A 62,242-nucleotide genomic window follows, 5' to 3' on the forward strand; every position below is an offset into this window, starting at 1 on the left:
ATGGAATCATCTGGTTGTTGTTCAACTGATAACTCCCATATTTCCCTCAAAGAAAGCAAAGAAGCACTTGTACAGAATTTGGGTGAAAAATCCTGAGATGGAGTACATCCTGGTTTTATCTGATTCTTAGGATTCTTTTCTCTGCATACCTACTTGCATTTCAGAAACATTGCCTGCAAACTAGCTAAAAGCAGGATGGTTTGTCAAAAACAACGTGGAGGCACTGACACCATAGGTTTTGTCATTCCAGAAGGAGGTAGAGGAGAGGTTCAAACTACAGCCACCCATGGAACAGCTGAGTTGAGGTGTGTTCAGCAGTTTGAAGGTATGTGTCACATGGATGTCATATCTTTGTGTGGCAACTGTTAAAGAGTTTGTTTCTTGTTCCTAGGGAAGGGCACCTGGCAGGTGCAGTAATGTAGAGTGTGATTTGCAAAGCCCTTAAAGAAAGCAAAGTTAAATCTGCAAATGAAGATGTGTTCTTTTCAGTTGTGACATTTACTGATACTTGTTGAAATAGAGGCTTCTCACAGAATCTCAAGGGCTGGAAGGGACCTGGAAAGCTCATCCAGTGCAATCCCCCTGCCAGAGCAGGACCACCTAGAGTAGGGCACACAGGAACTCATGCAGCTGGGTTTGAGATGTCTCCAGAGGAGGATGTTTGGTATGAATAGTTCTCGCAGCCTTCAGATGGAATCTACAAGGCAGAACAGTAATGAGCATTTACCTTGACATTTTTCTTAGCATTGTTTCATAAATAGCCTTTTCACAGTTCCCTCTGGGACCACAGGTACAGGCAAGGTGCCTAGAAGGAAGAATTATTCATGAAGAGCATGAAGTAAAATTAGTGAGCCAACAAATTTTGTCAAGACCTGGCCAAGGGAGATCAGAGAGTAGAGAAAAGCTTGCATGCAGGGTTGGTTTGATGACTTCTTTTAATGAGATGCTTATTGTTGCACTGTACTGTGACCTATTGAGATCATGGTGTGTTTCTACCTAGCTGGCCTCCTTTCTGGCCCAGTGGAGAAGCTGATTTTCTCGTGTGTACACTCGTACTGCCTCTCTCAAAACACTGCTGGGGGTGTTTGTGCGTTGAAGATGGCAGTGACCGTCTGACCAGTGCAGAGTGGCTGGGGTTAGCAGTGTCTATCAGTGCATTGCTGTGGAATGTATGCATAATTTCTCTATGATGATTAAAAAAGAGTCCAGCTAACTGCCAGTTCCTGCTTTGTGTGTTCCCAGTACCAACAATGATGAATCTTTTTAAAGGCCTCGTAAAAGCATTAGCCTCTCTCTGCACCAACCCCTGACGGCTTACCCTTCACATGCCCAATTGTTTGGGTTATGTTTACTAGTCATTATTGACCTCTTTGTTAACATAGCTACTGTTGACATCATTCCTTATCCAACAGAGATAAGGCCTTGTGTTCTGTTGCATCTTTACAGGGCAGCTCTCCAAGTCCAAATTGTTCATCTATATTTGAAATATTTGTCTTCTGAGCTTTGTAATGAGACTTGTTTACACGGAGGGGGGAGGGAAGGACAAAAATCCCTGCAAATGAATGCAGTAGTCTCAGTGTGAAAAATAATAATTCAGTGAAATAATAAGGAGAATGTGTTTTCCAGCTGCTGTTTGTAGATCCCAGTTGCTAGGGTGCTTGATATCAGAGAGTATAACCTTGTCCCGTGGTTACGGTTTGCATATCTTTGCTTTTCTTGACGACGAGGTTAAAGACTATACCCTCAGCACTTATCTGATTAGAGCTGGCCCCGAAAATTCGTGCTAAGAGGGGAAAAAAATGAAGCCCATGTAACCATCAGGATGTTGGATTTCATTAACAAACTGTTAAACCTGTGGGTGACTCATTGGAGGGGTGAACATGGAAACCTGCCTTGCCTGCCTTAATTTTATTGACTCTAATTAAGGGAAACGTCTTTAATGTGATAGCTTGTTGCTGTAGGCACAATGTCTTTGTGGAAAGCTTTTTCTCTTACCAAAACTCTCTTTGGGCCTTTTATTTTTCTCTACTTGGTAATTACAGTCCTATGTCTTCACCAGTAATTCTTGTTTGTTCGTGATCTGAAAGAGCCCTCTCCTGAGCTCATTAGCCTAGCTATCGGCTGTATTCTGAGCTACATGGCTGCCTAGTTGCATTTGACATGTTGGTCATTCTTTTCCTACCAGCAGTCAGGACCAGAACAGCTCTCAGAGCTCTAAACTCCAAAAGAAATCTAACTGTTGTTAATGTGGGCTGTAAATCCACTGGCTCATTGTGATCACTCAGTGAAGTGACCCTCACAGTACCTGAAATCTTGAAGTGCCAAGACTGTGGCTTTTATAGAGTTGATAAATATACATGGGTTGGGCCTTTCAGGAGAAAAACCTCAAACCCCTAGGTAGGATGTTTTGATTACAAAAGCACAGTCCTATGGGCTGGAAGGGACCTTGAAAGCTCATCCAGTGCAACCCCTCTGCCAGAGCAGGACCACCTAGAGTAGGTCACACAGGAACTTGTGCAGCTGGGTTTGAATGCCCATTTCTCACTGCATTAATGCATTGGCATTAAATAAAGACTTTGCACCAGTAAACTGGCTGTCTTTGAAAGATGCTGTCTTAGAAAGGAGATTCTGACCAATGCTTTTCAGTTACCTTGCCATGGCTTCTCTGTTCTGAGAGACACACTGGCAGTGATAAAGCAGTGTCAGGGGGTTTCTTGTTTTTACATGAGTAGTGTGTGTTCTGGACATGTCTGTTAACAATGATTTGGTTGTTCTGCCTCCTCAGCAGTGCTTTCTCATTTTCTGCTTATGACCAACCATGAGAGCAGGAATGAAAAATTAAGATGCAACTTGGTCACCTGCTCTGCTTTCAAGAAGTGACTTTCTTCACTGGGATGCTCTAAGTAAGAGAATTGCAGATGAAATGCAAATAGTGGGGCTGGAATTTCACAGGTTAAATTAAAAGAAGTCCTCATGCAGTACCAGTGTATATTCACACTGATGGGATGAGGCTCTGTTTGTCTTACCACCACTAGAAACAGACAGTATCCCAACGAAGACTGGGATAGGCCTGTACTATTGTCTCTAGCCAAAGAAAAAGATGACACATGGTGTCTGCTTGGATAACAACCACTTAGTTTTAATACAAATCTACACCTCTTTATCACTTCATTTCCTAATCAATGGACACTTGTTACCAGTAGTCTGTTATGAAATGTCACAGTAAAATAATCCTTACTTTGACACAAAGAAAAGAGTTGTGAGATATAGTGCCAGGGGCAGTCAGCAACATTTGACATGAACAAGTGAGGGAGTTTTAAGAAATGCTTCATATGTTTTCATATCTGCTGACACAAAGTAATTTAAGCTCAACTGAGCAAAAAAAGTACCCAGCTTCTCAGATTCTAGCAGCTAATTGCCGTGAGTACAGCATCACAGAATTGTTTAGTTGGGAAATGACCTTTAGGGTACCTGAAGGGCTGCTGCTGTTCTGTAGGCAGTCTTGCTAAAGTTTTTGTCTTCCCTTTCTTTAACTTCCCTACCCCTCCCTGAAGCATTTGAGAGTGCAGGTCACCAGAGGCAGAACAGTGCTGAAAAAGTCTTGCACTAAGGAAATAGCTTGGTGTGGCCATTTCCATCAAAATGCCATCAGTTTTTGCTCACTTTTGCTCACTTAACTGGTAAATTGATTAAACTGCCAAAAAGGGACAAGAAAAAACCAGAAACATGAATAAGGCTGCATCAGCTGCTTCAGTCTTTGTCCATGGGATGAAAGGATACAGAACATAAATAATTAGAAGTGTTAAGTGCTGTGAGCTTCCGAATGTGCATCTTGAATGACAAAGTGGTTTTAACTACAGTCACTTCACATACAGCTAAAGTACTCAGTGAATGAAGGACCTGCCTTAAAGCTTCTTTCTTTAAAGGACTGGCTCTTGTCATAACCTTCACATCACCACATGCTTCCCTAATAAAGACTTTTTTTCCCCTGTAAGTAATGGCTTTATGCTACACTATCTCTGTGCCTCTCAGATATGCTTGCAGTAAATTGCATTATCCTCAATTTGTGTCCACAAAACAGATGCAGAGGGAGACTGAGCATGTTGCTGGCTGCTCCATGGGAAGCCTGTACAAAATACACTACTGGACTGCAGGTCTCTTAAAGCTTGATCCAGATTATTGTATCTGCTGTAGAACTTTCTCCTTTCCTAGAGCTGTTTTGCGTTGTCTTACTTTGTTGCTTTTCACTTTTTGGTAGGGGTTTGGGAAGAGATTATAATCCGAAAGACAAGATGTGTGGTGAGGTACTCCCCCAAAAAGTCTGTGTGCATCAGGGAGGAGGGAGTGAGGTAGGCTGGTTTGGATGGCTTCTGAAGCTGTGTGCGCTCTGATTAAAGCTCACTTTTTCATTCACGTTGCTTTGGCACATAAAAATGAATATGGGATTGTGTCATGGGCAGACTCTGCTCTGTACTGTTAGCAGGATCAAGTTGTTCCATTCATATATGAGCGTATACTTAAAATGATAAAACCCTTTGAAGAGAATTCATGTGACGATAAACATTATAGAAATAATGGGATGGCCAGTAAGTGTGGCAGCTTGAAAATAAGCTGTGCCAACCACAGGAAGCAGATCTTTGTCTTGAAATGAAAGAACTGGCATGTTAGCTGACAGAGAGGATGAAGTAGGGAAATATGTACAACTTCATTTTGAATAGATCTGTCTACTTCTCATACTGTTAATTAGAGTCAGTGACACTGTGGAATTCAGCATGAAATCGGGTTGTGCTTTTCTTATTGTGAAGGGAATATTGAAAAGGGAAACGCTAGTGCCAATTTTCCTGCTCTTTGTTGCCATCAGCCCAGAGGCAGGCAAGTTCATCCTCAAACCTGTGGCTCCTAGAATATCTGCATTCTGAAAGCCCCTGTGGGACTTAGAGTGTGTCCTTTGCCTGCATTCTGCTCCATTCCTGGAATGTAAGGAAACGTGCTCCCGCTGCAGGGGCTTGGGAACATCTGCAAGTGTCAGAGAGAATGACATTCAATCAATCATAGTTCTGAATGTTTATTTGGAAGAGCAAAAGCGAGTTTAAAACGCTATGTCATCACCAGGGCCGGTCACATGCGAGCTTACACAGTGGCCTGTGCCTAGAAGGAAAGATGGAATCCCTCAGCTGCAGCTGCAGTCTGCAAACACAGCTGTCCTAACCCCATGGGGAAACACAGCTAATGTTAGGATAAGATAGTGAGATCACACAGTCGTGGGCAAGGGGCTTGCTTTCTCGTGAGGGAATGGACTGCCAGAGGGGAGGGAGCTGAGCATGGACTGCTCTCAGGATTTGCCCTGTTCTGTGGCAGAGCACTACTGCCTTAGCAGCGCAAAACTGAATAGATTGTTTTCTGGACTGAGAAAAATCATTGTGTGTGCAGGGGTGACAGAAGGCTGCTGGGAGCTTTAGGGAATTCAGTGTAATTGTATCCTGTAAGCTAAGTGTACTGAGTGCTGCAGCAATCCACAACACAGATGCTTGCTGCTGTCCTCATGATTTCTTTCAGTGGGTGTCCGTGGCGCACACAGCACTCGGTGGTAGCAATGACAATAAATGCAGACAAAGAACAACTGCCCAAGCTCCCACTTTAAAATATAGAAGTAGTTAATTTGCACACAGGATTAAAGTTAATCCACAGTTACTTTATTAAGGCAGTGTAATGATATGATGAGTTGACCTTGGCTAGCTGTCAGCTGCCCACCAAGACTCTCTGTCATTCCCCTTCCTCACCCGTAGATGTGATACAAGGCTCAGGGGTTGACATAAGGACGGGGAGATCGACTTGGCCATTGCCATCACAGACTGGGAACAGAGAATGTGGGCTCTGTGGACCCATGTGCATAGGTGTTGGCAGCTGGGGAGACCTGGGATCCATGGCCAGTTATGGGAGCATGTCTAACCCCAGCTGCTGAGAGACCTGCAATGTGTGTGTTGGTTGGAGAGGGAGGAGGTCTGGAACAGCAGCTGCAGTGGGGTTGCAGGCCTTAGGGGATCATACATCTAGGGTACAGCAGCAGAGGAGATGGGGGATCTTTGCCAGGCTTGACTACAAAGCCTTCATCAGTAGTGCAGCCAAACCCAGCCCTGATGTGGAGAGGCTTTCAAGCATTTATGACATTCTGGGTCGTTTCAATAATTGCCTCAAGAGAGTGAAATAAGAGTTTACAAACTAGATTCATAATACTTTATTATTACTGTGCATTTCCAAGGCAAGTATGGGTGTATGACTCTAAGTTACCTATGTATTTATCCTGCATTTGAAATTGCACATAAATGACTCTTTTTGCTTTTCTCTCCCACCTCTGCAGGTGTAGATTGGTTTAACTTGATGATGCCAGCACAGCAACTGTCAAGTTACAGTCCACCACGCTCTGCCACGTCGTTGGAATCTGGTTATACATTCAGGAATGAGGATGCACAACAGTTTATTAAGTTTCTGCTGACTGCTGAACTGCCTCTGTGCTCCCAAGGATTTGGGTGTGATTGCTCCGGATCAGGTTAGCCAAAGTCCAGCACGGGGCTGCCAAGATGCTGAGCAGACTGGAATATCCCTGTGAGGAGGAAAGGCTGTGGGACCTGGGGCTGTTCAGCCTGGAGAAGAGAAGCGTGAGGAGGGAACCTCAGCAATACTTACCAGTAACTAAAGGGTGGGTGTCAGGAGGATGGGGCAATGTTTTTTCCTGTGCTGTTAGTGACAGGACAAGGGGTAACGTGGACAAGCTGGAACACACAAAGTTCCACTGGCACAGGAGGTGAAACTGCCTTGGTGCTGAGGTGAGGGAGCCCTGGCCCAGGCTGCACAGGGAGGGTGTGGAGGCTCCTTCTCAGGAGGTTTCCAAACCCACCTGGACACGTTCCTGTGCCCCCTGCGCGAGGGGAACCTGCTGGAGCAGGGGCTGGGGCTGCAGCAGCTCTGCAGGGCCCTCCCAGCCAAGCATTGAGTGCTCTGGGTGAGTGGCAGGCACAGGGAAGGTGAGGTTTTAAGGAACGCCCAGTCTTTTAGATGACTTGTATTTCTGTCAACAGCCACGGCTCCAAGCCCGGCCGAGCTGCAATCCGGGAACCCAAGCCTGCCCCAGCCCGGGCTGTAGCAGCCCCTCGCTCGCTGCCTCTGCCTCGGGAAGCGGCCACAGGACGCTGGCGGAAGCAGCGAGACCGTGCCGGGGCGGCGGGCGGGTCACGGGCCCCGCTCCTGCGAGCGCCGCGGGCACGGAGCCATCGCCTCCCGGCCTGCCGTCCACCTGCCGCCGCGCACGGGCCGGACCGCGCTGTGCCGGGCCAGGAGGAGCCATTTAAGGCAGCGGCGGCCCCGGCGCCCCTCATCGCCCTGAGGCGCAAGCGGGGCGGGACGGGGCCTGGGGGCGCGGCTGCCCGAGGCCCGGCCAATGGGCGCGCGGCGGGGGCGGCGTCTGGCGGAGCGGCCGCGCCGGCTTGACAGCGCGCTCCGGGGCCAGCGGCGGAGCCGGGCGAGCGTCAGGCGGGGCCGGCGGGACCTGCCGCCTGCGGAGCCGCCGGTGAGTGCCGCGCCGCCGGCTCCGCGGGGACACGGGGGGGGCGGTTGGGATGCGCGCTTCTCCGATCGATCGCCGTCGGGTTCCCGTTGGCGGCCCCCGGTGCCGCGGTGACGCCGGCGCCTCCCTCAGCCGCCTCCTTTAGCAGAGGGTCGCGCACCGCCGTTATGTAAGGCCCGCGGGGGGCTGCGGCGAAGCGGCGGCTCCTGCTCCAGCCCCCCGCCGCCGCTCCTCTGCGTCCCTGCCGCCGCAGCCCCGGGGACGGGACCGGAGCGCAGAGGCGTTCGGTGCGGAGCCGCTGTCCCGTGGGCTGGGCCTCATCTCTGGCCATCCTCGGAGAGGTGGGGGGGAGAAGGCGCGTCCGCAAGCTGTGCGGGGCGATGCGGGGGCACTGCGGCGGCTGCGGGAAGGAGGGATCCACCTTGCGCACGCACGGGCTGTGCCGCTGTTCGCTCCAGAGACGGCAGCGAGAGCCTCGGCAGCGGCCGCCTCCGCTGTCTTGTGCGGATCCAGCGGTCCCCTTTTATGGAGATTGATGGATGGCTAAAGACGATTTGCTTTATTTTTGTTAACGCCCAAGCGTTAGCTGAAGGAGCTTTGTCTCCGAGAACCGCTCCTCCATGCAACCCACGGAGCATCAGGTGTGGGAGGCTGGGGACCCGCAGTGTGACACCCGCGGCTATAACGCAACGCACAACGCTCCAGGGTGACAAACGCGGCGAGCCAAAATCCCGGGAATCAACCAGCTGCCCCGGCTAGCTGGTTCGGAAACAAACAACACCTCCCCCCCCCGCCCCAGCCCCAAATCGGCAGCGTTTGCAAGTGTTTCCTCGGTCCCGGGTGAAAGCCTCCCCGGGGGAAGCTGGGTGTGTGCGGCAAGGTGCTGAGCGCACGCTGGGTGCAAAGTGCGTATCTTAAAGGTGCATCTTGCAGGGGATGCTGCCGGCGAGCAGTTTCCCCGTCCATGTTTTGCAGGGGCTTCGTGAGCAGGTTGGCGGGGGGGGGAAATTCACATTTTAGAGAAGATTGCGTAACTGCCGATGTTTATTTAAAAAGAAGAGGAGGCAAACCCAGCCCCCAGCCTGAAATGAAACACGTGAGTCTGTTTTCACCGACTTTCACCGGGCTTTCGCGCTGTTTTCTCAACTAGTATCGTTACGTAGCATGCTCTAGAAGGTTGGCGACTGTTAGCATGATAATGAAACGTTTGTGGGGGTTTTTTCCTTCTCTAGGGCTGTGAAAATTTGGGAGGGGAAACGGAGATACCTATCCTCTTTCGTAGTCTCAGGCTTAAAATAGCGTGACTGTTTATCGAATGTAGCCAGTTCGTTTGTTTTTAAAATGTCAATGGCCATCGTTTTAATCCTTCAGTCACGAGCCGTTTCTTTTTCAAATGGTGTTTTTCAGCAGGCCCAACTCAACCTCACCCCTCCCAAAACCTAAATCAAACGGTGATTTGAATGCTTTTGTGCCTCTCTGGGTCACAGCCATATGCCTTTAAATCGTTCATGGTTTGTAATTGCTGAAGTGTATGTCCAGTATTAAATCATGGTACAGTGTAATGCTTAGACAGCGTGCCACGCAAGGATCAAATTGCAGATAAAGTTCACGCAGGAACCTCCCACAGTGCTTGCACTTGACCCTTGTAAGGGTAAGGAAAAAGTCTTTATAAATGGAAATATACATCCAGCAAGTCGTCATTTCTCTGCCCAGTTTAAACCATGGGTGAAAAATAATGCCTTTTTATTTGTTTTTTGTAGTAGATGTAGTCGTTCCAGTTACTTTCCATAGGCAGCTGTGTGATGAAAGTTATTTTTACTTCTTGTACCTTGTGCTTAGTTGGGAAGAGAAAAAAATAAAAGGAGGGCTTTTTTAAGGAGGGAGGCAGACAGGCAGTGGTGTCAATTTGTGTTAAGGTTAGCGTAGTCTGACTGTAGGTAGCGGCAATTAATTGTGTTTAATATCTCTCAGAACGCTGGAGAGAATAAACCGTACAATGTTTGAGCTTGATAACCTGCTCTCGGGTGATAAGCTGAGATGCAAATGAAAATCACACTTGCTGTGCACGCCGTGGTTATGTAAGCCTCCAGTGTGAGAATGGGGCTGCCATCACAAGCCTGTCTCACTGCATGAAGAAAAACTTGTAACAAGAACAGGCTTTCCTGTGGTACAGTCACTAGATGATGTCATGTCCTTTCCATTTGTGCATGCACGCTGCTTGCAGCCCTTGCGTAAGTGAAATGGACTCTGCAGCATCACAGAATGGTAGGGGTTGGAAGAGACCTTTAGAGATCGTCCAGTCCAACACCCCTGCCAAAGCAGGTCCCACACAGGAATGTGTCCAGGTGGGTTTTGAAGACCTCCTGAGAAGGAGCCTCCACACCCTCCCTGGGCAGCCTGGGCCAGGGCACCCTCTGCACTGAAACAGTTTTTCCTTATGTTTCAATGGAACTTTTTGTGTTTGAGCTTCATCCCATCACCTGTTGCCCTGTCACCAGATACAACAGAAAAAAGGGATGCCCCAACCTCCTGACACCCACCAGTTAGATATTTGTAAATATTGATGAGATCCCTCCGGTCTTCTCCAGACTGAACAGCCCCAGTTCCCGCAGCCTTTCCTCATACGGAAGATGCTCCAGTCCCCTGATCATCTTGGTGGCCCTGAGCTGGCCTCCAACCCCTGTGGAACTCCACTGGCCACAGGCTTCCAACTCGATTCTGTGCCATTGATCACCACTTTCTGGGTTCTGTCGTTCAGCCAGCTCTTGATCCATCTCACCCTCCACTTATCCAAGCCACACTGCCTGAGCTTCCTGATGAGGATGTTGTGAGAGACAGTGTCACAAACAGGGGCTTTTTTTCTCCCTCCACAAACCATTTTAACAGATATCATAATATATAACATAATGCATATAATTTTCACCCCTAGTGTTTCTCTGCCATGTTGACAGGACTGCTTTTGGTGTGAGTGCTTCTGGGAGCCTCTGCCACTGAGCTGAAAAGAAATGTATGTTTGCAATGCATACATTGTCTGGGAGCTGCGACTGGACACCTTAACTAATGTCTTGGGTGCAATGGAAGCCTGGAATAAAACCTTGGGCCTGGCCTCCAAAATGTTGTGGTCCAAAATACAGAACAAGACACTGTTAGTGGCACAAAGAAGGGAAATACAGCTGTTGTCAAGAAGGATTGTCTGGCTATGTATTTTCTCTTGCTTATATGTTAGAGCAAAGAGACTTGCAGAACTTAAGACTCACACAGTTCTGTGAGGGAAGGTCTGGTTTTGAAGGGTGCTTGTGGGACGTGTGAATACTGGATAGCTTTGGGGGGTTTTATAAACGTATTTCACTTGACTAAATGCTGAAAGTTGAAATAAGATGTTAAAAATCTACATCAACCCAGTTTTCAGGCTGTTTACATTTTTATCATTCTTTAAATTTAAGGTAACTTAAAAAACCAGAGTTTCCATGTCAACATCAAAGGGTTACACAGGAAAAACAACATTGCTTTGCCTTTTCCCCAATGTTTTCTGTAACTTGTCCTAGCTCTTTCTTCTGCTCACTTCCCACATGTCCCCAAACCCACAAAAAAATACTTAAGAACAAATATACCTTCAGCAGAAAGAAGTTTCTTAGTGAATGCATCACCCTGCCCACCCCAAATTGCCCATTGCAAGAACTTCCCTTTGCAGTGCAGCCTGGTTATTGGAATATGTGGAAATGGTAGCAAAAGCAACTGTACATTGAGAGGATGTTACGGGTAAAATACTCCGATATAGATGTGATTGTTAAGCACACAGGGCTTCCCCTCATTGTATCCCTAGTGTGCCATACAAACTTACCCTCTCCTGGATAGAAAACTAAGAGGATACAGACCAAAGCTTCAATGCATGATGTGGTAGATGTAAAGACAAACGTGAATCTGCTGTGCAACTGTCTTAATCTTATGAAGCTGATTCTTGCCCAGATTGACTAATCTCAAGAGTATACTTATGTGTCAGTGTCCAAAGATTGGAGCATTCAGCAAAGTGAGCACAGGGAAACTTAAAAACCATAAAATAATCAAGGATGTAACAGCTTTTGAGTGACTCTCAGGGATGCAGTCCTAGCTCAAACAAGTTCTTAAGTGCGCGGTTGAGGAATGGTGTTCTACTGGATCAGTGCTAAGGAAATTCTTGCACTGGAAGTTCAAATGCTAAGAGGTCTTGCTCACTAAAGTGGAGCTGCTTTGTTGTTGTTGCTGATAACTCTGCATGTTTTTAAATCAAACCCAAATCTGCATCTGCTTGTCTCATCCAGTTTCACTATTGGAAAGACCAGTACCCAAACAGTTCGCCTTATAGGAACTTACAGATGTGACATAACTTATTGATGGTTTAGCAAGGGAAATATTGCCCTCCTGTTTTGCACTGAGCTATGGGTAGCTGACAAAAGCTGTACTTGAAGGTTAGTTTGGATTCAGACAAAACTGAAGCAGCAGACTTTAAGAACATAAGGGATCTGTAGCCAATCTAATCTGACTCGTGTATTGGTTGTTTTCAGTTAGTTACCCGAGACCAATAACATACATTTGACAAAAGCCTGTCTTTCAGAAATGCTTGACTAAGTGTCTTCTGTACTAAATGAAGTCTAGGCTGCAGACATCAGGAACTGAACTATTTGCAGCTGTTTTTGGGAGTTACTTTTAGTCTTTCCCAAGGATGATTGTCTCTTCCTAAGGAAGTCTCATTTCTAAGTTGCACTGGCGTAGCCTGAATTTTCAGCTACTGGGTTTTTTGGTGTCTTTGAGAGTCATTTCATGTATGATGAAGTTTCTCTGTATTTGGATGCCTCACTCGAGTAACTTCAATCACCTGACAAATCACACTGGTGAAATTCTTTGTGTCTCCCATGGTAAAACACCTTGTTTAATGCTTTTGTAGCTCTTAACACCCTCTCCAGTTCTTTGATCCGAGAGGATGCTTTGTGACTGTTAAATCTTCCAGTGCTTTCAAGGCCTGTAAGTCTCTGTTAGCTCCATTTCATCTTTGATCTAATTCTGTCCCAAGCATTAACTTGATTCACTTTATATTTTTAACACACAGCCCCTGGTCTTACTGGTGCTCAAATTGGTCTCCTTACTGTACAATCTCCGATCTCCTTCGTGGAGTGGATCTTCATTACTAGTGGCTTTTGCAGATGTATTGTCAAAGGGCTCTACAGAAATTCACGTTAGTAATGTGCTCTGGTTGGAGATGGGTGAGGGGACAATGTATAGTGTATGAAGAAATGAGGCTAAGAAACTCTGCAGTTATAGTGTTACAAGTCAGGGAACCTGCGCTCAGCTAATCCTGAAGTGATGATAGGCTCAGCATGTTCTTTGGAGCTGTAAATTAACTGCTGCGGAGAGCAGCTGTTGTCTCCCAGGCTTTTTGGATCTGTGATTCATGGTGTATCAAAAAAAGACTTGGGGAAAAAAATACCTCATCTAAACAGTTGAGGCTCCTCTTTTGTCCTGCTTTAATCAGCGTCTTATTCACTTTCTTCTTTGAGGGCTGTTCTAGATGTTGGCTTGGATCCTTGGCTGCCTGTGAGACTGCGGGATATTTGTGTCCACATTATTTCTTCATCTATGAATGACAGCAGCCAAGCAGAGCTCAGTACACTTACCCAATGGACTCCTCAAATGAGGTAGTCTCATAGTGGAACAAAATGCCTGATAAGAGTTTACCAGCACATGGTGGGTGCCTGTACTTATGCTTTTGACTCCATAGTTGAAAGCTTGTGTAAGTGGCACGATGGTATTAAAGCAGAGCTAGTTAAGAGTGATTTAGTTACATGAAGAGTTTTTGTGTAGCTTTTCGTGCTGTCAGGGGAGCGTGTGTCTTTTGAAAGTTCTGATAGAACTCTTGCTGGTAAAGGGGGGTGTGTGTGCGTGTAAGCAGGTCCCTACTGCTAGATACACTTCTGTTGTTAAGAGAACTCGAGGCTCAGCCATGCACTTCCTCAGAAAGCCTGCAAAAGGATTTAATTTCCTTGAAGGCAAGATGGGTCTAGATGTAGATAGAGTTGTGTTAGCTTTGCTTGGTCTGCAGTGCTCTCGGCTCATTTTCCTTCTGTGTTACATGCTAGGGAAAATGGATGCTCATTCACTTGAGCATCACATGTGGAGAAACAGGCTCAGAGCACAACTCCAAAGAGAAATGCATTAGTGCTGGTTCCTGCTCACAGATGTGAAGGAAGCTTAAGGGAAGCTTTAAGAACATTGTCTAAGGCATTGCATTTTATTAGGAGGATGTTGCATGTCTCCAGCTGTTTATCCCTTCCCTCAGCTTCAATGTTTATGCAAAAATGTGGGAAAAAGATTCCGGCTGCTGTATTTTGCCTCTGCTGTTTTTATTTGACATAAATAATTACAGACAGAAAAGAAATGAGAACTCCCTTTAACTGCAATTCTCTAACATTTTTAACACACAAGAAAGATAGATCAAGGTCTAAAACAAAGCAGACACAGTCAAATTCAAATGCCTTGCACAGTGTGATGATGTTATGAATCCGACCTCTCGTGCTTTTTGAAAAGTTGCCTTTTTTTTTTGGCTTGGATTGACTGGAAGATCTTAATACATTTTGTATGGCAACTCTTAGTGGTACAGTGGATAAATTTTACCAACCATGCAGAAACAGATTCTGATAAGAATTACCCCCTAAGCACTTGCATGCTTACTAACACTTGATGTGCAGGAAGGATTAGCAGGAAAACAGAAGGTAAAACCAGCTAACAGCGAAGGTAAAACTACTAAACTGAAAGAATGGGTCAGAAATAGGAAGCTCGTTGTGAGGTTAAAGCAGAAGGAGAATTGTCAATGCTAACAATATGTGGTTCTTCAAATCTTTATGTAGTACCAGACTTACCTTAACTTGCTGCCTGTGTTAACTGCATTGCAAGGGGGGCACTACCTCTCTTCTTTCCTCTACTCTATTTTTAGTTCTCAATACAATCAGTAGATTCCTGGCTCTGTTTTTCTCCAGCATTTGTTCAAACGTCTGATGCAATCACACGCATGAGAGATGCTGACTGACTGAATATCGACTCCTACTTCTCATGGCCACCTAAATAGATGTACAGATGCTCTTGCAGATTAACCTGTTGTATTTTCCTCCCTTTTGGTGTGAATGGCTGTACAAAGAGCAAGAGTGTTGGAAAGCCTGCATGCTCATCCAGGGCTGAAGGACTAGAATAAAACCAATAGTGCTTGAAAGATTGGTGACATTTTATGGATAGTATAATATCTTTGCTTATAAGTCTAAAGTTTGTGCTGTTAGATTACCTACTTGCCCTTCTCACTTAACAGGTCATGCAGACAAAATGTACAGCAGAATTGCAGGATGGCAAGGAGATTGCAGAAAGACTGCCCAGGGAATCCCTGGTTTGGGTTGTATCTTGGTGGATATTTAGGGTACAGGTGGTGTATCCTCTCATCTCTGCCATGTGGCCGAAGCTCTGTGGTGTGACTGTAGGCAAAGCAGAACGTTGGACTGTGCTTAAAAACAACAGCAGAAGGAATTGCAGGACAGAAGCAAGTCAAGGATAGAACATGTAGGGTTTTGCTGCTTACTTGTCTGGGGCATATGGTTGTAAGGGTCAAGAGCTTAGGGAGGGGCCAAGGCTAAGACTGAGAACTTGAGCAGATATTCCATTTTAGGGCTATTTTATCCAAGTTACTGTCTTTGGGCTCAAGATGAGGAATTTGCACTGCAGACTGGATTTTATCTAGAAGATGTGTAAACATAACATCAGGGAGTTGTGTTGTAGGTCACAATGGAGAAATGAAGTTGGTGTTGGCAAAGGTGGGTGTTACAGAAAAGACTAGATGTCAGTAATGCCATCATTGCATTGCAACTGTGTCATTGTGCTCCTGGGTCTTTGCTTCAAATTCACCAAGCTTGGCGGTCTCCTGGACAGAGGTGCTTGATTCCTGAATGCTTTCTGACATTAACAAGTTTGAACTGGAAGTTTTCCTTAGTTCACAGAACTTCTGACCTGGTTTTAGGCAATTCTTGGTTGGTAAATATTCTGAAGTGTTCGAGTCTTCCATTAAAAACCGGTTTTGTAATACCTGCTGCAAATGGAAGCAATTCAACTTGTATTGGAACAGAATATTCCTAGCATGCTAGAGGCAAGTTAGACAAAGCAGATGAGAAAGTACATGGCATAGCCCAAAAAGCCCAGGGATTCACACTTTTGATAGTTTCCTGTTGGTTGTTTTTGAAAAGCATTTTTTGGTGGGGAGATTGTAAACTGGGTTAATGCATTTGCAGCTAGTGAGACTCCATTTGTATTTCCTCCATTAAAGAAATACACCATTGGCTCTTACAGAGCACTCCATGCAATCATGTACCTGCTTTATGTGGCCTAAGAATTGAAGCAGTGTAGAACATGGGTCCCAGGGTCCTCATGTGCTCTAAACTTGGGCAGCTGAAGAGATGTTGTTTCTTTGTCCCTCTGCTTGGGTTTCTCTGTCTGTGACATGGCAGTGATGCTGATTTCTGTTACAAATACTCAGCTGTCTGCACTCCCAGAGCAGCTCAGCCATGCATTAGTTGTCAGGGATGGGGCAGGGGAGGTGCTGCAGTGAATTCTCACCAGGTAGGATGCGTAGAATTGCATAAGTTGCTGAACTTGTTGACAAAGCCACTCCGGGCTTTAGTAGGTCTTCAGGTCTTCCTTGTTGATGCTGAGAGATGGATTACTTCTAAGAGCAGTTCCCCCAAATCTAAATCAATGCCATACCAGAATTCCTGTGATATGTTGACACCTGGAGAGGTTGTGGGTAACTGAAAGAGTGTAAATGAAAACAAGTCTTGCAGTAGAGCTGGTGGTTGGTCAGTACTGAGACTTTGGGTTCATTTCCTGCAGCTATGGAGAATCACCAACACAAGCAGTAGCTGATTATCTCCTCAGTTTTGGAAAGATCCAGACGAATGAGCTGGGGCTGTTCCCCCAGCTGTCTGTCTGCAGATGAGTATCTATTGTAGGCTCTGGCTGAAAGGAAGTTTGATGGTACGAGAGAACTTTTCAAATGGGTCAGGCATGTGCTGAGAACACAAATCTGCACTTTCAGTCTGTTTTAGAATCAGGTAGCCATGACCTCAGTCAGTTTGATCCCTAGCTTAATCTCTGTATAGATATCTCTGTATAATGTGCTGTATTATTTACCTATGGCAGAGTGAGAGTGTTCTGTGACACAGACTAGAGCAGTTCATAACACAGCATAAGTATCCTGTGGGTTTCTGAAACACCATGTTTTTTGGAGGCAGTTGTTCTTTCACAAAGCCTTCTGAACTCTGGCATCCACTTGTACCTCTTTTGTAAAGTCTTACATGGCTGCTTTTGGTGAAGTGGATACTCTGTTTTGGAGTCAGCGGTGTTTGGAGAGGATGGGACTGGTGGTTAGTCCTCTGCTGGTTCTGAACATGTGGTATCATCAACCTGTGTGCGTGTTAGACTCTTTGAATGATAAATAAAGGTATTTCTTTGCGTAGCTGTCATTGTTACAGCTGGCATCTACACTGCTTTTGAGCAGTGGCTTAATTTTGTTTTACTGAATTTTAGAATTGATGCTTTAGTGACTTTCTTTTGTCGCTTCCATCTGTCACCCTGCATGGCTCCTCCCCAGATTACTGCTGATCTTTTAGCAGAACCTAGAAGCACCTTGCAATCCCTTTGTCCAGGGAAAAAAATGGGTAAGGAAGACTCAAAACTGCATTTGATCTTGATTTTTTGAGGTCCCTTCCAGCCCTTAAGATACTGTGATTTGATGATGGAGGGCACTGAGTTGTTGCTAAGTTTATAGACCACTAATTCTTCATAATGCATTGTAACATAGCCTGCAGCCTGTAGCTGAATAGGAAGCAAAGTAGTGCAAATTAATGAGAGTGTTTTCCTCTTCTTTGCAGCACGATGGCTGACAATAAAGTGAAGCCGACCAAGCCTGCGAATAAGACTCCTCCAAAATCTCCTTCAGACCCAGCAAAGGACCGAGCAGCCAAACGGTTATCCTGCGATTCAAACAGCTCCCACGAGGGAGCTATGGCCGGAGAAATAAGTGCTCTGGAAGAGGCCTTCAGAAAATTTGCTATCCATGGTGATACGAGAGCCACAGGAAAAGAAATGCATGGGAAGAACTGGTCAAAGCTATGTAAGGACTGTCATGTGATAGATGGGAAGAACGTGACAATCACAGATGTTGACATTGTCTTCAGTAAAATCAAGTAAGTTCCTTTCTGCCACCTTTTTCCTGTCTCCTCACCACCTTTTGTAGATACCATCTAAATTTATCTCTGTTGTATGTCTTTGTCACAGTGGATCTCTTGTTGCTTAATGAAGCTGTGTTGCTTTGCTTGAAGATGCAGTTTTCAGCTTCTGTCCCTCTGTCATAAACAGACTTCGGTGTCACAGGTGTTATGCTGTACAAAGAGGTACGATGTGATCAGGACAGAGGCTAGGATGGGATATGTGTTGAAAGCTGTTACAGCAGTCCCAATGTCCAGCACAACACCTACTCAAGTTGAAGGTGTGGGGCCATGTCAAATTGATGGGGAATTTGTGAGGCAGACCCACGGCTGTGATTGATTAGGATCAGCTCAGTGGTCCAAGCTTATTCTTGTGAGCAGACTGGAGCTTCTGTGAAACTTGCTTCCCAGATTGAAAACCCAGGCAGGCTTGATCATAGAATCATAGAATGGTAGGGGTTGATCCAGAAACTTGACAGATCCAAGGGAAAACACTCACCTGTTCTGGTACATTCTGTATGAAACCCCAAAGGGTTTTTTTTGTCCTTGCTTTTCGTGTAGATTTGGATCAATGTAACCCCTGGTATCTGATCTGACAGCCTCACCTCTTCTGCTTTTTGTTGCCACAGTAAATTGTTGCCCTCCTTATTGTGTTGAGGGACCTACTTTAAGGAGGATCTCTTACTTGTGCTTGTAGCTTGTAGAAATGTTTATTTGGCTTGTGCCCTCAGTTACTGTGGTGTCATGCTGGGGAGGGCATGCAGACTGAGTTGCTTACAAGGGTGGATGGGATCTTGTGACAAGCACTGACCCTTTACAGTGCATCAAAGCACAGAAAGGCAGAGGAAAAAAAAAAGGCTTTTGATCTGGAGAGGTTCTCCAGTGTAACATGCACAGTTACAGACATTAGTTACAGGATTTCTTTCTTTGGTTCATTTTTCCTTCAGGGGTATTATCCAGGCAATTAATAGGCAAATATATATATCTATGTATGTATATGCACACTCTAAATGACTCATTTTCTTGTATCAGTCCACTTCTGCTTTGAGCCCCTTCTTGTATTCTTTGGAAGTTGTGTTGACAGTTAGGTTTACTATCAGTGAAATATCTGATTTGAAATGAGTGTTCTGACTGCTGTGAAGTGGTTTCATTTCTCTCAGAGGCACACCATCTTTTCCTCTCTCTCCGATGTTTAGTAGTTCAGAAGACAACTGCATTTTAGTCTTAATTGCTTATGAATATCTTGCTCATTCCTCACCTGTGCGTGTAACATACATTTTATGTATTCTTCTCTTTTTAGACTGGTTTTAAAGTAATATTGCTTAAATGGCAGATGGGGAAACTTAAAGTAGCTGAGCTTTGCTGGCTTGATTAGGAAGCTCTGTTTTTTTCAGCAGGTATACTTCCACATTTTCTGAAGTGTTGGCTTTTGGGGTTTTTTTTGCATTTATATTCCTGAGAGCATATGGCAGCTTTTCTTTTTAGTCTGGGTAACTTTTATTTCACAAGTAGTGTTTTAACAAGGGAAGGTTTGATGGCTGTAGTTGCTTGAGTGTTAGTAATATACTGTAACTTATGCACAGGCTGAGGATACAGGGTTTCTTGAGCATGTTCAGACAGCTGCTTTTTCCCTGCGTTCTTTTGCTTCACATTTAACCCTAAGCTAAAGGATAATGATAGATTTGGTGATGCATCGAAACAGACACACTCACAAAGTAAACTCGTACTCACTTCCATTTTACAAGCAGCTTTTTCCCAGCAGAGCCCTAAGGTTTTTTGACAGCTCAAGTTTTTCCATGTCTCTGTTGAATGAGAAACATTGAACACTACAAAAGAATCTCCACCTTCCCAGAAAGGGCAGAGTACTGCCTCCATGCCTCAGTTATGTCTATGATAACAGAAGGTCCTGTACTTCACTGTTGTTTTGTAATTCGTCAGTTATACTGTGTCTCACTAGGTGGACTTTATCCTGGGATCCTTATTGTTGTTCAGTGAGATGGGGCTGGTGGATCTTGGCAGTTGTAGTCTGGCCAGGGAACATACCCAAATATAAGAGCTTTCTGTCATACCCAACTGCAGTGCCATCTAGCATTGTGGTGGAACTTCCAAACAGGTTTTGTACTGGCAAGCCACACTATGTTTGGCAGGGTTTGTTTTCTAGCCAGCTACACTTAATGACAATGGCACATGTTGTTCAAATACTATAATAATTAATAATTAATCTAGTAGAATTGTTCTCTATCTCACTCTGTCTGTGTATAAAGTGCATGTTTGTCATCTTGCTAACTTTCCCAGGCTTCATTTATTATTCTGCTACAAATACTGGCAAAATAGGTTGCATTGCTGATGCTCAGGGTAAAGCATGGGGGAAATCACTTGCAGATGTGTTTACCCAAGATAGTGTTTTATTCTCTGATTGGGAACTTTTCCTGCTGCAGGACAGATTTTATCAGCTCAATCCTGAGAAGTAATGAACATTTTAGTAGACTCAACACTCCCCTCCTCACCTCCACCAAACCAGGTGAACAGAGCTTCTGAAAGTTTGGGATAATCCGTGATACTTCTTCAAAGCTGGGATTGTATGTCTGTCTTTCAGAGATTAGGTCATTTCAGGTTAAGTTTATGTTTTTGGAATAGTTGAGAATGTTCAAGTGAACCTCTGTTGCAAATGATAAGTGCAGAATGCTGTTTTCTTTCTGCCTGAGGATGTCAGGTCAGACTGAAATATATTTTGTTGTTTTATCTTGTGTACAAGGCCCACTAAGGGTCTTCATGTGCTTTAGAGTAGAATTGCATAGTTTGGTAAGAAAAGATAGATGTAAATGGAGTGATCTCCACCCCATCTCCCCCCCCCCCCCAAAAAACTATTTCTATTTAACAGTAGTTTGTAACTTCTGAAGGGTCTTTTCACATTTGGTAGATTATAATGTGAGCTGTGTGTTTAAAAATTGATTTGATACTCTTCTTTTTCTGCCTTTTTTATTTGTGCTATTTTAAAGGCTTTCTATTTCCAGCTCAGAAAATACAAGATGCTAAGCAGCAATCAATTTTGCAATGTAATTACTTGAAATGAAAAGCCAAAGCCCACTTGTGAGCATAACCACATGTATATTTTTAAGGTGTAGAGGTCAGAGGAAAACCACCTATATCTATGCCAAATATTTGGATTGAATTCATCCAGTGGGGATAGACTGCCATTTCTAGAAGTAGAGAAGTGAATATTTATTTATTTAGCTTATATAAACATACACTGGAGACATCTCACAGGATATCCTTATCTTTCCATGCACGTTGCATCTGGAAAAGCAAAACCAAAAACTGGCAAGTGGCTTCCCCAGTTTCACAATATCTTATATGTACTGAGTTTTCCTTTCTGTGTTTTGTAGTTTGACTGTCAAAACTTGAGACACGGGGCTTGTATGTTGGTTGGGATGTTGGTTGGCCTGCATACAACAGTAGCACTGTGGCTGCAGGGTGAATTTTCGTTTCAGAGCTAGCTCTTTGCTTAAAATTACATAAAACTCTCTTTCGCTAACTGGTATCAGGATAGGTTTTTCTCTTCAAGTGGCAAAAATGAAATGACATCTCTGAAAAACCTGCTCATCTCATTGTTAAAAAAACCAAGAAGCCTGAAAGTACCTCTTAGGAGGTACTTTGGCTGCTGAATTCATACTGCCATACTTGAAGACAAGGAGAAGTCGCAATCATATTCTATGAGAAGGAAAGTTTTGCTCAATTGCTGGATGTGAAATGGTCATGGCAGGATCAAAACCAGTGCTGCACCGTTTTTGTAATGACAAGAACTTTAATGTCTGTTAAAATGCAGAGGGTTAGTATAAATACCTCAGGAATATGAGGTCCTTCCAAGCATTATTTTTGCACATACTATCTGAACCTTATCTAGACCTCTTCCTTTTACATTTTGCAAATTAAGAGGGAAAATGCAATCTGGGCCTACTGAGTTTAGAGCCATACAGCTTGATAGCGTTTGAAAACGGATGCTTGTCACGGGAATGGGATCTTTTTGGTAGCTGAAATGATTGCCTTCCTCCTTGGGCATGTTCCTCGTTAACTGGCTGTTTCTTTTACCTTGCTCCTCCAGCGCCGCAAGAGTTTGTAGGCTGTGTGTCTTGTCTTGTGCTTGCAGAATGCAAATATGGGTTTAGTGAAGCTTGTTGCCTTGGAGAAAGCAAGCTCATTGGTGACACGGGAGGAAGGGCACAAGAGTGTTCCGCATTTGGCATGAAAAGCAACATGTGGCTGCATTCTTCTTCTTAATCCAGCAAGACAGTGAGACACAACAGTCTAAGGTCTTCGGGGTTTTTGTGTTAAGGAAAGCAGAATACCCAGGAAGAATAGATGTTACTGATCTCTGACCAGCATTCTGGCATGTTGGCTTAGGAACTTGAATTTCTTTGTTTATTGGGGTCAACAACTGCTCTGGGAAATGTGATCTGTTAGCTATGCCATGCGCGTCCTCCGCTCGTTGCATAGAGTTAATATGGTGATAGTAATAGCCCCCATAGAAATAGCTCTGCTCTTAATTTAGAAGCGTTGCAAGAGTATGGTTTAAGCACTGCCATAAAACTGCTAATTCTGTGACATTATTAGACAGAAAAATAACAATATTTCTGTTGACACTGGCATGTTGCTATGGTTGCAGGCAGGCCTGGGTGACGTCACGCCTTGGATCCATTGTGAGCATTTATTTAGGTAGTTGTCTCCATGGAAACATTTGTTTGTTTTGATGTTACTATGTGTTAAATTTTAAACAAATTTTTGTGGTTCTATACTGGATTGTTATGGAAGGCTAGTTAATCTACAGAAGCTTTGTAAATATACCTTACTCCCCACCCTCTGAAACACTTCTGGTAAAAGATCAAATGAAAGCATAATTGTCATCTCAGATTCCATTAATAGTTTCTTATGTTGCTTTGACATGTTTTCTTGTTGCTGAGGAAGCCATGTGTTCTAAAGGCCAGAAACCTCTCCTCCATCTTTTTGAGAAAGGAAGGTTTTGTTCCCATGGAGAATCTTCACAACACACTTTATTGTGCCCTGACTTTTGAGCAGTCCCACCCATAGTCTATCCTTAGGACATCTTGCACAGTCAGCTGTTTAGCCTGATTCCCTCTGATCCTAGTTCCCAGGATCAGGTCTCTACAGGAGTGCTTCCACCTGAGACCAGCTGGGTAGCAGCTCACCACTGCTGCAAGACTGTAGATGAAATAAAATGGGTAATGTTTGCTCTCAGCAGCTGGCAAGACAGCTCTTGGCAAGAATGAGTACGTGCATTCCTCATTTGTCAACTGTAATATACCTGTTGTCTTCTTTGTGCTGAACAGTTGTGATGCTTCTTGCTGCCAAAGCCCCTCCTCAGTTTGTGAAATACGTAAATAGCTATGAGGTGGTCTGGTGTATAAATGAAACACACAGTAGTTGTGAGCTGTGTTTGGAGATTCTTTTAAAAAGGACATAAAATCCGATCTGTGTAATCCTACTTTACGCATGAAGCGGGCAAAACGGTGGACTTGTGTACTTTAATACGTCTGGATCAGGAAAGAAGTTTAAAGTGGATATAGAATGGTATGCAGAGCATAAGCTGTGCTAATAAATCTCTGCCTCCCAGGCAAATTGTGAAGTAGTGCAGCTATAGATAGAAATGTGGGTAAGTTACAACAGAAAGCGTTCTTTACCACATCAACTAGGTTTTATTTGAAATTAAGACCCAATTTCCTTTCTTCTCCAAGAAGCCAAATGTTGCCTTTGTCCCTTTATCTTTGAAAAGCTTTTTATTTAAAAAAAGCAAAGCAACTGTTCTCCCCTTTCTGCCAAGAGGCATAAATTCTAAAAGTAAATCAGGGATCACTTATAAGGAGAGGGATTTAGATTCACTCGCTGTTAAGCAGGCTCCTGTTGTGCATGTAAAGTGGGTTATAGTTCTGTGTAGTGGTGTATGCTGATTAAAATATCACATCACCTTTTTGTGTGAGCAGACATCACATGAAAACCTACAGATGAGATGGTGGGGGATTCATTTTCCAGCTGGCAAGGAATGCTGCGTGATACCATCCACAGTACTTCAGCAGCTTCCTTGGTATTTGCTGTGCTTTGTGGCATAAACCACTTATGGACTACCAGAGTAGGAGCAGGATTCACCGTGAGATCTTATCTTGTGGGGTTTTAGAAGGGGTTTTTGGTTCTGTTTTTGTTTCACTTTGGTTTGTTTTGCAAGTCAGCCTAATTTTATCATATCACACCATCATTTCAAATTGCCTGGTTTTCCTTTATAAATGTGCAGTCTGTGTTAGTTGCAGAATTACCTCATTTTACTGATTAACAAGCAAGTACTTTCTAGGCTGTTAAACATCAATGTAGACTTTGTCTCGTGTTTTCCATGGATTGGAGTAGAAGATGATTAAGATTTAAAGGATGGGGCAGCCTTGCTGCAGCAACTGGGTGACTAAAGTTTCAGATCCCGAGAGGAGAGAGCAAGATGAACAACAGAATTACAAACCTTAGCCTCTTCAGTTACCCAGAATAACTACCCTGGAAGGCAGAGGGGCGCAGGAGAGCTGGTTGATCTTCAAGGCAGTTTCCTTGGAACACAAGAACGGTCCTTTCCCGTGTGCAGGAAGTCGAGCAAGCTCGGCAGCAGGCCATGGATGGACATGGAGCTTCTGACTGAGCTCAGACACAAAAAGGCAGTATATGGGAGGTGGAAGCAGGGAGAGGCCGTGTGGGAGGAATATAGCCCATGCATGAAGGAACAGAGTGAGGAAAGCCAAAGTTCAGCTGGAGTTGAGACTAGTTGAGGGAGGTGAAGGACAACACAGGAGGTAGCAAAAGTGAGGGCTGACTGCCTGGTGTGACAGAGTCCTAGCTACAGGGGACATGGATAAGGCAGAAATACTCAGTGCTGTATTTTTCCCTCTTTTTTAAAGTAGGGCTTGCCCTCAGGGTTTGCAGGTCCCAGAGCCCACTAGCAGATTCTGTTGGCTGTGCAGCAGTACCCACAGTAAAGGAGGACAGAGTTAACAATCACTTGAGCTGATACATGCACAAGTTCACGAGACCAGGTCGGATGCATCCAAGGGTGCTGAAAGAGCTGGGCAGTGTCATTGCAATAATGCTCCCTGTCATTTTCCAAAGGCCTTGTCAGCTGGAGGAGGTTCCTAGTGACTAGAAAAAGGCAAACATCACACACATCTTCAAAAAGGGCAAGAAGGATGACCCGGGTAACAACAGACCAGTCAGCATAAGCTCAGTCTCAGTGGAGGCTGCAAAGCAAATCCACTTGAAAGCCCTTTCTCAACCTGCAAAGGCCATGAAGGTGATTTGGAGAAGCCAGCATGGATTTGCCAAGGGCAAGTCATGCCTGATGGCCCTGGTCACTTTCTGTGTTGAAATGCTGTGCACTGTGAGCAAAGGAGTGCAAGCATACCTTGGTTGTGCCAAGGCCTTGGCCCCTGTTGCATCTTCACCAAATTGATATTACTGTGTAGACAACAGAAATAAACTGTGCTGTTCTGAAGACAGAGTGGAAATTACATAGGAGCAAAGCATGTGTGTATGTTGTTTGACAGGAGTTAGTAATTATCCATCTTGTAAAGAAGATTAATAGACTATAAATGTTGTTAACTAAGCTATATTTAATCTCCCTACGTGTATAAAGCTAATAAAAGTATTAAGATGTGGTCTGCTTAGGATGTAATCCTGGTAAATGGAAGCATGCTGCATTTGATGCAGTTTTTCCCTCTTTTGAAGTAAAAAGCCATACCAAGGAGCTGGCTCGGAAAACCCCAGTTCTTGTGTTCTTCCCATCATCTACAACTTCAAGAGGACTGTTCTTCGACTGAATCTGAACAAGTTGCATTAAAGTCTGATTATAGCAATAAGTTGGAGTAGTCACCAACACCCCAGCTTAAAAAAGCTCGTGAGTCTACATGTCTTCCCTATTCCATTTTGTCTTCACCAATGGGAATGTAAAACTCTTCCCCAGAGAAGCATTGGTACATTGTTTTCAACTTTGTGGAAGTCTCAGTCAGGCTACTAGATGCTATGATTTGTGGTTGCTTGAAGTCTTGAAATGCTTGAGAGCTGGAGTCTGGGGCTAATATTACAAAGGAGGAAAAGAAAGGGTCACTTCCAGCCTGTTTCCCTCTGCCAGGTGAATGCTCCATCTTTCTTGGCTTTAGCTTGGGGTTTAAACTGCATGCTTGATAAAAAGAGTGGTAAAACGTGCTGACAGAAAATGCCCTCAGCAGCACTGAGTTGTCTTCCTCCTCCTCCTTTGCCTCAGCTTTGTTCTGGAAGGAGGAGTCCTGAATGTGTGGGGAATCGTTTAGTTTTACACCGTTGCCCTGTGCTCATAATTGTGGCAGAAGCTTCAGAGGACGCTTAGAAAAAGCAAAAAGCTTTCTGGAGTGCTCCTTCAGGAGACATAACAGCACAAGATTCCAAAGGAAAGGGTAAGCCACCATCATCTGGCGGGAAGGAGTTAGTGCTGTAGACCCGTTCATCTCTTTGTCTCTGCTGATACAGCAGAGCGTTGTACCGCTCAGTGCCATTTGTGATCATGGGCACCAGCAGCTGCGGAGCACTGGTGATCTTTGGCACCAGGCTGTGACTCTCATGATGCATGACAGCACTTGCTTCATTGCCCAGATGTCTTGGGTCTTTATTCTATGCCCTTCAGTTGCAAATATTGTTTAAAAAAAGAAAGTAAGCTAATGAGAAGAGCAGTTGTTGTGCTCTCAGTGGCTGTATTTTTTAATGCTATGTAAAGGATGCAACTGGTAGCTTTTATATCATCATAAATACGTGTACAAGGGTAAGTTGTTTTTCTTTAGCAACAACAGATAGTGATAGTGTAACGTGATGGTAGTTCCTTACACGGCAACTGGAAAATCAGTATGAGAAAACAAGCTGGGTCTGTGCTTATTGTTCAGAATCTAGCTCAGTTGCACAAGATATCCAAATATACTCGTTACAAGTCACAGTTCAGTACCAATTAACCCTCAGTTTATCTACTTCATAGTAGTTGAGGTGTTTGTTACTCAGTATGGGGTGGTGTTTAAGCTTCTGAATGGAATGGAGACTCAGAGCAGTGTGAGATTAGCACAAGAGGCTACTGATGAGAGGATTAGAGGGGAGGGCAGGCAGCTCTTACTCATCATCACGTGCAGTCTGTATTTCACAAAAAGGTGGTGTGTGTTCACTTCTGCAAGGACAAGACAGGATGGAACAGATGAAAAATAGTGGCTGCACTGATTACCGCCCTTGCCCAAGTATAGCAGCTACTACTACTGCATGCCAAGCTAGTCTGTGGCCCAGGGAAACAGAGTGAATCTCATTTTGGTACTCCTTATGCTCAGTCTTCTTGTGTCTCAGCTTGAAACAGGTAGTACCTGTTCTTCCAAGGCTAAGCTCTTTACCTTTTTCTTCCTGTGACGGATGCTGTATGGAAGCAGATGCCTGGGGCACCTGCAGCCCAAGTGGAAGTCCATGTGCTCTTGTGGGTAAAATACTATTGTCAATTGGCATGGTGTCAAGGGAACATGTTTGTGGGCAGTGTGCATTGATGAGTGTTTACAGCTCTACAAGAGGGTATCTGTGAAGAGGTTTTAAGTGGTGTTCTTTTTGGTGTTTGTTTTTTTTTGTATATTTGTTTGGTTTTTGTGTGTGTGTGTTTGGTTTTTTTGTGTGTGTGTTTGGTTTTTTGTGTGTGTGTTTGGTTTTTTGTGTGTGTGTTTGCTTTTTTGTAGATGTGTTTGGTTTTTTGTATGCGTGTTTGGTTTTGTTGTACCTATGTTTGGTTTTTTGTGTGTGTGTTTGCTTTTTTGTAGATGTGTTTGGTTTTTCGTATGTGTGTTTGGTTTTTTTGTACCTAGGTTTGTTTTTTTGTGTGTGTGTTTGCTTTTTTGTAGGTATGTTTGGTTTTTTTGTACATATGTTTGGTTTTTTGTATATGTGTTTGGGCTTTGGGTTTTGTTTGTTTTTTTGGCAAAAGAAATGAGCAAGTGAACCGATACTCTTAAAAGAGCCTGTAGGTAGACAAAAGAAGAAACAAGGGAACAATTTATAGGGTCTTACCTTTTTTATCTGAAGTGCTTTGCGAGTTGAGAGCTACATTTCAAATATAAGAAAACAATAGGAGAAGGTATTCAAAGGGAGCTACAATGAAAGAAAATACACACCCCATATGGTTGTTGTGAGTCCTGATCTAGGATCTTTCCGACTCTGCTGACTTGTCATAGATGTAGATCACATGGAGAAACACCATTAAAGGTATTAACAAAAGGGGTTTTAATGAGAGTTTGTAAAAGTGTGACTTAACAAAGTTTGATGGCAAGGTTCATTCTGTGACTTGGTATGTGGAAGAAACATAAAAAGGAAAATCAAGTTAGAGTCGACTTAGAATGATTTACAGAGAGGCTGGAGATGCAAAAAGGTAAGGAAGAACCTCCTGTTGAGTCACGAGGTTCAGAATGGATCCCCTCGCTTTCTAGACTCCTACTGAAGCTTAGATGTGGCAGTCCAATCTCAGTCTCAGACTTGGCCAACAGTTTATGCCTAATGGGATTACCTAGAAGGATTTCATGAGTATTGATTTTAAGCATGATATCAGTTGGTGTGAGTAATGGGTCTCTCTGCCTTGGAAGTATCTCTTAGTCTCTAAGGAATCTCAAATCTCTGCTCAAAGGAAGAGTTGCCCAGTGTTCAATCCAATTGCCATTCAGGGAGAAGTCCAGTTGGGTTCATCCAACATTCCTTTTCAACCATTGGATTGGAAGTAGGTATCAGATGAAAATGGTGGTGAACTGCCTATGGGCAGTTTTTGTGCTAGTGAAGTTAATAAGTGTTGTGAATGCACATCTTAGGGTAATGAATGTAATCTGATTAAATGGGGTTTTTTTCCTCCCAGTGAGTCCTGGTACTGGTTTAAAATGAACAGTGAAGAGTGTTCAGTGTAGTAATTCTGTGAGAGGACCAATACATTTGCTGTGTGTTCCAGCAGCTCATCCTTCATTAAGATAGCACAAATGGCATGATTGCTTTTCTTAGCTTACATAGTAAAAATAAATAGGAATTAGTTACTTTTACAAAAGAGCTGGAATCGTGCTTTCCTCATCCAGACAGGTTGCTTTTCTTTCATCACTCCACTTCAGATGAGAGTAATGGGAGAGCTTTACTTTGTGCTGAAGTAAATGGTGTAGCTGGGAAAGCTGTTTGTTTTTTGTCAAGACAGCAATCTGTGTCTTATTGGGTCTCTTCTAGCCAAATGAAGAAAGCTATAGAGAGGACACTGAGCAGTCAGTTAAAGATGCTGTTTGGTTTTCCTCCTGCTGTACTGATAAGATGAACTCTGCTTGCTGGTTTGACAGTGTAGCTTTGAGTTTGATCTGCTATCAGATTTAAGGGCTACCTATAGAGAACTGAATTTCTTTAATGTTAGGGACACTGTCTTGATTTATCCACTGTGACATTTGCACTTTTTGGAAGTGTTTCAGCTCCATTTGTCAAAGCCTTGAGATAAAGAAGATGACAGGATGTACTTTCTGGAGACTTATCCAAATAACCTATGCCAAGTATTGATTAGATTCCTGTACCTGCTTGCTGCAAGTGGGATCTTTTGATCTTGGAAGTCACTTGCTGAACAGCACACTTTTCCAAGGTATCTGGTGATTTTTAAAGGAGTTGTAGTATCGATTAACCTCTCAGCAGTGTTGTTAATTGTCGTATGCTGTTTTTTAAGAGAGTGAAGCACATAAAGTTTGCCCAATGTGCATGTACTGAGAAGAATTCTGGCCAACATTTCTGCTTGTCATCTTCATGGAGCTTTGAAGAGTGAGAGGATTTGATTTGTGATGGATACCCTACCTCTGCTGTGTGGTGGAAGGGCACAAGGACGTGCTAGTTTTTGTAGCTGTGATCTCATGGGGCTTTGAGCTATGTAGGTATAGGAGAAAGTGTTTAGCAATGCATGAAGTGTGCTTTGATTATGTTCTACTCTCTCAGACTTTGTTTTGTGATTGAAGGAGGGTATTGACCTGAAGTAGCTGCTGTTGAGCTCCTCTTGGTTTTGCTATCCTTATTGTGAGATGCTGACTCGACTATAAATACATGCATCAAGTACTTAAGCCAGTTTTAGATTAGCTACTTGTATTAACATACCTAATATAGGGGTTTTGTGGTAAAAATGACCAGCAAAGATGTTCTGGAGGCTTTCCACAGGAGACCTGAATGGACTGATGTGTGCTATGCAGCATGTAGTGCTTATGTACATATGTACCAGGCATTGTCTTAATCTGTTAGGTTTATGTCATCATGTTTTCCTTCAACAGTCAGTTTGCAGTTTTGCTTTATAGGCTATAAGGATATACTTGACTTGTTTATGAACAGCAATCTACACTACAGGGAGTGCTAGTGGAGACCTGACGTTGAATGAGCTGCCATGGAACTTCAGCAGTCCTCCTCATTCAGAGGGTTTTATGTTGCCAATAAACAGCCATATAAGAATATGGTAGGTGAGACAGTCTTCTGGCACATGCACTGGACTAATTCCACCGTCAGCTGGCCCCTGTTTACAGATCTTACCCTCCTATACCAAACACTGTGGGAATGGATGCACCAAAATACCATATTGTCAGCAAATGGCAGTTTGGAGCTGTACTTGACTTTCTTGCTTCAGCTGGTAAAATCAGGGGCTTTGAGGAAAATGTCAGCTTCAGAACTGGGCTATTTCTAATATATAACTAATTCAGGGAAAAAAAACAGATACGAGATCTTATTTTCTGAATGTAAGTAGCTAAGAGCTGCTAGATATTGCTAATGTAAGAATGTAATAATTTCTGTCTGGGAATGAAACAGAAAGTGCTTTTATTACACAAGGCAAAAATCAAGAGGGCAGCACACATTTAGCAGCTCTATTCAAAACCTGGAGAGCTGTAACCTGCTAGGGATCAAAAGGAAATTTGTATTCCTCTTCAAGAAGGTTTCTGGTGTTTGGTGTGGCTTGCTGTTGTGAGGCTTTGGTGGTTTCTTTGAAAGAAGAGCTTCTAATACTTTGAGCTTATTAAACTCTATTAACTACTAGGTGGTATCTGATCACAGCAACGTTGTTCAACTGGGCTCATTTAAGAACAGCTTCAATTTCATCCTGGCGTGCAGGGATGTCCTATGCCCTGATAGATCTTGCAGCAGATATCAGAGACGGGCTAAATTTGGCAGAATTTTCCTCTAATAGTTCAGTATCTCCAAGAGCTTCCTTAGTTAAGTCACTGAAGTTATGTGAGACATCTCCAAAATTGTCGGAATCTTTCCCAGCACGGGCTTGATACCTTCCTTCAGTAGCTGCTGATCTAAATAAGTCACACATTTCCAAATGAATGATGAACACTTGTTCTTTCAGAGTCTCCTCTCCGCTTTCACAATTCGTTCCAGCATCTTGGAGGCTTCCCAATTGTTCCTTGTCATTTTATGTTCCTTGTGATGCTGATGTCTGCGAGACAGAAAATGGAAAGCCTGCATTTTGGGTAACCTTTTGGATCTTTTAAATGCAGCTAGTGCTTTGAATTGAGGGAAGTGTGATATAAATGAGAGAATATCTATATTGGTGTTAATGGTCTTAATTTTTGGCATTTCTTTTGGATTGGTGTCAGATGCACATGAGTCAGCACTGTAAAGACTGATAAACAAACCTTTAATCCAGGGGAGGAGATAGATTCCCATAGAGAATTTGGTCACTGTCTGTTTATAGCTTTCACAAAGTGCCAAGACATCATTGGCATGGACCATTCTGCAGATTCTGTGGTACAACTGAGACTTCCATTAGTAAAATATGTTTCCCTCTTTGGACACAGAGAGAGGATCCGTCTCTCTCACCCTGAGAAGGACAGCTTCAGAATTAAAATGGCTTTTCCCTGAAGCTGGGTAGAGCTCTATTGTAACTACTTGTTTGGCAGACTTTCTTAACAATTTGATAGAGCTTTGTGGTTTGCAAACCCTCTTTTTCTTATCATCAGTGTCTGCTTTACCTGCATCAAATTGTTTAGGTCTCAGAGCTCAAGGGCCTGCAGTTGCCTCGTGCCACTTACACTGCGCTTCCCACAGATCATCTTTAGGTATGAGTAGAAGAGGAGCCTTCATTCAGGTTGATGGTTGCCTTGTCAGTTACTGGAGCTTTGTGTGGGGATGGGAAGTGCATAGAAATGGCTTTTGCCATACAGAATAAGTAGGCAGGTGATGTGAGCTGTTGTTTCCCTAAGCTGAGCAAAGGTACATATCTCCACAAGACAGAGTAAGGAGGAATAGTAGAGGCATCGCAGAGGGACTTATTAAGGAATATTCTCTCTATTGGCAATAGCATACCTGTGGAATTGTCTTTAAACCTGTGGATCTGTAGAAGAAATAATACACCACCTTTCCTGTATGCAAATGTTAAATAGCTTTTGCTGCTGTAAAATTTACCCTGAAGGCTTCCCATCTGCATTGACAGCCAACCCTACCTCGCACCACTTCTGTAGGCAAGAGACACTTGCTGCTGGAGAAACTAATAAGGAGGGAAACTGTCCCGATCTGGTACTTGATTAGAAGGCACAGATAGCAGAAAAGCAATTATTTACCTCTCAGTTTCTGTATAGCTCTATGGCATTACGTGAGCAATAATGTTTTGAGACCAGATACAAGCGTTAGCAGAACATAAGCCTTTTCAGCTTCTACATGAGAAGTCTCACTTTCTGGCAGTTAGAAACTGCTCATTGCCCTGTATGTTCTCAAGGAGGTTATTTCAGTGCCTGTTCTGCAAACAGCCAGGGAGATTCTTCTGGAATGACACAGATGCTTGACTGAGCAGAGAGAGGTAACTTGTGGAATACATACCATGTATCATTGCTGTAGGGGAACCTTGCAGCAGAGCTTTTTCCCCAAGAATACAGGAGATGTGTTAGGGTTAAACCACTCAAAGAAATTTGCTTCTTTGGATCCATACGAAAAATTAAAGCACTGTGACATGACAATTGTCTTACACTGATTCTTTGGTCTGAACAGAAGGAGGTTTATGGTTATTTATGGCTTTGGTTTGCTGGATTTTTTCTGTTTCCTGTCACCTAATTGCAGCACCAACTTTCTGAGAAAAATGGTGGCCGGTTGGTTTCTGTTGAGCTGGTTTTTATTATGCTTCAGTTTCAAGGCAACTTGAAGACGTTGTATTATGTGTCATGAGAAAAACACTCAATGTTTAGTGTTACCCTGTTCATTCACTGTGGTAAGGACACAGCAAAGCCAGTGTGAAAGGGGAACTGAACAAAACTGGGCCCTGGATGTAGAATTTGACTTCTGGTATTGAACACCACACCTTAGAGAATTTTCAACGTGATTTCTGAGCAAGTTACAATTTTGCAGCTGTGGTTTTCACCAATTAAAACTCCTACTGCTTACAACTGTTATACAAGATGATTTACTTTTATACAAGATGATTTATTATACAAGGTGATATAAGATTAAACAAGATGAAGCACAAATTTAGAGATATTTCTGAAAGCTTTGATTTGGAGTTTTGATTAAAAATACAAGACTGGACAGTCTGAAAAACATCTTACACTGCTTAAGTCCAACTTCCTAATTCCTCATATCAACAAGAACTCGCTTGGACTCACAGGTTTCCTGTTTTGTTTCCCATCTCTTGTTCTTGGGGGACTTTTTCCCCCAGTTTTTTTCTTCAGTAAACTGACTGGCTTTGCTGCTGATTGAAGCAACTCGAGGCTTCTGCACGTTTGCAGCTGACTGAACAAAGCAGTACACAGACATCCAGTGGGAAGATTGGAGACCTCCTGCATGTTTAGAGCTTTTCTGTGGCTATCCAAATAATTTCCCTTTCCTGTGGGAAGGCAATCTTCTGGAATGAGAGACGTGTCCAGTTTCTGTGTTGTTTTAGGTTATATGTCTTATTTTGCTTGAAAGAGAAATTGTGGTGCCTACCTGCAGTCTGGAGTCTCCTTTCTTGAAGGCTGTGATTTGGTCCTTGGCCGTTAGTTCTGCCAGACAGATGGCTTGTGGGTTTCTCTGCATGTGACCTCAGGGCATGGACTGCCATTGTAGTTACTTTTCCTTCTTTCTATTGGTGTGTCATTTTTGATTTCACACCTTTCTATCTCCATCCATGGTCAGTGGTTCCCATAGACTGAGCTCGTGCTCTCAGTCAACACCAGCTGTCTGTTTTTAATGCTGCCAACTTCTCGTATTGCCATCAGAAAATGTTAGCAGATATACATACATACGTGTTTTCTCCCTGTCTTCATTAAAACAACCCCTGAACACGCGCCTGAATATATGTGACCTCTCGGGAGAGTTCATTATCTTTGAGCTGTCACTGGGGTCAGACATTACTTTTCATTTGACATAGATGAAAATGCAGCCCTGTGAAATCCTGTGAGAGACTGTAATGCCACTGCTGTAAAACCACCTGACACTGATGTTTTCTTTTTGGGACAGTCTAATAAGAATCTGTTGGCTTTCAGTTCTGCATTACTACACTCTAAAGGAAGATCCCACCTTGGGTTAGATGAGACTGGTGCTCTTGACTTCCACAGTGGCATTTTTGAAAGCAATGAGCTTCTATCAGTGCTCTCAAATATATCTAACCATGTCACTGAGAGTTTAAAGAATGTTTCAGAAACAGCTATGCAAAGATATTTCTTATGTATAGTATTAAATGCTTTTATACTTTTATTTCTCTCTCTCTCAAAAAAGCCCCCAAACAGTTTGTGACTGGGAATGTTTACTGGGAAGGTAGGGGATGATGTCCCAGAGCTAGAGGGTAGCTGAGTACCTCATCTATTAACTCGTGCTTTCTAAATGTCTTGGCCGTGAAATATGAGTAAACTTGGTGTTTCTTGGCAGTGTGGTCATTAAGAAACAGCTGCAGTGCCTGAATAATAGAGTGAATATGCTCAATGTGAATGAAAGATTCCTTTTTCCATCCCTTTCCTTTCATTTTTCCTGTCTTTGGTCACTAAATTTGTGTTTGTACTGAATGCTGTAACTTACAGAAGTAGGAGTTTTGTCAGAGGTTTCACTGGAACAGAGTGTTCCACACATCTTTGCCTATAGGAACAAGCCATAAAGTGTTCAGATTACACCTATATTTTCACTTGATCGTCACAGTGATTTGAAAACATGTCCCCACAGTACACAGCCTTTGCCTCACCACTTTCTTGCTTTGTTCTTTTCATACCATTCTGATGTGGGTTGGCCTAGCTCAGGTAAAATGGCCTTTTGGTAGCTATAAAGATCCTGCTTGGGGATTAAAAAAAAAACCCATTGTGATATTGGACATCCTGAAGATGTGGAACTAAGCCTTCAGTGAAACATCACAAAATCCTAGGAGAAAAACAAGAAGGAAATTCCAGGAAAATGAGCAGCACGAAAAAGTTGGGAGTTTTACTGTAATTTTAGGGAAAAACCAAGAGGAGAAAAGCTTTTGGATGATGTGTTGCTAGAAAGAAGCTTGGATCCTTATTATTGTTACATAATGAGTTGGATTCAGTTCTTATTCTGTTTCTTGTGCAACAGTTTAAAGGTCCAGTTCTATTCTTCCTGAAAGCGTTTAAGCTCTAATGTCTTGAAACTTAACAAGACATTTACTGTGTCAAGTAAACGAGTTAAGATCTTACTGTTATTTAATAATGTCATTGTTCTTTGACCTCTTGTGTTTGAATTTTGGCTGAGTTGAGGGAGGTGTCGTATCATGTAATCACACACTATCTAGTCCTTAGCGAGATGCTGAGCTTCTCTCTTCTGAGTCTCATTAATAAAAATAGCCCTGTCTTATGTAACTGTGCGATTTCCACTGTGTAGATTTCGGTTTTCATTCCTCTATCGAGTGCCACATCCTGTTCTTGTTTAACTGGTGTCATCAGAAGAGGTGAGTTGTCTCCCCTGAATGTCAACACAGTGAAAACATGGATACTGCAGTAAGGTTGGTTACTGGCTGTCCAAAGCCTGGGGAGCTGGGTGCTAACATGAAACTTCATTTGGTTATGTCTCTTTTCCCATCTCTAATTGTCAGGTATTTATACAACTTTGGGTTAATAATATAATAGAAGTCATGAAAAATAATCTGAAAGCTGTCCCTGAATCTTTTTCTTTTCAGGCTTAACAAACATATTTGTGCAGTTTCTATGGATTGATTGCTCAATACCAAATCCATTCACCATTGCCTAGAGGGCATTTGGCCCTGCAGCATGGGCATTGCCCGTGGTCATGGCTTGTGAGGGCGTTCTAGCTTCCTTTCAGCAGTGTTTGTGTCAAACATTGCTTCATTGTATGTAGACTGGTTTCCTTTTTAACCAAATATTTTCACACCACTGGAGAAACTGAAATCCAAATGAACCTAGCTGCTGCTTTCTTGGGTTGCATTTCTGAGGCATGAATGAGGTGTGTCAGCTCATATGGGATCGATGATGAGCTCTAGAAGGATGCCTTATCTGTGTTTCCTACTTTTCTTTCCCTGGGTTATCAAGCAATGAGTTGATGTGCACTGCTTCAACTGGCAGAGAACGTGCGGGTAGTGTTGGTTCTTTGCGCTGTCCTCTCTGCTGTCATGTCTTTGCCATCAGCCTCTGCACTTCAACAGCAGAAAGAGCTTTTGAAACTGTAGAGGCTGTATCAGCTTCTTCAGCCCTCTGAAAGATAAAATGCCAAGTATTATTATAAGAAAATAGCTTATCACTAGCTTGTGTAGTAAGCTCATCAGAGCCTGGAGAAGACTGACATGAAATGATTAGCTATTGAGAACTATTAGTTCTGAATGCTGCTTTCATTTATTGATGTGAGGCTGACTTAATGAGCACTCTGACATCATCTTCTTGGATTTGCATCTTTTGGATGTGCTCAGCAGCGTCCTTGGCAGCTGTGAACTGTATTGGCTCCTGCGTTGCATGGGGTGAAAGCCAGAATCACCCACTGTGGCTCTGAAGGGGACTAGTTATTCCCCTGCAAGGATCTACAATCAGCAAACAGAAACATTACCAAAATCACCAACTTTATGAGCTTCTGAGTATGAACCATGAAAATCAGTCTGGAGAATGAGACAAACAAGAACTGCTGCTGTCACTCACCCTGCCCTCTCCTTTGATGTCTAACTTCCAACTGAGTTGTGCTAACAGGTAGCACCAGTCCTTCATGCACCCCAAAGATAGGTTTCTATGTGACTGAACATGCTCTCTAAGTGTTATGTCATTTATTGGATCCTTTCACAAAAGGACACAGCATTCTAAGGATAAAAGCAATTTGCTTGTGATAAAATTCCAATCTTTTATCCATTTTGTGTCTACAGTTATGACATTCTTTGTTTAGAGTCCAGAAGACTGACAGACAGAACATTTCTCTCCTTTATATGATGCCAAATAACAAGGCAAAGCTGAAGCCCTCCCAGGCTACTTGGTAGTACATGTTTCTATCTATTTTCAAACTCAAGTGCATGCCTGTCATAAGTGATGTGTTTGCAAACTCCTCCGATGTAATTTGGGGCATGTGCTTTCCTCAGACTTCACAGAGTTTTCCAAACCCTTCCTTTGTGGCTTTTTATCAGTAGCTAACAGTTACATGCTTCTTTATTCTTAAACATCCAGATATAACATCATTTTTATTCTTTTAAGCTGAACCACCTCCCTCGCCCCCCCCACCCCCCTCAACATCCTCCCAGCAAGTGGATTCTGTTGCTCTTTTAAGCTAATTTCCTCTAAGGCCTGTGTAACCATCAGATCTGCTCTCTGCTTCGTCTTTCTCTTTTCCTTATCCTCCTTAAGTCCCACTTTTTAACCCCTTTAACTCATTCTGGGCTTTGCTTTTCTTTGGAAGCTTTTACCTACTACATGCTTTTGCCAAGTTACTTCCTTTCTTTCTCCAGTCCCCCTTTTCATTCCCTTCCCAATACTATTTTATCCAATAGGCTGATAGCTTTTGAGTTTGCCTTTTTTTGTTGGTTTTTAAACTTCAGATTTTACTTTAATGGAAATAAATTTTACTGAGTGAAGCACATAGGAAGGAATGAGACAAAAAGCACCTGGAGGGAAACTGGAACCTCTACTGGCACTTCTAGGCTAGTTCCTGAGTGAATTTGTGTGTTCTTCTGCATCAGGATGGTTGCTGTGATCCAGAGAGAGCCTTTTGCACTCCATCTTGCAATGTGCCTTTCTTGTTGCTTTGATCTCTTGGAGTGATTGAGGAAATGAGGCATTGCTGTGTGATGTGAGGTATACGAAGCCATTCAGTCCTGCTCCTTATGTCTGACTTGGCCAAATGCTAGAAATTATAACAGTAATTGTGAAGATCATCTGGATATGTTCTTTATCAGTACTAATCTTCCTCTAAAGGAAATCTACTTCTGGTAAAGAGCTCTGCACTCGAAGGTGCTTGCATTCCAGAAGTGACCACTACCTTAGCTGAAGATCTCTGTTGTATCTTGTTCCTAGGATCATTTTTCTGAGGATATCTTCTGGAAGGATATCTTCTAACAGTTTGCCAATCTATTCTTGCTTGCATCAACATCCAGAGATCTAATTTCAGTTCTACCACTTAACTGAGCAGAACTCTCTCATGCAAGGTACCTCAAGTTTTGTTTTCTTAATTGTACCTTTCTTTAGAGCTATTAGATAGTGCAGCACCTGATAGAATTGTATTATAGTGTCTTTTCTTCCCCCTGCCTTCTGCCTTGTCAAATTTTTACACAGTTTCTGCATGGGTTAGACATACACTGCTCAATTTTATCCAAGAAACTGTGTTCCCTTTTTTGTCTGTAAGTTTTTTTCATTGTATATATACATTTCTGTTTTGTTCATGACTGATAACGTAGCAAGAGCCATATCTTCACAGCATGTGTTAAATACTCCATTGGACTGCAAGGTTCTAGCAGTCTGGTTAACCTACCTGGGGACCTAGCTTTAGTTTGAGGCCTTTTTTGAGGGTGTGAATTGTGGGACTGGTGGCCAGTAAAAAATTCTGAGCTCTGTAGCCCAAAGGAGCAGAAAGTGTAAACCACAAAAAAACGACCTACCAGCCCTGTGACATACTCTGCTTCTTGGCTAAACAGATTAGCCTTGGACTTTGTGCTGGTAACAGTACAGCAGACGTGCTTGGGAAAAGGAATACATCTGTGGGATGAGTGATGTATTTTGCAGAGACTGGTACAAAGCTTTTTGCTTCAAGGAATTTGTTTGTGGTACCTTTTGACTGTCAACGTTTACAGTAGGAATAGCACTAACCATTGCTATTAATGTACATCGTGTTTATAGACTACATCAAGAAGACTTGGTGTGTTACCACAAACAGCAAGAAAAGAATAAATGCCAGCTGAATCAAACAGAGAGGAGTGAATGCTTTGGGAAATACCACAGGAAAAATCCCTTAAAGAGAAAAGGGAAAAAATGAAACCTGTTTTAGACAAAAACACTGCTCATTTCCCTTCTTTTCTTTGTTAAGATAAAGTAGAAACAGCTGAAGTTCAAAGTCTGAATGTCATTAGGAAATATGCCTTTGTTAGGGTTTGAGGTAAAAAGTCTGGCTGAAAAATGACTACAACCTCCATGGCATGTATTCTACTGTAGCCCTCTCTGGTGTGCTAGCAAGAATAGAACCTTCCCCCAGTGTTTTTACATCTTCTTCCCCCTCTTCAGTTTGAGAAGGTGTTTGGGATGGGAGTATGGGATGACTTTTGGTAGCTGAGAGATTCAGACAGAAAACTTAAGTTGGAGACTTTGGTAACACTGAACTGTAACAGTGGTATGGACATACAGATCTGTAATTCTGGTCAAGGGTTTTGTGTATTGGGCATGTGGAGTGTGTTTGCACAGGTTTTCTTTCAGATCAAATTGCAGACAACTGTTAATCCAAATGGTACTCAAGTCCCAAAGACACGGATGTAATAATTTGCAGCAGTGTGTTTTCCCATTGTTCCTGTCTTGTGAACACAGGACACTTAATAGTAATGTTTGCATCTGAAAACTGCATCACCTGCTGTTGCAATCTACATTGGGCCACTGTTTGCTCTTTTACACTCTATGTTCACTATGCTGATGTCCAGGCTCAGAACTGATGCTTTTACACATCTGAACTTGGGCTCCCATGAGCAAACTCAGGAATTCAAGCCCCGTTTGCAGTGGCTACGTGTGGAGAGACCCATCAAGGAAGGGGAAGTGATGGGAAGCTGCTTCTGAGTGTATTCAGTCTGTTCCCAAAAGTAAGCACAGATACAAGCAACTTCCATGAGCGTACCGTGAATACCCCGCTGCTTCCACCAAAGGGATGATGCATTGGGGTAATTCTGTTTGTTGTAAGAAGCAGAGCTTAAAATAGAATGGCATGTAAGAATGTATCCTTCCTAAACATAAAGCTTTTTTTGTGTCACAACCAAGTACAGGGCTTTAAACATATATTTTGTTCTTTTCATTGAGGAGGCCAACCTTAGAACATCTGTTTTTGTAAAAGCCTTTTTCTCCCCCACACTTTCTATTGTTACTGTTTTCCATTTTATCTCATTTTCTGGTCAGATAGTTTTAATTTCCAGTATCTGATTGTGTCATGTTCCTGTAGCTGTTCACACAAGTCCAGTGTTTTCAAGGTCTCTACTAACTCTCTGGAGTGCTAAACCTAAGAGTGGTAATAGCTGAGAGTGTGCCTTTGGCATGCTTAGTTGCAGAGAAGTTGTTTGAACTTGTAACACTTGGAAAATCAAAGTTAATATATTTGTTTTGATATTCCCATGGAAACAAGATATTTAAAATGAGCTTCTAAAAACAAGCTACAGATATGCACAACAAGACTGATTCTTTGGAGCGATCGCCTAACAGAAGGAAAACAGTTTGATTGGGTTTTTGGGTTGCTGTTTCTTGGTTTAACTTCATGGCCTGTGCAAAGCTGGTGTCAGGAAGTGGCTTGCTGAATGTGAACAGAGCATTAAAAAGCATGAAATACAGTGAGGGTGTGACTGCCTTGTGTGTCATTCAGCATTCATGGTATTGCAGTTTTGCATAGAACAGTTTGGGTTGGAAGGGACCTTCATGGGCCATCCAGTCCAACCTCCTGCCATGGGCAGGGGCACCTTCTGTTAGACCAAGTTGCTCAGAGCCTCGAACAACTTGCCCTGGATGTTTCCAGGGATGGGGCACCTACCACCTCTCTGAGCAACCTGTGCCAGAGAAACAGGAAAAAAAAAGGTCTTGCTTTTCTGTTTGATAAGTGCAGAACCAAAACACTGCACATGGCAATGAAAATAAAAGGAGCCAGCATGAGCTTCAACAGGTTTTGCTGAAAGTGGTCATTCCCTTTCCCATTATGATGGTCTTGGCTGATGATCCAAGCTAAGCTGTAGCAATCCTGATTGGAGACTTGCAGGTAAACTAACCTCTGTGCGATGGAAAACTGCATCTGAAAGGTCTGTGTTGGGCTTGGCTGGGAGTCTGGAGTGAACAAGGGCCTCAGTGTGGTGTTCTGCTGAAGCTTTGCAGTGATTGCCAATGCTGTCTTTTTCTAAATGAGAGACAAACCAAAATGAAGTGCCGACCTCTTGAGCTAGTTAAAAGTTCTTGGATGTGTTTCATCAGAAGGGGGATGTTCATCCCATTAATTAGAACCTTGGAGAAATCCCAAGCAGTTAATTGCAGTTTATTCCATGTGTCTTTCTGATTAATGAAATACTGGATTGTACTTTGCATTTCCACTGTCATGATGTTCTTTTACTAGGTAATTCCAGGAGATACTCCAGCATATGCCTCACCTAAAGTTTATTTCTGGTTAAAATAGGGAGTGTGAGGGCTGTGGGGGTTTGCTACATGTTAGGCTGTGCTGGAAACAAAGGGTACTATTAATGAATGGTATGTAAAGGATTGTGCTAGCATTGAGTCTTGTTGTGAATAGTCAACTTCTCCTTGTTTTAAAAGCCTGGGGTAAAAGTTCATTTTGTGTTCAATTAATTGAGCTAGGAGTCTGGTGTCTAAACCTGAGAAGTCTCACTTCTTCATTAGTGGAGACACCCTCCATCAGAGGGGGATTTGACCTCTGAAGATGCCTGGGAGAAAGCTGATGGCAGGTAGATGCATTTCTCTTTGCAGTGGCTCTTTGCAATGCTTGAATTAAAATGAGATTTCTAAGCCTGTATTTTCTAGCCTGAGTTTGTTGCCAAGTGCACACTTTCTCTGTCCCTGCATCCATCGTTTATTCCTGCATAAACAGCTGTCACTGCTGAAAGGACTGGTCTGGGTTGTGTGGTGGGCTGTTGGAGTTGCTTTCTGATTTCTTTGAAATGCTCTCTAAATTGGCATAGAAAGAAATGCTTGAGCAGCAAACAAAACTTGTGTAGTAGCACGTTTCCAAGCAACACGGACTTTCAAGTATTTCTTCGAGAGTTTCATAATGTTGTGAGCAGCTGAAAACATCTTCTGCTGTTAAAGATGGGACTGTTGAAGGTTATGTCAGCATAAGTACCAGGGACATCTCTTTGAATATTTTTCTATTTGAACTGTTAAAATTTAGCTTAAAATGTGTGGGTAAATTTCGGTGTGTAAGTTCTTGTTCTCGTGATCAAGGGATGTGTTTGTGTGTGATAGAATTTGTAGAAAAGAAAGTGTTGGGTTTTTTTTTTCTATACCTCACACCTGAGCTTTAAAATAAGGAACTAAATGAGAAACTCAAAATAGCTTCATATTAGGGAAAGGAAAGGAAGAGTGTGTACTCCACTGTGTTACCTCCTGCCTAAACTGAACGTTTCCATGTGCTAAAAAGCAGACTTACATTAACCTGCTTCTGCTTGAACACATCTCTGTAGCAAATGCTGAATTTCTTTGTAAGGGTTTTGTCAATGGAACCCTTTGGCCTGATGGATCTAAGAGATCTACAGGAGCAGATGTCTGTAAAGTGAGGAGTTTCCCACTCTACTTGACAGATTTTGCCCTGTAACAAAATCTTCACTAGAAGTAAACCTAAGCAAGTGATTTACCAGTGTGGAAATATGAGCTGCTTACTGGTGGAAACAACAGCAAGTCTTCAGCTCTGAGCTTCTGAGGGGATGAGTTTATGAGACTGATACATTGTGTTTGCCATGGACCTGAGGATATTTGATGAAGATGGTGGTCTAAGAAGGAGAACAAGTACTGGATTTAAATGCATCGCCTGAAGAATTGTCAGCCTTTAACAGGGGAGGAATTTCAAGTTTATAAATGCTTTTCAATAGTTTACTTTGCACAGCAGCATTATTCTTCATCTCCTTGTGAATACACAGAATGACCTATGAAGAATGTGTCATAGGCAGTTATTCAGAGAAGAAGAAAATAACATTAAATAGCAAAACTCACCTAAGATGCTTCAGTTCGTGTCACTTCTGCGTGCAAGCCTTACAAGTGACCAGCCAAATGAGGTTATATTTGACTTGATGAGCTGCAGACGTTCTGACAGCAGCCCAGGTCCCTTTCTTTCCTCTTTATTTCTGAACCTTCATCAAGGGAAGTTTCTAAAGTGCTGTCCTAGGGATGTGGACAAAAAAGAAAGTGATGGTCTGGGATATGTTTTATTTGACACCATAAACGGGCTGCCTGGGTCTTCCTGTTCTGTTGTGGGTTTCTGTTGTTCACTGTGGTAAACTGAAACCATCCTGCCATTCTTGGAATGCCTGTTATGCTCTCTTGTAACTTTCAATTTCTGTGTGTTTCCACAGGGGAAAGTCTTCCAGAACTATCACTTTTGAGCAGTTTAAGGAAGCTCTTCAAGAACTCTCCAAGAAGCGATTTAAAGACAAGAGTGACGAGGAAGCAGTTCAAGAAATATATAAACTAATTGAAGGGAAAGCCCCGATTATATCTGGAGTAACGGTATGTTGCTGGAATGCTCACCCAGCCTTTGTTCTCCTGCACTGTCGTTGCATTAGTAAAGGGAAGCAGGTGAATCCACAAATCCTGAAGGCGACAGCTGTGCCGAGCTGAGTGGGAGCAACGATTATGTTGCAGGACTGTCTACTCTCATGTGGCACTGAGTTTTGTAGTGCCACCTCGCAGCACAGTCAGAGCGATTCAAGGAGAGCTCTGGCGTACAGTTAGAAAGGTTCACGAGGAGTCGTGTGTCCAAATCAAAAAGAGCAGAAGGGAGTTACATTTAGAACCTCATTGAACAGTTGTAAGCTGTTGTGTTGTACAGCAGCGCTTGAGCAAAGGCATCTTAAAATAGACGGAATACACCACGTGAGTCCCAGAACACTGGCGATCTGGGAATAATTATCGTGTGGTCTGGGCTTTGCTTTTGTTTGTTCCAAGTCTGTCAGAACTATAATGTTCTTCCTTTTTATTTTGTTTCTTTTTTAGATACCAAGCTTTATGCATGAAAAGGAACTTATAAAGCCCAGTGAGCATAAGTTTGGTTGTCCTTTTGAATGCTCAGATGGGGCAAACTCTCCCTGTAGTTCAGGAGATACTGGGGTGTTCACCATCAGCTTTGCATGGTCCTGTCAGCTTAGTTCCTCTGCTTAAAGCTTGTGATCCTCCAGTATTTTGGCTGTAGAAGTGTGAATGAAAACCTAACTGTAAATAACCTTTCTAGAAGTTGCTACTGCACAAATGAACAGTGGGAATGTCGAGTGGAGACATCTCTTTTTTTGTTGATTTCTTGTTTTAATTTGCCTCCCGGTGCCCATGTGCAATTAGTAATGAACTGTTGGGTTGCACAGAAGAGTGAGATCCCAGCTACCCTTTCCATTGCTTCTGCCCTTTGCTCAATTGCCAGTTTAGTCTCTGTAGTTGTTGTTCATAAACAGAAACTGTGTTTTGTTGAAAACAAGTTGTAGTGGCTGATGGGTCCCTCAGATGCTGCCATCCCACACGCCCTCGACAGGACCGACAGGAACCGTGGGAGGTTTAGCAAGGAGAAGTGCAGGGGGTCTTAAAATGAGAATCAAACAGATGTGAGATAAGCTGCCTGCTTCTGTCGATGCTTCCTGGTTCAGAAACAGTGGTTGGTGGAAGAGTTTGTTCAGTCAAGCAGTCTGACACTTGGTGGAGCCAGGCTTTTGTGCTTGAGGGTTGACATAACGGATTCTGAACGTGGCTGTTTCCTATGACTTCTTCATATCTGTGGTGCTTAGAACTTGATTTTTAATCAGAAGGCTCTTCCAAAAGCTTTGGGCATAACTTGCACTGTGTTTTCTTGGCTCTGTGACTGTTATCATTGTATGTAATGGCAAGAAAACAACCTTTTTCTGTCCTTTTGCTGCAAGCGAGTAGGTATTTACCCAGTCTCCATCATTAGCAAAGGTTTTTCATGCCAGTGGCATGTACCAGTATCTGTATTAAGAATGATTGATTTCTGATGGGCTTTTTTTTGTTGTTGTTTCTTTTCTTCCAACAGAAAGCCATTTCATCTCCAACCGTATCACGCCTTACAGATACAACCAAATTCACGGGTTCTCACAAAGAGAGGTTCGATCCCAGTGGAAAAGGAAAAGGCAAAGCTGGACGAGAAGATCTGGTGGATGCTTCGGGATATGTATCTGGCTATAAGCATGCAGGCACATATGATCATAAAGTACAAGGAAGCAAGTAAGGCTGAGGGTTTACAGTACAGGGAGAAAGAGAGGGGGAAAGAGAATATATTTGTAAGAATGATGTAGATGAATCCCACATGTTTTGGTTATTGTGAGTGCTAAGACTATGTTGTCAAGAAGTTGTTTTCAGGAACTGGAACTGATTTCAACATCTGCTGAGCTACTTGCAGCACAATGCCACTTCATTACATTCCTCATGCGTATATTGGCAAAGATGAGTAAGTCGGTACAAAAGAAATACATCATTTTGTTGAGCTTTAGACAAAAACAAACCCCAAACAAACCAACCCCAAAGTCAAGAGCAATGATGCCACACTCTCAATTGAAGCAAAAGACCTCAAACATTCCTAAATGTCCAGTTGCCCTGAGGATGCTGAAGAGAGCCTCTTGAAAAGAGGGTCTTTGCAAGCAGTCTTTCTGAATGATAGCCCATTATTTCTGCAGTTTCATTTGGCTACTGTTTGGGGGCTTTTAAAAAATGTCTTACATGGGATCTGTCACTTTCCTTAAAACATTGGACAGCATGCTGTTGGGGAGTGAGTGGTTGTAATATACAAGGTGCTAGCCTGTAAATGTCCTACACCACCCATGAAAAACTGAAGAAACAAAAGGACAGTATGGGTTCTAAAGTGTTTTATGTCAACAAAAACAAAATAGGTGGAAAATACCAGCCCTTATTTTCCTCTTGTCTATGCTTTGTGCTTGTTACTGTGTGTTCTGACTGGCTGGGTTGGGATGGAGCTGCTCTACTAACCTGAGGGGTGAGGAACAGGACGTGACTAAGGAAGTCTGTAAAAGCTTTTTGCAGTCTGTTTTCAAGTTTGCTCTGCCTCACATTTGAAATGAAGGGGACATGAAGCTAACAGTGCTTTAAAATACTGATCCTGACTAAACACTGCCAATCAGGTTGCTATTAAGTGGATGTTGTTATACACATACATTGGCACATATTCCCTTTAAGCTATAACATATATAAGAAAAGTTCACAGCCCCTTGGAATAAGGACAGTTATAGTCACTGTCTGCATAATCAGGTGCAATTAACCCACAAAAATACACTGCTATAACTGGGCTATATTTTATGTTTGATTCAATTGAAGCCAAGGGATTTGATTCACTGTTCACTTGGGAGCAGTAGTATTGGTGGGAATGGCTTTCCACTGCTATAGGGAGAGAACTGATTCCATGGGCTTAAGGTACAGGCAGCTGAGTGTGACCTGCCTGAGGCTCAGAATGACAAACCAGCTTCCTAGGAATAAAAATAACTCATCTTTTCTGTTGGTTGAAAAGGAGAGACAAGGCTGGTCCAATTTTCTGCGAGAGCTGGCAAGTACCCTAATGCATTACTCTGCTTCTCTACAAATTCTGAAAGATAAGATTGCCAGAGTTCCAAAGCAGCTGCTAGCAGCTCTACTTTGCTGTCCTGCAAAAAGAGCTTATGCACTGCTTTTCACATTCAACTCTGAGTAAAGGCTAACAAATGTATGGCTCTGCCCCCACACCCGTACCAGCACCCTGCTCAGGGTATATACAATTGAGTGAGCAGCGTGTGTTGTGTGTGCCATGCAGGTCAACAGGCTGAATGTGGCCAATGCCTGGAGTCAGACCACTGTTTTTCAGCCCTTAAACTGCTCATGTTTTGTTTTTCTGACACTGTCTTGTAACAGTGACCCTTGGAGCCAGTACATCAGCCTGAAACCAAAACAACAATAGCAAACAAAGGCAAGGACTTCCTTGTGGACTTGGAGATCCTTGTTATTTGTTTATCATTTATTTTGGGTTCTGTTTTGAAGAGGGAGGGAAGTTTGCCAAACATCCCACGTGTTCTTGTGAAGATTGAAATGGCTTTTCCCATAGCTGGCTCTGGTTACCTGGGAAGATTTTTGCTGTCTGTAAGGATGTTGAGGATGAGAAGCATCCAGCTCCGTGAAGCCTTTCCAAGAGTCACCCATTGTTCTTGAAGAGGGATTTCCATGGAATGAAGGATTATCTACTCCCTGTGTTGCACTAGAGGCAGGTCACACTCTGAGGCAGAAAATAGCATCCTGTGGTACTAACAATGGCTAAATTATTCCAGCATGGTAGTGAACCTTTTCCCACATCACTGGTGCCCGTGCACCTGAAGCAGGCTCCTGCTAGCAGGCTCCTGCACTATTACCTGAAGCAGGCTCCTGTTCTGCACTATTAAAAAGGCTGAGCCTCTAACCATTGATAAATCCTTCAGCTCAGTTACAGGCAATCCCAATGTCCATGTGCTTCCCATTGACTTTAAGACTGAACTCAGACCTCGCTGGTGACTGTTAATCTGGCTTTGTCACTAGCTACCTGCCTCATCTGCCACATCAGGGGACACTTAACCTGAGGTGCACAAATGACAGGCTTTCTCAAGGACCCAAATACTGAGTGCCAGTAATGCCAGATTGTTGCCACACGGAAGGAGTGATTGGTAAGGAAAGTTTTAAGGTATAGTTAGGTTTGAAGTTGCTAGTTCACAATATGAGAGAGACCAGCACGCTCGTAAGATAGAAGGCATGTAAAGGAATTGAGAATGCAGACAGATCCGAGCTGACACTGACTAGAAACTGAGCTACTCTGCTTAGAAGAGGTTCGTGGAACTAGCTGGGGTTCTGCCAGAGTTTACTTTGCATTGCTTGTACAGTATAAAATCCCTGCTGTGAACCAGAGCGCTTTGTATGGAGCTGGTGCACAAAGTGCTTTGAGACGTTTTCGGTGCATAGTAAGCTTTGGATCAGGACCCAGGAAGATGCTTCAGATTGCAGTGTTTTATTTTGAGGAACACACTCTTCTGTTTGTTTGTTTCTTCTTCATTTCTACAGCTGGATAGTTTTAAAACTCAACCAAACAGATGCATGAGAAGAAGTCCTTCTGGTGTGACAGTGACAAAGGGATGTTGTGGCTGGAAAGGTAGTACTTTGGAAACACTTTTCCCTTTCATTACACTTGATGTGGAAGACAGAGTGATGGACAAAAGCACCTCGTGCAGCTGTGTATTAGGGGCTTGGCTACCTGCTTGAGCTCATCCTTTTCCACTGATATCTGTAGGAGATTAAAAGCCTAAATAGTAGCTTGCATGTTAGCCCAAAGTACCAAGCCTGCAATGAGGCAAAGTACATTTTCTTGTTCATCTGCCATTCCCTCAGCTCTCACATCAGTGGGTACCTGAGAGGTGAAGGGAAGGACTAGCTCAGGAGGTGCGGGAGGTGACCCATTTTCAGCCCTTGAGGTGTGGTGGAGCACATGTCCTTCCTGTGCACCATACTCTGGACTGTAAATAAATGTCATGTCTGAAGTAAGGACATGAGCATCTATCAAGTTTGACACTTGTCTCTTTTGCAGGGGGGAACCTCAACTCATTCCATCTGACTTTCCAGTCTGATTTTCAGCATCTTATGCTGTGCAGCACTATTTTATGTGACATCTTTTATAAAACCCTCTTGTTCCTAATTATCTTTGCTTTCATTACTGCTGCAAAAGAAATGTGACCAGAAACTTCAGGTAGCTTTAACAAATAACTACCTTAAGGACAAACTCAAATTACACCGTTCATTTAAATATGAACCCTTAAATACTATAAGTGCATGGTCTTACCCATATCTCCACTGAGGTTAAGGCTCAGGCTTAACCTGACCATCAAAGCCTTTGCAAGACCGAGGCAAAAGAGTAGTCCTTACAAATACATTTCTAAATGCTAACCTAGTTTGTAAATAAAAGATGCAGAAGCCAAATAGGTTTTCTTACCAGTGCTTACCTACTCATTCCCTCTGCTCTCTCCACATACTTTCATTACTTGAGAGGGTTGCAGCAATCTGATCAGTGTGGAACTATCAGATACAAACAATATTGTCCTGCTTTCAAAGCTATCACAAAGAGTGTTGTCGAGGAGCAGACATTAAAAAGCATCCGTTGTTTCGACAGGCCTACGTAAACAGTTGGCACTAACTGTAATCAAATATTTGGACTCCCAAAGAAGATGCTGAGCATTGGACAGTGGCTGAGGTCTAGCCACTTGAAAAAACAACCCAAAAAACAAAAAACCCCACCCTACAATATTTCTTATCTCCATTTCACTTTAGGGAAAGGGAAGGGAGGTTTCAAAACCACTCACATGTCACAGCTTGTGTTTCCCGTCAGCATAGAGATCGTCCTTCAAAGGTGTTTTAGACTGAAGTATGGTATTTTCCATGTATCTTACTGACCTCACCTACATCAAAAATTCCTCTGGCAACTTTTTGGCATTATAGAAAGCTTTGTTCATGAATTAGCATTTCAGCCACCCCTAGTTTCCCTCGGTTAGCTCAGTTCATATTTTTGATAGTAGCTGGCATAAGCCAGAATTAAAAGGCAAATGGCTTCTCTGGGTTTGGCTTGCAAGCAGTAGATATCCCAGCCATATGTAACCATCTGTAAGAGAAAGCCCTCATGTATCTTTCTCCACAGCCAAGACTTTAAAGTTGTAATGGATGGGTTTTTATTTTTTCCTTGAGGCTCGTCATAATATAGATTTCAATTCTTTGTGCCTGCATGTGTGATATTCCAGACATAACCCTGCCTTTCAGTGATGCATGTGTTCTGGAGGCATGTGCCTGCCTGTCATCCATGAATTCCATTTGCACTGGCCAAGAAACAAACCTTTTACCTTCATGATAGAGCAAATGTAACGTGTTGCACTGGTACGTGTCCTCTTAACTGACTGTTAGCCTCGCGTGCGTGCCAAAATAACTACACCTTTGTGTACACTCTTTGTAGTGTGAGTATTACCTTCTTGGCTCCTCTAGTAGTTGGTAATAAGTGATGTAATGCACAAGACTTGTACGAGTTCGTGTGTGTGTGTGTGTATGTGTGTACACATATTTTTTGGATCCAGCTAAGTGATTAATCTGTATAGATGTTGATACAAATCTTGAATCTCGTTAGGGCCAAACTCCAGTCCAGCAGCCAAAGCTGTTCAGCTTGGCCAGCTGGTGACACTGCCGTTCTCCCTCCGTAGCAGGAAGGTAAAGATCTAAGGAGGCTTTTACATTTTTACACATCCACCCTGTTCCTATTTCTGGGAGGAATCACTCTTCTGAGATTTTAACGTAGACTTCACATGAGAAAAAGAGTTTCTCCATAGCAAAGGAAGAAGGGGAAAGAGTCAGGGTGGAAACAAGACTGAGTGCTCTGAAGAGGCCACTTAAAATTATGCCCTTCATGGGCCCTGTGTTTTCCTTTGAGGCAAGTTGACACTCATTGTGTATACACACAGTTGGTCATCGTCATCGATAAGTCCAAAGTCATGGCATATCCAGATGGGAACAGCGACCAGGACTGTTGTACAAGGCCCACGGGCTTGAGTGGGGCCTAGATCTCTCTAAAATGAAATACCTAAAGCATGATGACAGATCTCAGACTCGTGTTCCATTCTCACAGTCTGGAGTGCCTCAGCTTGGCCCACATGTACCTTCTGCATTTGGAGCGTTTGCCCATCAAGTAGCGTTTAGACATTTAGTTACTCATTTTGTGCACCCAAGTGCCCGTTTGGCTTACCTGGTATAACCTGGAAATGATGGGCTGAGATGTTCTTTTAAAGTCTTCAGAATCCTAACACTAGCCAGATACTTGCATATTCATGTTTGCTGATGAAACTCAATGCTCTGAAAGATGTCCCAGCTACGAATGGTGCTTCAGGAAGCTAAAGAATATTGCTGATAGAACCTCTATGTCTTAATTGTCCAAGCAATTTGCTTTTGCAGGGAGAAATAACTGTAATACGTTTGGATTTTTCTTTCATGTTTTCAGCATATAACCTTGGCTATACAAAATCATATAGGGAAGGTGGATTTCAAACGAGTTTTAGATGTAACTCCTTACTTTGTTGTCAGAAAAACCTTTGAATTGGCTTGTTTCATTCCAACTAATTGATCATCTGCTCTGGGTAGACTTTGGCAAGAGCAAACCTGACAATAAATGAAAGAAATAAACCCCAAGCCCAAACCAAACAGCCTGTTTGCTGGGTGTTCTTGACAGATGTTTGCCACGCTGGTAGTTTGAAATGATTTTGGAACAAATAAATTCCCTTTTGTAATGGTGCACAGGCAGAGAGGCATTGCTTTGGGGCAAGGCCACCGAAGAGGCTTTTTGTTGTTCTTTAATCCCTGACATTTGGAGCCTGGCACTGAAGTGCCCAACTGGATAACCCGAGAGTGAAGCCCCCACTGTAGTCCAGTGCAGGTAAACAGCCAATGGATGGATTTTCAAATATAGTTACACATCATCTCCTCTTGTGAGTTACTGTAAAGCTTCTGGCACTGTACAAAGGGAGTTTTGCTGTGTTTGTGAAAGACTTAAAGCTCTTGATGGTTGGCCCTTCAAAGATCTTTCTCTGACTCTGCACGTTTTTCACAACACATCACCAAGGTGAATGAAGCTGTATTTGAGTTAATGAAAAAGATAGGCCTAAAACGACACTCTCAGCTCCTCCCCCTCTCCCTCGTGATCAGGAGCTGTATGGTGGATGAGCAACAAAATAAGGAAAAAGAGGGCAGTCTGTGTCCCCAGGACGGTGAGTGAGTTGAAGCTCCCGTTTACATCAGCTGAGTTTCTGTACGCTTCCGTTTGCTCCAATGCTATCTTTAAACAAAGCAATTAAATAATGTGAAATAATGCAGCCTGGGCTCTGTTAAATAGGGTTCAATTAATGCAACTGAGATGCTGTATGTCTGTAATATTCATGCTAGATAAGTACTAGCTCTTTACAAAGGCTTTGTGTAAGGTCAGTTAACCTACAGACCCCGGTGTCCCGTATGAAATCCTGTCGGCAAACTGCTTTTGTTGGCACCGTAGTGCATGGAACGGCAAGGTCATCGCCAAAACCACGTCACAGGACGTAACAAAAGTGTGTCTGCGTTTCTGTCCGTGCTGTGTTCAGAATGGATCAGCTTTGGCAAAGTATTGCAGCAGGGAAGATGTTTTGTATAATGCTTACATTGCCAAGTCATTTGTCTTTACATTCTGTAAAGCAGAGATGCGGTCGATGTTGGAGAAGTGTATTGAAGTTTATTCTTAGCAAGGTTTTATGTTTCACAGATTTAAATATTACAGGAGAAATATATATATATATTTATACAGAAGTATAGTTTTTGAATGCTTGAGGTTGGTTTCCTTCAGTCATGAACTGTTCATTTAGCCACGTGATGCTTTTTCCCCTTTGCCGGCTCATTTATCTGTCCGTGCTGTCCCAACATCCATTTCTAATTTCCTGTATATGTTTTGATTCTTTATTTGCACAGATCTGGATGTGCATGCTGTCAGGACCTGGTCAGAAAGCACAGGGGCAAAACTGCTGTGTCTTTGATCACCTAGAGCATCCGTAAGAAATAATGGTTAAATAGTTGTGATAGGGAGATGGGTCTTGACATAGTCTTCCTTGGAGCACTGTACAGCGTGATAAAAACCTTCAGTGAACCTTACTAGTTCTTGTTCTTATTTTCATTTGTCTTTCATCTTGGTCCAGAAAACCAAGAAGCTGCTGTGTGCTAGTAATGACCTGCAGGGTTTGTCATTGCAGGCGTCGCGAACGTTAACATTCAGCTGTACTAGCCTACTGTGTTCACTGTGAAATTCCCGACACAGTACAAATTTGACGTGATCGTTTCACCTTACAGGTTTACTTTATTTTTTTCCTCACTAATTTAACACTGAACCTTTATTTTTTCTTGCTCATTGTTACGGATGAACGACTTGAGCGTAGCATTTCTTAACCATAACGGATGAATATATCCTAAGCAAAGAGGGGTGTTCTTTTTTAACCACTTGATGAAGGGGGCCAGGCACCATCCAGTGCAAAGCACACTGGGCAAAAAAAAATCTTTATCCCCGTTGCAGTCAGTGCCAAAATTCTAACTGGTGTTAATAAAAATTGGACCCGTCGTTACCAAGGGGTTAATACGCTTAGTAACCGTGGTGAGAGGTTATGGGGGAGCACAACAGTGATTCTCTGTTTCCATATCTTTGTTTCTGTTAATTTAAAACTACTACTATTCAATCTTTAAAATAAGTAAAAGAAACTTGAAGGGGGGATCATATACTACTAGTTTGTACTAGGGTTTTTCAGGAAAAGGAAACAAATTTATATATATATATATATATGCAATATATTTTTACACTGTTTATTAATGCTAGAAAGTATTAAATGTATCACTTTATCAGTGTGAATGTTAAAGTAATGACAATGTTATGGGTGTTTTAAACCTTTTCAAGTTGTCTCGTTAGATTCTAAACCCACATTAACAATGGAAAAGCTACTTTGTCTGCAACATTATCGTTGGTGTTTTAGGGAAAAAAAAAGCACTGTAAAAGCTTGGCTTGAAAAGTTGTAGTGAAATCCATATTGTAAACACCATTTCTTAAGGCATAGCTTCTCATAAGGTATGTTAATGCTGTTGACTGACTGTATAAAATTGTATCTTTAGTTGGTAAAGTGATCAATAAATGTGTTACTACATCAGTTCCTGGGTTTCTTGGAGTAAGTGGTGTTTGCTGGTAAACTTTGTTGCTTTACAGTTCAGACGCGAGGCAAGTTGTATAAATGACACTGGAATACTCTGAACAGCCAGCTCTCTCATTCTGAGCAGAATATACTTCTGCTTTGCCATTTATTTTCCCAGTTTTAAGAACGACTGAAGCTGACCATTGTCATCCTGAGAACTGTTACTGTGACCCTTGTCTGGCCGTGATGACAGCCATCCACCAAGGCATCTGTCAGGGATGAACCGGTTTCTTCTCAACCAGCCACTTAGCACCGATTGGCCCTCGGTCTCAAAAAGCCTGAGTTAATTCTCTCACCTTCCCTGAGTGATGTTGAGAGTGTTTTACTTGCAAGGAAAGTAGTTTGCTCCATGGAACATTGTTTTAAGGACGTTACTGTCAAAAGCAGATGTGGACTTTTTAGTTGTAATTAACGACATTCTTCAGATTCTTTCAAGAAACAGAAGACCGAGTAATTTTATTAAACTCAGAACATCAAAATAACTCAATAACATGACAATAACCCAGGCACAGTGCTGCTCTAGAAATGCAGAGGTACTGGCTTAGCAACTACAAGGAAACAGAGCTGAAAAGCTTACAGCTACTCTCTCCTTTCTCCAGTTGCCCTCAAAGTGGTGCTGGTGTTCCCTGTGCACACACGCTGGACAACCGCCTTCAGAAATGCCTTTGAAGTGAAATCTAACGCAGTTGTGCCCCGAGGTAGCTTTTCTTCCTGCATAGAGGCGTATGCCAGGCAAAGCTCCTCTTATCCCCGAGCGTGAACGGTTGCTAACACTGTGACAAGCCTAACAAAGCAGAACCTTTAGAGGTTACTGGAGGAAAGATCCAAGTAATTGAAGGGTCCCTTCTGCCATTATTGCCATTGTGAAATGACTAGGAAGGCTGTGAGTTCCACACAGTGTGGTGGAACATGACTAAACTCCAGATATCTAGACTGACCTTTATTTTTAAACAAAAACCCCATTTGATGCCAATATATGTTTGACCAGCAGGTCACTTGATAAGAAAATGCTATGTACTCAGGCTGTAAACTAATTCAGCAAAGTAGTGCCTTGCCTGTAGTTTGTGGTTCCTTTGAGCTCATCCATTGAGCACAAAATACCTGGAGTATGTTGTACTGATGTATTTGGTCATAGGGAGACAGCTCAGTGGTTGTAGTATTTCTGTAGTTCCACACAGAGCTGTCAGAAGCATTCATCATTCCATAATATCATTGTTATTATTTCATTGCCTTTCTCTTTTATTGCTCTGTTTTCTGATGTTATTAAGAACAATTTATTAAATGAAAAAATGGAGTTCAGCTCATTTTTAAGAGCATCTCATAGGATCTTTTTGGTTGGAAAAAGACCTTGGAGATTATGGAGCTCAACCCCTCACCTCACACCACCAAACCCACCACTAACCCCTGGCCCTGAACCCCTGGGCTTTGGAATGCTTCCAGGGATGGGGACTGCACCACCTCCCTGGGCAGGCTGTGCCAGGGTTTAATAACCCTCCCAGGGAAAAAGTTCTTCCTCATTTTCCCTGGCACAACTTGAGGCCATTTCTTCTTTCGCTGTCTCCTCTGGTACACTTTCAGATTCGAAGTTGAGTTGTATTATTTTTATATAGCCTGGAAAAGTCGGTATAAAACTGACTTTCAAATACCTCAAGTTCATTCTTTAATGCAGCATTAAGTGCTGGTAAGCAACGCAGTTGAGCATAGGTGTGAATATGTTTTACCTGATGCATTGGCAGGAAGAAGGATTATCTGAGGTTGGCTGCTGAAAACTCCTTGTTCAGTTACACTTGGCCCTGGGAACAAGTTTCAGTGGGAATAATGAGTGGGACAAAGCAGAACTGTATGATGTGAAAAGCCATCTGCAAGAGGCGCTGGTGTTGCAAAGAGCTGCCACGGGTCGAGTGGCTTTGCTGTGGGGTGCAGAGGGTGGGCATGACTGATTGCAGTTACTTGGGAGCAAACTTTAACCACTTCAGAAACGGAGCTGAACAAAGCTTGTTTCGTTTACACTTCCCTCTCTGTCATCTATCTGTATCTAAGCTGCCAGTGCCTGGTAACATTCCTGTGGCAGTTTTCCTATGTGAAAAGCGTTTGTTTCCAGGGTCCTGTTGTGCTGCAGGTCCCTCGCTGGCAGCGTGCTGTAATTCCTGCACTTCGAGGATTTGTCCAGTAGGTGTCAGTCGCTGCTCACAAATGAACCCGGCTGGGAGCATACGGGACCCAGGCAGAGGTACGTAACACGTCGTGGACACTTGATTGTGCCTGGTACAAGTGTTTCACCTGTTTTGAAATCTCGTCTGAGCGTTTTCCTTTGGAGTCTTTTGGTTTGCTCAGAATCACACGACGGTACAAAACTAATACAACTAGTACAGGGCTACTGACGGTTAAGGACAAATACACCTCAGAGTGTATACCTCATGCTTATTTCAGCTCTTATTTAGGGCTGAAATAACATGGAAATGTCAAGCTTATTACAAGGACAGTGTTACAAACTATACGTGACCATGCAGCAAGAATAATGCTAAATGTAGTGAAACTTATCACATCTCTAGGATCTGCTGAGCCAAGAGGACCTGTTGCATTCCTAAAACACATCTTCTGTAAAAAAAAAGCCTGCTGATGAAATGCTGTAGCTATTATTAGTGTGTGAGTGCAGTGCATCCCTCATTTTTTGAATTTGTACCATTCCACTTGAGTCCTCCTTTGTGACTTGCCCAGCTTGCTTTTCTCCTACTCCCTTGTGCAAGAGTCTCTTGCTCCCCTGAGCTTCTGCAAAACACATCAAGCAACAATCAAAAGGAACATGTTTGGGGTTTTTTCCTCTGGAATTTCTTTCAGTCTTTTAGCTGTACCACTGTATTATTTCTTGGTCTTTTCTGTATCTGCTACAGATGAACCTTCCATACACAGACCAGACACTGACATACCACAGAGAAATGATTTTCTCTGTTGAAGAACCTTGGAGGTTAAAAGAAGAACCCACAAACATTTGTACAATCAATAACCTTCTTTGATTTAGAGTGTGCCAGCGATGTGAAATCATTTGTAACAACCAATATAAGATAAAAGGCACAGCTTGAGTTGTCTCGTTCTGTTTGTGGATTGCCACATGTCTCTCATGACAGCCCTGGTGTTTGAGCTATTTATGTGCCAAATTAATTAGTAACTGCCAGGGTGGTAAAACAACCACTGTCATATGATTATATGTTTTTGTCTCAAAGTCATTGTCAAGTGTGAGGAGTAATAGCTGCAGCCACAGGACAGACTAAACAAAGCTATAAGAGAGGGAGCCTGAGCTGCTGCAGCCCTGGTGCTGGGTCCTGCCTGTCTTTTTGTCCGTGGGTGAGTAGGACCAGGCTGAGCCCCAAAGCTCCTGTCTTCCTTTTCAGGCAATTCTCTGCTTTGTATGTGTTGTCAACTGCTACCTGTGTTCACCTCAATTTGCTCCAGACTGCTTGACTTCACTGCCTTGGTTCTGAAACCAAGATGGTAATCAGGGCAGCAGAAGAGAAGCTTTGCTAATGACAAAGGAGCTTCAAGGTTGGATGAAGCAACATAAACACAAGCTTTGTGCAGTTGTACCAAAAAAGAAGAGTGAAATTTAAAGCCCATGGTCACAGACATATCACAGGGTGTCCTGCTCCATCCCACTGCTAGTAAGCATGACAGAGGCAAGGTGGTTTGATAGCGAGAAGCATCCCATAACAGGTCATTTCCATGGGGAGTTGTAAAGATAATTTTACAATTATCTTTATATAATTGTAAATAAATTGTAAATAAAAAAATAAAGATGTTATTTTACAACAATAAAGGCAAATGTAAAGATAAAGTCTGTTTAGATCAAGCCAGATAGCTTTAACTCCTGGACAGGGATCAGCTTCCTCCCTCTCATACAGTTATCTTCCACGTGCCCTGCAAACACAGCTCACTCCTGCTGCTTCAGGCACAGTGCTGAGGATTTACCTCTGTGAGGTGGAGAGGTAGGAGAGGTCAAAAGGTTGTGTTTGCCTTGCCTCAAACTGGGTACCTTCTCAAAACAGGCCTATGGAATACAGAAGTGCTCCCAGGCAGGACATGGCGAGCTGCCCACGCTGCCAAAATGATTTGCTGTGGCCTTGCTCCGCTACAACCCAGTCGGTGCTGGGTGCAGTGCAGTGAGTGCTGCACTGCCAGTGACCTGCTTCCAGTGAAGGTGGTATTTTTTCACGTTGTTGCAGGACATGACACAGCTTTGGCTTCAGACTAGTCCGTTCACACTACAGTCAGGTAGGTCTGACCTTCCTGAGGGTGATTTTGGCAAGTTTCTGGAACACGAATGGAACGTAAACTTCAGTAGGAACTGAGAAGTTGCCCACTGCCAGAACAGACTGACCTTTCCCAGCCTGTGTAAGTTTATCCTGTGTGCAGGCACACCTTTATTTCCTGGCAGGAGTATTTAGAATACATGCAGCAGTGCACTGCTTATGCTGGAGATTATAGTGTTTCTCTGGGAGTATAAATCCATGCATTCAGTGTGAATCACTCAGCTCCAAGTATGTTACTACTCCCAAACAGGAGGAGTTGGCTCCTTCTCCTAGTTCCAGCCTCCAAAGTCTGTCTCCAATGCTGTTTGTATGAACACTCAGGACTCTTTGGTCAAGATGAGCTGATTGAGCAGCATCTTATCATTCACACTTTTTATCCTGATCCCACCTGAGCTTGTTTTGCTATGAGCTTTACACTCAATATGGAACATGTGAACAAATAGGCTGCTCCAGAGAAGATGGGATTCCTTGTATTCCAAAGATTGGCTGTGTGATTAGTGTTGCTGGGTTGCAAACAGAATTAAAGCCTCCACCTTAGTGCAGGGATGCTACAAATGCAAAAGGGCCAGGAAAGCTTTTCCTTATATAAGTGGTGTGAAGAATCCATTCTGGTTCTTTTCCTTTACCCTTAAACACAAAAATAAAGAAAAACAATCACTCTCTGGCAGCTCTGAGTGGTTTTATGCTATAGAAGTGGGAGTTTAAAGTCATTCCGTGCATCTAACTGGCCCTGAGGTGTGGAAAGCTAGTGAACAGGTTCTAGCAGCAAAAATCCTTGTGAAGCTTATCAGGGTTTTTCTCTGATATTTTTTTTTCACACGTGGAAATGACACACAGGTGGTACAGGGCATAACCAATGAGCTGTTATGGTCTGTGGGCAGTTGGAAAGCAGCCAAGGATGCCACCCTGGCTCTACACCCCCAGTATTGTCTCCTACTCCCTGCTATAGTTTTTCAGCAGATGGAAGCAATCAGTATTGAACATCCTGTGTGTGTGTTAATTGTGCCATTTACAGCCCACTCCCCACATGGTTCTTTCAAAACACAGGCAGGCAGGTTCAGGCCATGGGTGAGAATGGTTTAGTTGGCATCATTCCTCCTTCATTGTTAAGAACTCTGGAGGTGTGTGTGGTTGGGACAGGAAGGTGATAATTTCCGTGCCAGAGCAGCTTCTTCCTATAGTCTTTGCAAGGGGAAGTGGAGCTTATCTAATCCCATTTTTTTCTTGACCACAAGAAAAGTCCCTTGGGATCGTTCCTAGATCAACTTTTGGCTTCCAGGAGCGTGCTGGTGGGTTTGAATGCAGGTGGAGCAGACATCATAAGAGCTGAAAACAGCTTGGCTGGCAGCTGGTGCAGAGAGCAAAAGGACAGGTGGGATGAAGGAACTTTTGCCTCAGTAAAACAAAACATTTCACTAGTGAGATGATAGATCTGTGAGGGCATGGTCTTTTGTCAGACAAGAAACAACTGAGACAGAAATGCTGACTCCTGGATAGAATAGTTTTGACAGGTATGAAGACAAGTCACCAACTTGGACCCTTGCAGGAGTTAGCCAATAGAATAAAAGGTTTTTTTATTTAAAAGAAAAACAATGTTGAAATGGTGAAGCAACTCCCATAGTTTGTGAAATGAAGCAGCAGCCAAGGACTTCTGCTTGAGCAACAAACCAGTGCTTTCCTTTAAGTGTAAATCTGATGTGCTCAGAGAGGTGTCACACAGATGCCTGCGTTGGACTTTCGTCTCCCTTTGTCTCTATGGGAATGTGAAAGGTAAGAGTGTTAGTGTTGTTTCATTATAAGCAAGATAACCACCCCAAAAACTATACTAGACTGGCCAAAACTGCTACCAGGGGGCTTTTTCATGATCACTTTTGAGATTTTGACCTTTATTTCCCCACCTTTCAACAAGAGGCAAAGCCTTTTGAGCATTTCTCTGCATAAAATATCTGCCTTTGAACCAGGACTTGTGTGACTTGGTTGTCTCTAAGTAGGAGAGATCCAGCAGTCCAGATGTCTCTCCTAGGAGATGTCTAGATGTCTCACAGTGGGGTCCTAATGGAAACATTTAATCCACAAAGGGACTTGATGAATAACAGTTCTGCAAATTGCTAGTCACCTGAAACTAGAAAGCATGAGGTCTGGGCAGGAGGGAAACTGGTTAGTGTGGTACAAGCCAGACTTGCTAAATAAGGTTCTTTCCTACTGTCTCCTCACAAAATCATGTATTTTAGGAAGTTCTCATTCTTGTATTCTTCAAGGCCTCCTAAAATATGCAAATTAGTTCCATTTTAATGTGTGTTTAGCTTAAAAAAAAATGCATTTGAAAACTTATTGCTTAGATTCTTTAAAAATGAACCTTTCCAAGCCCAAGCCCCATTACTCAGATTTGATCAGTGCAAAGTCTGCACAGACTAAGTGCTGCTCTCCAGCCTTTGCTGAGGGGTCTCACTGACACAGGCTTGAGATTGCTCTGGCTCTTGACTAAAATACGCAAACGGACACTGTTCTGACTTTCTAGTATCAGGAACATAATCTGGTGATGTTTAGGAAGACAACTGGTAACAGGTTCAGTAGTTCAGACAGTAAAACTGTCCCTGCTGCAGAGTTTCATACTCACAGAAAGAAAAGGCATCAATATCAGTAACAGGCAACTGCTGTGGCAAACACTCTTGTATCTGCTGCAATAATGAAGGGGTAGGACATGCTTAAGATTGTACTGATGTGCTCATACACATCCTCTTGTGGGAAGAGTTTCAATGACTCTCAATTCTTGCATTTTTGGCTCAATGTTCTTCAAGCACAAGCTTTGAATACTCCACTTAACTGGCGGGAAATCCTTTCTGTGTGTTTACAGACCTTTTTGGGGGGTGGTGTTTTTTCGGTGTTTACTTTATGCAAACCGAGAACAATGGTGGCTTTTTTTTAATGCTTTTTATCTTTTGGATTTGTTAGAGGTCCCGCAGTTCTGCTGTCACCAGGTCATTTCACAGATAGTTTGGCTTTTCCCACTTGTGTGTCCTGTAGCAGGGTAACTCTGCTTTGATACTTAGGGTCAGGCTTCAAAGGCATCTGGTTTCTAAAGCTGACTGAAGTGTTGCATCTCTCCCGAAAAGGTAAAACCAATTTTTGCCGTGAGACACAGCTTTTTCAGCTGATACAGCTTTACCAAAACTCCTTAGGTAGCTTTCCCAAGGCGCAGAGGGATGTGGGTTTGGTCCTTGTGTCTGGTCCCACGATATCCTGCCACATTTCCTGCAGTCAGTGAAATGCCAGAGACATCCTTTGGCACTGGCAGCATAGAGGTGCCAGACCACAGCAGCTCCCTGCTGCAGACATCCCTCCTGGGAAGCTGTTGTTTCCTAAGCAGTGCCTGGCACAGGGAGCCGGGCTGCTCTGGCCTCAGCTCAGTTTTTGAGGCAGTCAGTGAGTTCAGGCAATGCACTCGATCTCGTCGTATCTTCAATCCACTTTATCTCGCTGTACCTGGATTTTCAAATGACAATGATTAAGAGTTCTTTCTGTAGCACACTGAAAAAATCCCACCTAAGATACAAAGCATTGTTCAGCTTCTCATCTTATAAAAACCTGGGGTCTGGGTGTCTTCATCTGACCTGGCAATCACAGACACTCTTTATCCCAGAGACCTTGTGGTTGCTGTTAAATGAAACAAGGGTATGGTTAGAGACAGGAGCATTTCACTCAGACACCTAGATTGCTTATAGACCACACTTCTTAAAATTACTTTGAGTTTGCTTGTAAATTCCAATGTCTTGCATGTGAATGTGGCTGAAAGTTGACAATGTGATGTGTACAGCTGGTGAGTAGGGAAATGTTCCTGCTCAGAGGAGCTTAACGTTGGTAAAAGAAAAAATAACCTTGTGAGAAAGAATGTGATCTACATCGAAGAAATGACTTATAGCAAGCAGTCATAAACATAGTGCCAGAACATAGCTGGTGAAACAGAACCTTGAACTGG

At 43.0% G+C, this 62,242-nt stretch overlaps 1 protein-coding gene across 3 annotated transcripts; it reads left to right on the top strand.

The window, feature by feature from the left end:
• The first annotated feature begins 7,480 nt into the window (after positions 1 to 7,480).
• On the top strand, positions 7,481 to 53,907 carry TPPP (tubulin polymerization promoting protein). Of its 3 annotated transcripts, none has more exons than XM_061994854.1 (4): positions 7,481 to 7,564; positions 17,497 to 17,811; positions 43,541 to 43,694; positions 45,220 to 53,907. In XM_061994854.1, exons 2-4 carry the CDS (start codon positions 17,501 to 17,503, stop codon positions 45,412 to 45,414), a joined length of 660 nt encoding a protein of 219 aa, XP_061850838.1. In that variant the 5' UTR covers positions 7,481 to 7,564; positions 17,497 to 17,500; the 3' UTR covers positions 45,415 to 53,907. The 3 variants fall into 3 exon arrangements, with proteins under 3 accessions (XP_061850838.1, XP_061850839.1, XP_061850837.1); XM_061994855.1 differs by lacking the exon at positions 7,481 to 7,564 and adding an exon at positions 7,725 to 7,902; XM_061994853.1 differs by lacking the exon at positions 7,481 to 7,564 and adding an exon at positions 8,514 to 8,657.
• The last annotated feature ends 8,335 nt before the right edge of the window (positions 53,908 to 62,242 follow it).

The sequence above is a fragment of the Colius striatus genome, chromosome 4 (assembly GCF_028858725.1).
Source record: "Colius striatus isolate bColStr4 chromosome 4, bColStr4.1.hap1, whole genome shotgun sequence".
NCBI classification, from domain to species: domain Eukaryota; kingdom Metazoa; phylum Chordata; class Aves; order Coliiformes; family Coliidae; genus Colius; species Colius striatus.

What these genes read in the sequence shown, in the direction of transcription:
- TPPP (XM_061994854.1), top strand. Translation starts at nt 17,501, where the DNA reads ATGGCTGACAATAAAGTGAAGCCGACCAAGCCTGCGAATAAGACTCCT. An exon ending in ATTGTCTTCAGTAAAATCAA is followed by an intron (nt 17,812 to 43,540) that starts GTAAGTTCCTTT and finishes GTGTTTCCACAG; the next exon opens with GGGAAAGTCTTCCAGAACTA. An exon ending in CGATTATATCTGGAGTAACG is followed by an intron (nt 43,695 to 45,219) that starts GTATGTTGCTGG and finishes TTCTTCCAACAG; the next exon opens with AAAGCCATTTCATCTCCAAC.